General features: G+C 38.7%; 4 protein-coding genes across 4 annotated transcripts; all 4 read left to right on the forward strand.

Moving 5' to 3' along the window:
- The first annotated feature begins 6782 nt into the window (after positions 1-6782).
- Positions 6783-7721, forward strand: LOC101545114 (olfactory receptor 6C2-like). Its single transcript, XM_004601915.2, has one exon. The coding sequence runs from the start codon at positions 6783-6785 to the stop codon at positions 7719-7721; it is 939 nt and encodes a 312-aa protein (XP_004601972.2).
- Positions 7722-17387: 9666 nt separating this feature from the next.
- Positions 17388-18326, forward strand: LOC101544844 (olfactory receptor 6C2-like). The gene has a single exon (XM_004601914.2). The coding sequence runs from the start codon at positions 17388-17390 to the stop codon at positions 18324-18326; it is 939 nt and encodes a 312-aa protein (XP_004601971.2).
- A 21391-nt stretch (positions 18327-39717) lies between these two features.
- On the forward strand, positions 39718-40593 carry LOC101544575 (olfactory receptor 6C68-like). The gene has a single exon (XM_004601913.3). It carries the CDS (start codon positions 39718-39720, stop codon positions 40591-40593), a length of 876 nt encoding a protein of 291 aa, XP_004601970.2.
- Positions 40594-56597: 16004 nt separating this feature from the next.
- LOC101544314 (olfactory receptor 6C2-like) lies at positions 56598-57533 on the forward strand. Its single transcript, XM_004601912.3, has one exon. It carries the CDS (start codon positions 56598-56600, stop codon positions 57531-57533), a length of 936 nt encoding a protein of 311 aa, XP_004601969.2.
- Positions 57534-72089: the final 14556 nt, after the last annotated feature.

The following is a 72089-nucleotide window of genomic DNA, read 5'->3' on the forward strand; positions in this document are numbered from 1 at the left end:
GATGTTACAATTCTTATACATTTTTACATAACTGTCTTTATGTCTTTACATAAACTGTCTTGTACCACATTAAGTATTTATTTTACACAGTTAGATAAGGACTATCTTCTTATCCAATGCAGTACATGAGAGATGATAATTGAAAGCAGAGTTTCTTATTTGTCATTTGATTCTTATTATTCTACTTTGTTGCTAGCTTTGCCTCTTTTTCACTCTAGGGACATTGTCTCTATTGGTAATTAGTGTAGGTATTGGTTTTTACAAAGTAAATTGCAGTTTAAGTTCATTAGAGACTTGAATGGAGGTCCCCAGGGACTTTTTTATTCAGGTGCTTTCAGCATTCCTATTACAGATGGAGGGAGTAAATAGGACCATAAACGCAAAAGTGTGTTTGCCACCAGAACACTCTTTAGCAGAGGCAGAAAGCTTCTTAATTCCTTTATCCCTTGAACTTTATTATGATTTTAAGTGACTATGAATGCAGAGAAATCTCTCCTAATTTTAAATTAGGATGGCATTGTAAATTCAGAAAACATGTCTACATAGATATATGGTAAGTTTCCTAGGGAGAAATTCCTAGGATAGGAATGCAACGAGATGATCTTACACATTTTTATTATGGGAGTCAAGTGAGATTTACCTTCCAGCTGAAACACTGAAGACTATCAAGGTAAGCCCTGGGGTGTTCTCAAATCAGGCAAACTTCCAAAGGTAGTACCTGAGGAAGTGGGCTGGAGTGACAGGACAGCGGGAAAGGCACTTACTTACCTTGCACATTGCTCACCTGGGTTCTATCCCGGGCACCCCATAGGGTCTCCTGAGCCGGCCAGGAGTGATCCCTGAGCATAGATTTAAGACTATGCCCTTATGCAGGGAGTAAAAAAGATAGTATTCGTGGATTCTCTTTTCTTTCTTTCTTTCTTTCTTTCTTTCTTTCTTTCTTTCTTTCTTTCTTTCTTTCTTTCTTTCTTTCTTTCTTTCTTTCTTTCTTTCTTTCTTTCTTTCTTTCTTTCTTTCTTTCTTTCTTTCTTTCTTTCTTTCTTTCTCTCTCATTCTTTCCTTCTTTCTCTCTCACTCTCTTTCTTTATTTCCCTTCCTTCCTTCCTTCCTTCCTTCCTTCCTTCCTTCCTTCCTTCCTTCCTTCCTTCCTTCCTTCCTTCCCTCTTTCCTCCTTCCTTCCTTCCTTCCTTCCTTCCTTCCTTCCTTCCTTCCTTCCTTCCTTCCTTCCTTCCTTCCTTCCTTCCTTCCTTCCTTCCTTCCTTCCTTCCTTTCTTTCTTTCTTTCTTTCTTTCTTTCTTTCTTTCTTTCTTCCTTCCTTCCCTTCCGTTTTTTCTTTCTTCCTTCCCTTCCTTTTTTTCTTTCTTAAATTGAATCATAGTGAGATACACAGTTACAAAGTTGTCAATGATTGGATTTCAGTCATTTAATGTTCAACACCAGTCCCTTCACCTGTGTACATTTCCCACAACTAATGTCGAATATCCTATCTCCTGTGCCCTTCCAACCACTCCTTTGTGGCAGGCACTTTTCTCACTTTTCTCTCTCTCTCTTAATTAAACACATAAATAGCTAGTTTAAATATCTATTGGTTTTGTTATTTTTATAAAGTCTTTTTCCAGATTATTTAGCATATATATACCTATTTATAGATTGGAAGTGTGACCAGAACTAATTTTATGAATTATTAAATGACACACTCCCAAGTACAGTTAATTTATTGACAAGAAGGTAAAATTAAACACTTGGTATTTCCTCTTTGCCTGATTGATCAAGGATCCATTTTCTTATGTCAGTTATCTTTGGTAAGCATTCAACTTTAGAGATCCCTCTGATAGTATGATCCAAATCAAAGAGTTTAAAACTACTCATCTCAGAGTCTCAGATTATGTTCCTTTTTCTAATCATGGTGTCTATAAGCTGACAAAAAAACTACAAGAAGTGTGTGCATGGTGAAAGTTGAGGCTACTCACTTCCCAAAGACAAAATAGAACTTAGTTTTCTGATTTCTAGAGGGCATACACTTCCAAGGAATTTGTGGGGTGGATTGACAAATAGTAAAATTAGGAAACAATTGAATTTGTGTTATGAGGAGATCTTTATTTTTTTTTTCTGCAATGTGAAAGAACCTGATAATCAAGAAGTCTGGCAGAATAGAAATCGCATGACATGTTTGTAATTCAAAATTTTCTGATAGTACAATAATTAGAAACAAGAGGTGTTAATTACAACAATATGTTTCATCCAACTTCATATATATATATATATACATCTAAGCATTTGCATTTCAGCATGTATTCAGTATATAATTATCAATAGTATACTTTATACAAGTTCAAGACTTTTCTAAGACTCTAATCTGGTCTTTGCTTCAGAGATACAATACACTTCTCTGTGGGCTAGCCAGTCCTTACAAGGCCCAATACTGTATCCAGCTGATAGCACTGTAATCAACAGAGGAAACCTAGACTTTAAAGATAGAAAACAATTGAGTAGACTAATGTAGTTGAGTGTAGTAATTGGGTTGTTGCTAGAACAACTGCAGTATTCCTATTGCTCAGGCACTGAGTTACATGTACTTGGGCATCGGTCTTATTATTGTCACTGTTACCGTTATCCCCTTTGCTCATTGATTTTCTCGAGCAGGCACCACTAAGGTCTCCATTGTGAGACTTGTTACTGTTTTTGGCATATTGAATATGCCACGGGTAGCTTGCCAGGCTCTGCTGTAAAAAACCTTGTTCCTTGAAAAAAGTTCTGCCTTTCTTAGCTTGCTACATCTCTGCTTTTTTTTTTTTTAAAATTTTTTATTGTGGAAAGTTACAAAGTTACAAAGTTTTCAGGTTTAAATCTCAGTTATACAATGCTCGAATACCCATCCCTTCACCAGTGCTCATATTGTTGGTTTGTGTTCCGTCCTGCGGGACCAAGTTATTCCAGGGTCTGAAGAGGCGCTACCTGAAATAGCAAGGGCGAGAAAGAAGAGGGAGACCAAGCAAGGAACTGTTGTCAAGGTCTCGTTTATTGAAGGAAAGTATACAGAATATATAGGCTGAGGGACAAGGCTTTTGCAAGGGGGCCAGGGTGGATCACTTGGGGCATTCACGGGGCATTTGAGTAAGGAGGATCAGCAGGCTGGAACATGACATGCCTGTCATCTTTGTGGGTCTCGCCCTTGGTACGGGATGTCTGTTTCATAATACAATATCTTGGTGGGCACTCCCTGTCTGGGGAAATGGCTAAGTTCTCCTTTTCCCAGGGTCCCGGTCCCCCACAGGTTTGCTTCCTTCCTTGGGCTTCTAACCTATTTTTTACCCTCCCTTTTTTTCCCCCTCTCTGTCTCACTTTGCCTAGAGCTTGACAAACTTCAGGCTGCCTTCATTAGCATTACAATTGACCTCTAGCTGATCCTCTGATTAGATTGAGACTGGGTCGGGAAAGGATGTTCTATCTGGACATTGATCTGCCTTAGTTTCCCAGAATCTTCTCACTCGTGGGCTTTCCTCCCGTGGTGCCTCCCATAGTGAACATGATGCAAAACTGACAATGAAGGGGTGCCTCTTTGCAGAGACCACTCGGATGCTTGCCTGGCCAGTGGTGAACTTGGCCTTGGTGGTTCAGCATTGAGACTTGAGACTGGCAGCTATGCCAGTGCTGTACTCTGTGGAATCGCAGGCAGCCCACTCGAGCTCCATGACTTAGAGGGACTTTAAGAGTACCAGGTCGTGGAGCCACAAAATCATGCCTGATAGGAGGATGTATGGGGTGCTCATGCATGCACACATTCACACAGAAGTTATCACATTCCTCCCCCATCCCCCCCAGAGATTTCCAAGGGAGCATAACTCCACAGCAGATTTTCCACAGATTACCTTCTTCTTCGTGGATTTCTTCACTGCAGTCCCTTTGTGGTCACCAAATGATGTCGGTGGGCCCCATGGGTGATTTATGTGAAGTGGGGAGGAGAAAGATGGTCACTTTCTCCCCAACCGCCTCTACCACCTGAGACCCAGGGTTACTGGGTTCTTGTCTCGCTTGTGGAAAAGAATTTCAGAAGTAGACAAGCAGTGATGTAAACAGATTTTATTTGGAGGTTATTTTGGGAAGGAGGAAGGGATAAGTGGGAGAGAGGAGAGTAAGAGTAATGTGCTCAAGAGAGAACGCGGGCTTCCCCAAGGATGGGGAGAGCCCCTACACACATCTGAGCTTTAGACACAAAAGCATGAAAGTCCACATCTCAAGAGGGGAGATGTGGGCAACACATGTGCTCGGGCACCGCATGTGCTCGGCCACGTGGGCACAAGCAGCACATGGGCTCAGGCAGCATGTGGGGGCCCAAGTCCAAGTCCTTATTGTTAGTTAAAAGATAAAATGAGGGGCTGGGAGGTGGGGTGGGGGAGGTATACTGTGATTCTTGGTGGTGGAATATATGCACTGGTGAAGGGGTGGGTGTTTGAGCATTGTATAACTGAGACTTAAACCTGAAAGCTTTGTAACTTTCCACATGGTGATTCAATAAAAAAAAGAAAAAAAAGAAAAAAAAGAAAAAATAAAAGTTGTATGAAAAAAGTAAATATCAATGATGTACTTGGCAGTTATAATAATTTATTTTTGAATATATACATTAACATGTGTCCTAACATGAAACGTATTTAAAGTAAAAAGAATGGAGAATATTTTTCTAATTGTATTTGAGTTTTTTTTAGTGAGTTGATAACTGGAATTGTTTGATACTGAGAAAGTAGATCTACAAATATGGGATAAAGTGTCAAAGCAAGAATTGGAGAAAAGGAGACGGAAATGTGGATGGGGAAAGGGAGAAGTGAGAGAGAGAAAATGGGTTTTCCATATGTCTAAGTATCTTGAGATGACATCAAAGATTGCTCTCAGAAAATAAGAAAAATAACATTAAATATATGTATAATGTTTAATTATGTGATATACATTACTGTAAGCATGTAATATGGTTTATCTTACTTGACATCTCCACCCTTTTCCCTCCTCTTCCCCCTCCCCCATCAGGAACCCCCATGACTCACATTACAAATTGAAGACTGGGTACAGAACTTTTCCCAAAGTGATTCAGTTTTTTCAAATTTTATTTTATTTTTATATAGTGGTTCACAAAAATTCATTGCATTTAATATTCAAACACCAATCCCACCACCATGCACCTTTCCACCATCATAAAAGCAAAGTATATGAGATTATTGTGTTTCATCCTGGGGCCATTTAAGCCCTTGTATGAGGCTGCAAGCCTATATGTTAAATCCTAACGAATGTGTGCTATTTTTGGTACATCCATGGGCTAGAGTGTGAGAGGTCCAGGAATTCCGAAATTTAGAATATGATTATACAGGTTCATTCATGGGTAAGGCCTATGTTGCTCTCTTCTTGGCCATTCAGGGAAGGGGGAGAGTTTGTGGGTGTGACTGCCAAGCTACTGGAAAACTAGGGGCATGGGAGTGGAGGCCCAGTCCTGTTTCAAGGTAACTTGGAGATCTCAGTCACGGGTCTCGCATACCTGGGTTTTTCTGCAGGTTCCCTTCTGGGTGAGGCTCATCCAAGCCTGTGGAGAGCGGCCTTGAGCATGGATGCAGTTGAATTCTGGAGGTTTTTTGGCTCCTGGGGTTCTGCTGGGGTGCAAAGGGAAACTCAACCCGCCCCCTCTGAGTTGTCCCAGTGAGACAGCCTGGCCCTGGATTCGGGAAGTTCTGTGTCGCTGTCTTCTGGGAGCTTGATTTCAGAGTCTCTGGATCTTGGCCATTCATGAGATGCATGGTGCCAGGGGCAGTGTGTGGGTGTGACTGCCAAGCTACTGAAAAGGTAGGGACCTTGGGGGAGGAGGCCCAATTCCTCTCCGAGTGAACTTGGAGATCTCATGACTCAGTTTTTAAATGAAAGACATAATTTGATTTCATCCAGACAAACTGTTTTAAGGTCTATACTTAATCTCCAAATATTACTGAAATATGAGGTTGTACCTCTGCTGTCATGAAATAGAGAAAGCAAAGTGCTGCTATTTATACCTATGACTTTCAATTAGATCAAGAGAAAGGGCTATCTAATGATTAACTCTTTAAGAGAAATTTAACTTAACCTGTCAGTAATGCCTATTTAAGTAGAGGAGAGACCTGTAGAATCTAAAAAGGCACAAGTGTATTACCCCATAATTTTAATTTTATAAAATGTTGCATCCTGAAGAAAAGAACTTTTCACATTTGCTTTTGAATTTAAAAGTAGAATAAGACATTCTGTGACCCACCAAGCATAACTCAAAGGCAGCCTATTTCTGATGTAACAGAGAAATTTTAACTTGAATGTATATATTCAGACATGTATAATTTTTTTGACCACAACTGGCAGTGTTTGGAAGCTACTCTGGTTCAGAGCTTGGTGGTACTCAAGGGAACATGCAATGCTCGTGTTTGGACCATGATCTTCTGCAAGTAAAGCAGGTACCCAGGCTATTTTCATAGTTCTTTGACCCATAATTTTGAAGATTAGTTGAAAATAGTAGTGAGAAATAACGCTAAGAACTATTGAAAATATTTTGGAATCAGTAATAAGAAAAACTTCTCATAAGTTTAGCTTTCCTGGGGTACATTTTCAGTGGTGCTAAGGAAACGACTATGAATATCTAATTAGATAAGGAAAAGTATATGGCTGTGTTTGCTATTTATAGTTATTGTTTAATCTTATTTAAATCGTATTTTTGGAATCACTCTTCAGATGCAAGTTCTGGGACTTTTATGTGAAGATTGGACAGTACCATGATGTCAGCGATGAGAAACCATTCTTCTGTCACAACATTCATCTTACTGGGATTGACAAATGACCCACAACTAGAGATTGTGGTTTTCATCTTTCTGTTTCTCACATATTTGTTTAGTGTACTTGGGAATCTGGCCATAATGGTTCTGATCTTGGTGGATTCTCATTTAAAAACAGCCATGTATTTTTTTCTTCAAAATTTCTCTTTCTTGGAACTCTCACTCACAACTGCCTGTGTCCCTGCATACTTATACACCATTTTAAGTGGAGACAAGACCATCTCTCTCGAGGCCTGCTTCATTCAAATCGCTTTTATTGACATCGTTGGCGCTACAGATTTTTTCCTCTTGGCTGTGATGTCCTATGACCGCTATGTGGCCATCTGCAAACCCCTGCATTATGTGACCATCATGAACAGGAGAGTCTGCAGGATTCTCATCATCTGTTGTTGGGCATCTGGCTTCTTGGTTATTTCCCCACCTCTAGGACTCGGCCTTCTTCTGGAATTCTGTGGTTCTGTTATTAATCATTACTACTGTGATGCTTCTCCATTACTGAAGAATTCTTGTTCAGATACTTGGTTCATAGAGCAGATGGTTGTTGCCTGTGCTGTGCTGATTTTCATCACGACCCTTGTGGGTGTAGCTGTATCCTACATCAGCATCATCAGGATGATCCTCAGACTGCCCTCTGTCCAGCAAAGGAAGAAAGCTTTCTCCACCTGTTCCTCTCACTTGATTGTGGTTTCCCTCAGCTATGGTAGCTGCATTTTTATGTATATCAAACCTTCAGCTAAGGATGATGTGGATGTAAATAAAGTAGTTTCTCTTCTCACTATATCTATTGCTCCCTCGTTGAATCCCTTCATTTACACCCTGAGAAATAAACAAGTAAGACAATCTTTCCATGATACTCTCAAAAGATTTGCATTTCTTTCAAAAAGCCACTAGATTCTCACTCTGAGAATTCAAAGGATGTCCAAAAGTATGTATCAGTATATGGTTGGAAATTGGGTCCTGGCTTCTCAGTGTCTGTGTTGCAAGCCATAATGCCGAAAAGTAGAGTGAGAGTATGGGGAATATTATCTGCCCTGAGGCAGGGGGAGGGTGGGAAAGGGGGTGTATACCTGGGATATCGGTTGTGGGGAATGTGCACTGGCGGAGGGATGGGTGTTTGATCATTGTGAGATTTTAACCCAAACATGAAAGCTTGTAACTATCTCATGGTGATTCAATAAAATAATAATAATAAAAATAGAAATTGGGTCCTGGGAGCTGTGCAATCTCACAATGGTGAGATGTAATGGAGTTGAAAGAAGCTGAGAGAGAACTGTGGGTATGCAACATTTTCAGATGGAAAATTTCTACTCTTTGGAAATGTATGTCTTTCTAATCTTCAGACTTGTCAAGTCCTTTCAGCCTGCAAATATAGATTAAAAATAGTGTTGTGTATTGAATACATGTAAATATAAAGGAAAGCCATTTTGTGTCATTACTTTGTCTTTGTAATATAAGTGTTACCAAAACCAACATTTTTTATCCTTAAAATTTTCTCCCATCTCAATCAGATTAAGACTTAATTTTTTTTGAAAATGGAAGCTGTGTTAATACTTAACTTCATCTTGTTAATGTCTTACAATAAAACCTGAATTGGTATAAAATCATGGCAAAGTAATGTCCCTTATTCCTTCTAATCTAAATATAAAATACAAACGTCAATGGCACTATAGCACCGCAGCATTGTCATCTCCTTGCTCATCGATTCGCTCGAGTGGGCACCAGTAACGTCTTCATTGTGAGACTTGTTACTGTTTTTGGTATATTGAATATGCTATGGGTAGCTTGCCAGGCTCTGCCGTGTGGGTGGGATACTCTCGGTGTCTTGCCAGGCTCTCCGGGAGGGATGGAGGAATCGAAGCCAGGTGGCTGTGTGCAAGGCAAACACCCTACCTATTATGCTATCCCTCCAGTCCCCCCAAAAAATCAGTAGTGTACCAAAAATCACTTGTATCACTTGTCATCTCGTTGCTCATCAATTTGTTCGAGCGGGCATCTGTAAGTCTCCATTTGTCCTTGTCACATGCTAGTGTACACCAATGGCGTCTGCTTGCTCCAGAAATGCGAAGAGCCTCAAACCGTTTGTTCAGGGTCTTGACAAAGAAGTCTGACCATCTTGTAGGTGGGTGGTCACGAGTTCTTTTGACATCCCATGGAATCCAGTCAGTAACAGCTCTAGTCCAGCGGTCATCTCTAAATCTCATGTGTCTGGCCCATCTGATTTTTGATATCTAGGCAAACAAGACAGGGTCTCTGATTCCCAATCATTGATGGAGTTTGGAACGCTGGATTCCTTCTCTCACTTGAGTGAAACGTGATAATCCAAGCATAGTTCTTTCGATTCTTTTTTGGAGACCTGAATAGCATTCTTATCCTGTTTTCATAGGGTCCAGGTCTCTGAGGTGTATGTTAGTGCAGGAACAATGGTGGAGTCGAAAATATGTGTCCAGAGCTGGAGGTTCTCATCCTCTTAGCAACTTCTGTGATGCTCTTGAAGGCATCCCACACTGCTCTCTTCCTCCTGCACAGCTCAGGTGCCAGGTCATTTGTCATGTTGAGTTCTCGACCTAGGTACACATAACTGCTGCATTCAAAGATGTTTGTTTCATTGAGAGCATTGATCTTTGCTGCATTCAAAGATGTTTGTTTCATTGTTCCTCCCAACTTCCTCCTGTGGGAAGATGCATGGATCCTTCTCTCCTCTATGAAGGAGTTTGCGGGAGTCCTGGAGATGTGTGATTCGAGTCCAAACACTTTCACTGCTTGGATTGCAGTTCTGATAGCATCACATCGCAAAATTTCTTCCTTATTGCTTGGGTTTTGCTGAGGATATTATGAGAAGAACACGAGAATGGCATGCCAAGGCACAAAGTTTACAAGAGGAAACCTGGAAGAAACCAGGGAGGAAAGAAATTGCCACAGGAAGGAACTTTAGGCGAAGGAGCTTAGGTCCTAAATTCCATTAAACTAAAACCTGGTGTGCTAATATCTGCTCTTGGGCTAGCCAATACTAAGACTTTTAAGTATGATTTTGCTTTGTAATTTCACTTCTGCTCTTCAATTCTACCTTGAACTTTCTCCAGAAAGAAGGAATCAGAGGATGTATGCCTCTATGGTCAACATCTGGCCTAGATTCTAGGCTTGTTTTGAGTTGAAGGCAGCAGCTGAGGTTTAGCATTTATATTTGGGAAGAGGTTCCATCTTTCATCAATTTTTCTAAAATTGCAGAGGCTCAAAATAAAGCCACAATAAAAGAGAATCGATTTCTTTCTAATTACTGGCTACCTTTTCTACCTATTTGCTACTTAGAGTACTCTGCAAATTATTGGGTTAAATAAATTTTCCCATTCAGGCTGTCTCTGTATTTTGTTCAAATTTTTTTTGAGTTGCTGAAGCTTCTTAGTTTAATGCAATCCCATTTGTTTATGTTTGTTTTCTATAACGTAGTCAGTAGTGTTTCTTCTTTAAAGATGCCTTTAACTTCAATGTCATGGGGTGTTCTGCCTAAATTTTCCTCCATGTACCTTTATGTCAGAGTCCTTCCTGTCTTTAAAAAAAATTTTATTGAATTACCATGAGATAGTTACAAGCTTTCATGTTTGGGTTACACTCTCAAATGATCAAACACCCATCCCTCCACCAGTGCACATTCCCCAACACCAATATCCCGGGTATACCCCCCTTTCCCACCCTCCCCTGCCTCTAAGGCAGACAATATTCCCCATACTCTCTCTCTACTTTTGGGCATTTATAACTTGCAACACAGACACTGAGGGATCATCATGTTTGGTCCATTAGCTAATTTCGGCATATATCTACCATCCCAACTGGCATATATCTAGCCATCATTTTCTTAGTGATCCCTTCTCTATTCCATCTGCCTTCTCCCCTCCACTCATGAAGCAGTCTTCCAGCTATGGGGCAATCCCCCTGGCCCTTGTATCTATGGTCCTTGGGTGTCAGCCTCATGTGATGCTACCCTACACTCCACAAATGAGTGCAGTCCCTCTATGTCTGTCCCTCTCTTTCTGACTCATTTCACTTACCATGATACTCTCCATGTTTATCCATTTATAAGCAAATTTCATGACTTCATCTCTCCTAACAGCTGCATAGTATTCCATTGTGTAGATGTACCAAAGTTTCTTTAACTAGTCATCTGTTTTAAGGCACTCAGGTTGTTTCCAGATTTTGGCTATTGTGAACAGTGCTGCAATGAATATATAGGTACAGATGTCATTTCTACTGTGCTCTTTTGCATCCTCGGGATATATTCCCAGAAGTGGTATTGTGGGGTCATATGGAAGCTCAATTTCTAGTTTTTGAAGGACTGTGCAGATTGTTTTCCAGAAAGGCTGGACCAGTCTGCATTCCCACCAACAGTGAAGGAGCGTCTCTTTTCTCCCACATCCACGCCAGCACTGGTTGCTTTTGTTCTTGTGAATGTGTGCCAGTCTCTGTGGTGTGAGATGATATCTCATTGTTGTTTTGATTTGCACCTCCCTGATGACTAGTGATGTGGAGTATTTTTTCATGTGCCTTTTGGCCATTTGTATTTCTTTTTTGAGGAACCTTCTGTTCATTTCTTCTCCCCATTTTTTGATGGGGTTGGAGATTTTTTTCTTATATAATTCTACAAGTATTTTGTATATCCTGGATATTAATCCCTTATCAGATGGGTATTGGGTAAATATTCTTTCCCATTCTGTAGGCTCTTTCTGTATTTTGGTCACTGTTTCTTTTGAAGTGCAGAAGCTTCTTAGTTTGATGTAGTCCCATTTGTTTATGTTTGTTTCCACTTGCATGGTCAGTGCTGTTTCTTCCTTAAAGATGCTTTTGGCTTCAAAGTCATGGAGAGTTCTGCCTACATTTTCTTGTCTTAATTGTTAATAAACATTCACTTCTTTTCAACTATGAATTCTTCCTGGAAGCTAATTTTTGGTGAACCTGTTAGATTCTGAGAGTACTCAAAATTGAGACTACCTCCTTCAGTGCAAAAATTTACACCTGGTCCTTAAAATAACTACACCCAGTTTATTTTTGTTTTTTTTTTGGGTCATAATTGGCTTGTGTTTAGGGCTTAATTCTGACTCTTCACTCAGAGGTCTGTCCTGCAGGGGTTCTCAGGACTATATGGGATGCTGGGGATCAACCCCGTTCCTCTGCAGACAAGGGAAGTGCCCTATCTGCTCTACGGTTGCTCTGGCCCAAATACATTCAGTTGAAAGCAAACAAGTGGATCTTTCTATATTTAGAGGGAAAACTCACTGGAGTCCTGGAAAACTCAGTGACTTCCAACTTCTATTATTTGGTCTGTGAATAGAGCTGCAATATAAAGGAGTCTCCTTTCTTCACTCTCAAGAGGAAAGACGAACTCAGGACAGGAAGGGATACTGCTGATAGAAACAGGTGACACAGATTTCCCCCCTGGACATCAGAGAACAAAGGAGATTGTAGTAGAAGGAACACTGAGGAGATACAAGCATTAACATGGTGGTTAGGTGAAAGACACATGCGGAGCAACGTTAGGTGGATGTACAGGGAAAGATGAAAATTAACTATTATAAAAACTCTTGAAGAGATGGGAGGTGTGTCTTGTGGGTTGGTGATCACATAGAGGTACAGGGATGCTGAACCAGCAAGTGTGCTGGAAGGAATTTACATGCCCCTCTGTGTGGACACCTTACTCTATGAGGCTGCTTCATTTGGTTAATCCTGAGCAATGTCACCAAATAAGATTTCTGGATGTTACAATTCTTATACATTTTTACATAACTGTCTTTATGTCTTTACATAAACTGTCTTGTACCACATTAAGTATTTATTTTACACAGTTAGATAAGGACTATCTTCTTATCCAGTGCAGTACATGAGAGATGATAATTGAAAGCAGAGTTTCTTATTTGTCATTTGATTCTTATTATTCTACTTTGTTGCTAGTTTTGCCTCTTTTTCACTCTAGGGACATTGTCTCTATTGGTTCTTAGTGTAGGTATTGTTTTTTCAAAGTAAATTGCAGTTTAAGTTCATTAGAGACTTGAATGGAGGTCCCCAGGGACTTTTTTATTCAGGTGCTTTCAGCATACCTATTACAGATGGAGGGAGTAAATAGGACCATAAACTCAAAAATGTGTTTGCCACCAGAACACTCTTTAGCAGAGGCAGAAAGCTTCTTAATTCCTTTATCCCTTGAACTTTATTATGATTTTAAGTGGCTATGAATGCAGAGAAACCTCTCCTAATTTTAAATTAGGATGGTATTGTAAATTGAGAAAATATATCTACATAGATATATGGTAAGTTTCCTAGGGAGAAATTCCTAGGATAGGAATGCAACGAGATGATCTAACACATTTTTATTATGGGAGTCAGGAAGGCCATTTGAGGTTTACCTGCCAATTGAAACGCTGAAGACTGTCAAGGTAAGCCCTGGGGTGTTCTCAAATCAGGCAAACTTCCACAGATAGTACGTGAGGAAGTGGGCTGGAGTGACAGGACAGTGAGAAAGGCACTTACCTTGCACACCAACCCATTGCTCACCTGGGTTCTATCCCGGGCACCCCAAGGGACTCCTGAGCCCACCAGGAGTGATCCCTGAGCATAGAAACAAGACTGTGCCCTTATGCAGGCAGTAAAAAAACAGTATTCGTGGATTCTTTCTTTCTTTCTTTCTTTCTTTCTTTCTTTCTTTCTTTCTTTCTTTCTTTCTTTCTTTCTTTCTTTCTTTCTTTCTTTCTTTCTTTCTTTCTCTCTTTCTTTCTTTCTCTCTCTCTTTCTTTCTCTCTCTCTTTCTTTCTCTCTTTCTTTCTTTCTTTCTTTCTTTCTTTCTTTCTTTCTTTCTTTCTTTCTTTCTTTCTTTCTTTCTTTCTTTCTTTCTTTCTTTCTTTCTTTCTTTCTTTCTTTCTTTCTTTCTTTCTTTCTCTCTCTCTCTCTCTCTCTCTTTCTTTCTTTCTTTCTTTCTTTCTTTCTTTCTTTCTTTCTTTCTTTCTTTCTTTCTTTTTCTTTCTTCCTTCTTCCCTTCCTTTCTTTCTTCTTAAATTGAATTATAGTGAGATACACAGTTACAAAGTTGTCCATGATTGGATTTCAGTCATATAATATTCAATACCAGTCCCTTCACCCGTGTACATTTTCCACAACTAATGTCCAAAATCCTGTCTCCCTCCTTGTGCCCTTCCAACTCCTCCTCTGTGGCAGGCACTTTTGTCACTTCTTTCTCTCTGTCTCTGTCTCTGTCTCTCTCCTAATTAAACACAAAATATTCATTGGTTTCATTATTTTTATAAAGTTTTTTCCAGATTACTTAGCATATATACCTATTATTGAAAGTGTGATCAGAACAAATTTTATGAATTATTAAATTGACACATTCCCAATTTATTGAAATTTATTTCAATAAATAAATTTTTGAAAAGAAGACAAATTTATTGAAAAGAAGACAAAAGATAAACAGTTGGTGTTTCCTCTTTGCCTGATTGATCAAGGATCCATTTTCTCATGTCAGTTATTAGTGGTAAGCATTCAATTTAGAGATCCCTCTGACAGTATGATCCAAATCAAAGCGTTTAAAACTACTCATCTCAGAATCTCAGATTACTGTTTCTGTTTCTAATCATGGTGTCTATAAACTGACAAAAAACTACAAGAAGTGTGTGCATGGTGGAAGTTGAAGCTACTCACTTCCCAAAGACAAAATAGAACATATTTTTCTGATTTTTAGAGGGCATACATTTCCAAGGAATTTGTGGGGTGGATTGACAAAGAGTAAAATTAGGAAACAATTGAATTTGTGTTATGAGGAGATCTTTATTTTTTATTCTGCAATGTGAAAGAACCTGATAATCAAGAAGTCTGGCAGAATAGAAATCGCATGACTTATGTTTGTAATTCAAAATTTTCTGATAGTGCAATAATTAGAAACAAGTGGTATTAATTACAACAATATGTTTCATGCAACTTCATATATGTAAGCATTAGCATTTCAGCATGTGTTCAGTGTACACTTATCCATAGTATACTTTATACAAGTTCAAGACTTTTCTAAGACTCGAATCTGGTCTTTGTTACAGAGATACAATACACTTCACTGTGGGTTAGCCACTCCTCACAAGGTTCAATACTGTATCTAGCTGAAAGCACTGTAATTAACAGAGGGGCCTAGACTTTAAAGATAGAAAACAATTAGAAGATTAATATAGTTGAGTGTAGTTATTGGATTGTTTCTAGAATAACTGCAGTATTCCATTGCTCAGGCACTGAGTTACATGTACTTGGACATCTGTCTTATTATTAGTTAAAAGATAAAATGATAAAATAGAAATTGTATGAAAAAGTAAATATCAGAGATGTACTTGGCATAATGGTCTATTTTCAAATATATAGATTGACATGTGTCGTAACATCAAACATATTTAAAGGAAAAACAATGGGGAATATTTTTCTTTTTTTTGAGTTGATAACTGTAATTGTTTGATACTGAGAAAGTAGATCTAGAAATATGGAATAAAGTGTCAAAGAAAGAATTGGAGAAAAGGAGACAGAAATGTGGATGGGGAAAGGGGGAAGGGAGAGAGAGAGAAAAATGGTTTTCCCATATGTCTAAGTATCATCTTGAGATGACATCAAGGATTGCTCTTAGAAAATATGAAAAATAACATGAAATATATGTATAATGTTTAATTATGTGGTATACATTAATGTAGCATGTTATGTGGTTTATCTTACTTGACATCTCTGCCCTTCCCCCTTCTTGCCCCCCTCCCCCATCAGAAACCCCTTGACTCACATTACAAATTGAGAAACTGGGTACAGAACTTTTCCCAAAGTGATTCAGTTTTTTCAGAATTTTATTGTATTTGCATATAGTTGTTCACAAAAATTCATTGCATTTAATATTCAAATACCAATCCCACCACCATGCATGAACCTTCCCACCATCATACGAACAAAGTATATGAGATTGTTGTGTTTCATCCTGGGGCCAGTTAAGCCCTTGTATAAGAGATTACAAGCATATATGTTAAATCCCAACGAATGTGTGAAATTTTTGGTGCATCGATGGGCTAGGAATTCCTAGCCCATCGATGTACCAAAAGGTCCAGGAATTCCGAAATTTAGAATATGATTATACAGGTTCACTCACGGATAAGGCCTATGTTGCTCTCTTCTTGGTCATTCAGGGAGGGGGAACAGTTTTCAGGTGTGACTACAAAGCTACTGGAAAACTAGGGGCATGGGAGTGGATGCCCAGTCCTGTTTCAAGGTAACTTGGAGATCTCAGTCACGGGTCTCGCATACCTGGATTTTTCTGCAGGTTCCCTTCTGGGTGAGGCTCATCCAAGCCTGTGGAGAGTGGCCTTGAGCATGGATGCAGTTGAATTCTGGAGGTTTTTGGCTCCTGGGGTTCTGCTGGGGTGCAAAGGGAAACTCAACCCGCCCCCTCTGAGTTGCCCCAGTGAGACAGCCTGGCCCTGGATTCGGGAAGTTCTGTGTTGCTGTCTTCTGGGAGCTTGATTTCAGAGTCTCTGGATCTTGGCCATTCATGAGATGCATGGTGCCAGGGGCAGTGTGTGGGTGTGACTGCCAAGCTACTGAAAAGGTAGGGACCTTGGGGGAGGAGGCCCAATTCCTCTCCGAGTGAACTTGGAGATCTCGTGACTCAGTTTTTAAATGAAAGACATAATTTGATTTCATCCAGACAAACTCTTTTAGGGTCTATACTTAATCTCCAAATATTACTGAAATATGAGGTTGTACCTCTGCTGTCATGAAATAGAGAAAGAAAAGTGCTGCTATTTATACCTATGACTTTCAATTAGATCAAGAGAAAGGGCTATCTAATGATTAACTCTTTAAGAGAAATTCAACTTAACCTGTCAGTAATGCCTATTTAGTAGAGGAGAGACCTGTACAATCTAAAAAGGCACAAGTGTATTACCCCATAATTTTAATTTTATGAAATGTTGCATCCTGAAGAAAAGAACTTTTCACATTTGCTTTTGAATTTAAAAGTACAATAAGACATTCTGTGACCTACCAAGCATAACTCAAAGGCAGCCTATTTCTGATGTAACAGAGAAATTTTAACTTGAATGTATATATTCAGACATGTATAATTTTTTTGACCACAACTGGCAGTGTTTGGAAGCTACTCTGGTTTAGAGCTTGGTGGTACTCAGGGGAACATGCAATGCTCGTGTTTGGACCATGGTCTTCTGCAAGTAAAGCAGGTACCCAGACTATTTTCATAGTTCTTTGACCCATATTTTTGAAGATTCATTGGAAATAGTAGTGAGAAATAGTGCTAAGAAATATTGAAAACATTTTGGTATCAGTAATATGAAACACTTCCCATAAATTTAGCTTTCCTGGGGTACATTTTTAGTGGTGCTAAGGAAATGACCTCTTCAAAATCTGGTTATCTAGTTAGATAAGGAAAAGCATATGGCTGTGTTTGTTATTTATAGTTATTGCTTAATCTTACGGTATTTTTGGAATCATTCTTCAGATGCAAATTCTGGGACTTTTATGTGAAGATTGGACAGTACTATGATGTCAGCGATGAGAAACCATTCCTCTGTCACAACATTCATCTTACTGGGATTGACAAATGACCCACAACTAGAGATTGTGGTTTTCATCTTTCTGTTTCTCACATATTTGTTTAGTGTACTTGGGAATCTGGCCATAATGGTTCTGATCTTGGTGGATTCTCATTTAAAAACAGCCATGTATTTTTTTCTTCAAAATTTCTCTTTCTTGGAACTCTCACTCACGACTGCCTGTGTCCCTGCATACTTATACACCATTTTAAGTGGAGACAAGACCATCTCTCTCGAGGCCTGCTTCTTTCAAGTCGGTTTTATTGACATCGTTGCTGCTACAGATTTTTTCCTCTTGGCTGTGATGTCCTATGACCGCTATGTGGCCATCTGCAAACCCCTGCATTATGTGACCATCATGAACAGGAGAGTCTGCAGGATTCTCATCCTCTGTTGTTGGGCATCTGGCTTCTTGGTTATTTCCCCACCTCTAGGACTCGGCCTTCTTCTGGAATTCTGTGGTTCTGTTATTAATCATTATTACTGTGATCCTTCTCCATTACTGAAGAATTCTTGTTCAGATACTTTCCTCATAGAGCAGATGGTTGTTGCCAGTTCTGTGCTGATTTTCATCACGACCCTTGTGGGTGTAGCTGTATCCTACATCAGCATCATTAGGATGATCCTCAGACTGCCCTCTGCTCAGCAAAGGAAGAAAGCTTTCTCCACCTGTTCCTCTCACTTGATTGTGGTTTCCCTCAGCTATGGTAGCTGCATTTTTATGTATATCAAACCTTCAGCTAAGGATGATGTGGATATAAATAAAGTAGTTTCTCTTCTCACTATATCTATTGCTCCCTCGTTGAATCCCTTCATTTACACCCTGAGAAATAAGCAAGTAAGACAATCTTTCCATGATACTCTCAAAAGATTTGCATTTCTTTCAAAAAGCCACTAGATTCTCACTCTGAGGATTCAAAGGATGTCCAAAAGTATCAGTATATGGTTGGGATCAGTATATGGTTGGAAATTGAGTCCTGGCCTCTCAGTGTCTGTGTTGCAAGCCATAATGCCGAAAAGTAGAGAGAGAGTATGGGGAATATCGTCTGCCATGGAGGCAGGGGGAGGGTGGGAAAGGGGGTATACCTGGGATATCAGTGGTGGGAAATGTGCACTGGTGGAGTGATGGGTGTTTGATCATTGTGAGATTTTAACCCAAACATGAAAGCTTGTAACCATCTCATGGTGATTCAACAAAATAATAATAATAATAATAATAATAATAATAATAATAATAATAATAATAAAAGAAATCGGGTCCTGGGAGCTGTGCAATCTCACAGTGGTGAGACGTAATAGAGTTGAAAGAAGCTGTCAGAGAACTGTGGGTATGCCACATTTTCAGATGGAAAATTGTTACTTTTTGGAAATGTATGTCTTTCTAATCTTCAGACTTGTTGAGTCCTTTTAGTCTTTGCAAATATAGATTAAAAATAGTCTTGTGTATTGAATACATGTACATATTAAGGAAAGCTATTATGTGTCATTACTTTGTCTTTGTAATATAAGTGTTACCAAACACAACATTTTTTGTATTTAATATTTTCTCCCATCTCAATCAGATTAAGACTTAATTTTTTTTGAAAATGGAAGCTGTGTTAGTACTTAACTTCATCTTGTTAATGTCTTACAATAAAACCTGAATTGGTATAAAGTTATGGCAAAGCAATGTCCCTTATTCCTTCTAATCTAAATAAAAAATACAAACCTCAATGGCACTGTAGTACTGCAGCACTGTCATGTCCTTGCTCATTCATTTGCTCAAGTGGGCACCAGTAACGTCTTCATTGTGAGACTTGTTGTTACTGTTTTTGGCATATTGAATATGCCATGGGTATCTTGCCAGGCTCTCTGGGACGGATGGAGGAATTAAAGCCAGGTGACTGTGTGCAAGGCAAACGCCCTAACCATTATGTTATCCCTCCAGTCACCCCCCAAAAACCAGTAGTGTACCAAAAATCACTTGTATCACTTGTCATCTCGTTGCTCATCAATTTGTTCGAGCAGGCATCTGTAAGTCTCCATTTGTCCTTGTCACATGCTAGTGTACACCAATGGCGTCTGCTTGCTCCAGAAATGCGAAGAGCCTCAAACCGTTTGTTCAGGGTCTTGACAAAGAAGTCTGACCATCTTGTAGGCGGGTGGCCACGAGTTCTTTTGACATCCCATGGAATCCAGTCAGTAACAGCTCTAGTCCAGCGGTCATCTCTAAATCTCATGTGTCTGGCCCATCTGATTTTTGATATCTAGGCAAACAAGACAGTGTCTCTGATTCCCAATCATTGATGGAGTTTGGAACTCTGGATTCCTTCTCTCACTTGAGTGAAACGTCATAATCCAAGCATAGGTCTTTCGATTCCTTTTTGGGAGACCTGAATAGCATTCTTATCCTGTTTTCATAGGGCCCAGGTCTTTGAGGTGTACGTTAGTGCAGGAAGAATGGTGGAGTCGAAAATATGTGTCCAGAGCTGGAGGTTCTCATCCTCTTAACAACTTCTGTGATGCTCTTGAAGGCATCCCACACTGCTCTCTTCCTCCTGCACAGCTCAGGTGCCAGGTCATTTGTCATGTTGCGTTCTCGACCTAGGTACACATAACTGCTGCATTCGAAGATGTTTGTTTCATTGAGAGCAAATGGAACATCAGGAACTAGTCCGTTTCTCATGAACTCTGTCTTTATGAGATTCAAGTGTAGTCCGATCTTTCCACATTCATGGTCGAAGTTGGCCAGCGTTCATACCACTTGGCTAATGTTTGGCGTTATGAGAACGATGTCATCAGCGAAGCGGAGGTGGTGTAGTTGCCGACTGTCTATCTTCACTCCCATTTCTTCCCATTCCAGTTGTTGCTTGACGTTCTCAAGGGTGGCAATGAAGAGTTTCGGTGAAATGGTTGTTTCCCTGCCGAACCCCTCTCTTTATGTCGATGATCACTTCCTTGTAGAATGGTGAGATCCTGGTGGTGAATTCATAATACAGCTCACAAAGGATCCTGATGTACTGAGTTTGAACGCCCTGCTTGGCTAGGGCTTAGATGACTACTTCAGTCTCAACAGAATCAAAGGCCTTCTTTAAATCAATGAGCGTTAGAAAGAGCGACATCTTAAAATGTTGTGAAACCTCAATGAGCTTGGTCACCATGTGCGTATGGTGGATCATGCTGAATCCTTTTTGGAACCTGGCTTGCTCACATGGTTTCCTTCATCTAGTGTTCTGCCAATCCTATTCAGGAGGACTCAAGTGAACAACTTGTAGGTGATAGACAACAGGCAGATCGGGTGGTAGTTGCCAATATCATGGATATCTCCCTTCTTGTACAACAGAACGATCCTGCTGGTTTTCTATTGGGATGGAACCTTGCATTCAGACAGGTTGTGTGTGGAGTGCTGAGCCAGTGAAAATAGAATGCAAAATAGAGGCATGAAAGTAGAATGCAAAAATGGATACGTAAGGGTTACATCATGGTTGTCCTTCGTTTAGTGTTCTGCCAATCCTATTCAGGATGACTCGAGTGAACAACTTGTAGACGACAGACAACAGGCAGATCAGGCAATAGTTGCTGATGTTGTGGATGTCTCCCTTCTTGTACAACAAAATGATCCTGCTGGTTTTCCACTGGGACGGAAGCTTACATTCAGACAAGTAGCGTGTGAAGCTGTGAAAAGCCGAGCCAGTGTATTGACGAGTACTAGTGGCAGATTCTTCAAGTGTTCAGGTCTGACCTTGTCTGAACTGGGTGTTGTATGCTTCTTTACTGATGAAATGGCATGTCAGATTTTGAAGGGAAATTTTGGATTTTGGAGAATGCTGGGAACAATATATCCATCCTGTGGAATTTGGTATGTGGGCTGGTGGATACGACTATCGAAGAGATCTGAGTAGAAGTCTTGGAGAATCTTTTTCATTGCCCTTCTGGAAGAAGTGATAGATCCATCAGGATGTCGGAGGGCAGTCATCTTGGTCTTATAGTTGGTAAAGGACAGGTGGACTTGTGGATACTTTTCTCAGCTTCTGCTGCATCGGCCAACACTGCTGCTCTTCTCTTTTTGAGGTCTTCCTTTATCGCTTCTCTGCACAGCTTTGCGAGCTTGGACGTTAACTTGTGATTGCCCGAGTCTTGTGCCAAACCACGTTGGTGAATGAGCCTGAGAGTTTCCGAAGACAGAAGTCTTTTATGTGGCTTTCTTTCTCTTGGCATTCCTTGCACAATCATGGAGGTGTTGAACCGGTCGATTGTATTCCTCATCGATGTTGTCAACAACAGCATCTTCCCATATTGCTGCAATAGTGCCAAAGTTGTTCTGGGAGTTCTCTTCTTAAACTTTGCAGCGCTTTCTCCCCACTCCATGAAGTAGAATTTCACACGAAGGAGATGGTGGTCTGATACTGCCTGGAATTTTGGGACAACAGCGACATCGTTGAGGCAAAACCATGGATTGAATATGATGTGGTCAATTTCATTGTGGAACTGTTCACCAAGAGACTCCCATGTCCAACCTTTAGATTCGACCTTCTGGAACTGTGAGTTACCATAGATGGTCTTGGTCAACATGATGAACTCAGACAGTTTCTCACCCTGTTTATTCCATTCTAGGCCATGGGTCTCGATGTGGAGTTCTTCTGGCGACCTTCTTGCTCCTATCTTGATGTTAAACTCACCGACAATGACCTTGTAGAAGGTGTGCTCTTCTTTTTAGAACTTCTCCAGCTCTACGTAGAAATTCTCAATTTCTTCTTAATCATAGATGGATGTTGGTGCTTAGATGACGAAGATAGGAACTGCCGGCGGTGAGCCACATCTATTCAAATGTAAGTGTCCAATTCGGGTTGTTAGGCATTTGAACAAATCAATGCTCATGGTCAAGTTTGTGTTGATGAGGACACTGACACCACCGATGCCTCTACTATCACATGTTCCAAGGAACACTTCTTCTCCAGTGTTGAAAATGGCATGATGTGATCAATGCCTTCTCATCTTGGTCAATCCAATGATGTTGTACTTTATCATCTGCGCTTGCACCGTCAGGTCCTGCATGAATGCTTCCGATGCCAGTGCACATATGTTAAAATTGCAGTCATTTTAGTTCTTCTTCGTTTTGGCAGCCTAGTTTGGCCCTTGGATTTTAGCAGTTTCTCCTTGCTTGTCCTTCTCAACACTGCCTTATTGGGGGCTCTTCCAGGGTCAGGGGAATGAGGCCCACTTTTATTATTGTTTTTGGCATATTGAATATGCCATAGGTAGCTTGCCAAGTTCTGCCATGTAGAAGGTGGTCCCCTTTCCTACTCCTCACTTATCTACAATAGCTGGCCCCCTCCCTACTCTTACCCATCCCCTGCAGATGGCCCCTCCCTGCTCCTCACTTATCTATTATCGTACCAAAAACATAACGACATAATCCTTAATGATACTGTACAGTCTCCTGAGTATTATTTTTAAATTTTATGATTTTTTAATTGAATTATTATGAGATAGTCACAAAGTTGTTTATGATTATCAGTCATATAATGTTCCAACAGCAATCCCTTCACAAGTACTCATTTCCTGTTACAAATATCCCCATTTTTCTTTCTGCCTACCATTCTACTCTGTCTCCACATCCTGTCATTACGGCAGACACATATTTCTTACTCTCTCTCTTTCTCTCTCTCTTTCTCTCTCTCTTTCTTTCTTTCTTTCTTTCTTTCTTTCTTTCTTTCTTTCTTTCTTTCTTTCTTTCTTTCTTTCTTTCTTTCTTTCTTTCTTTCTTTCTTTCTTTCTTTCTTTCTTTCTTTCTTTCTTTCTTTCTTTCTTTCTTATCTTCCTCCCTTCCTCCCTCTCTCCCTCCCTCCCTCCCTCCCTCCCTCTCTCCCTCCCTCCCTCCCTCTCTCCCTTCCTTCCTTCCTTCCTTCCTTCCTTCCTTCCTTCCTTCCTTCCTTCCTTCCTTCCTTCCTTCCTTCCTTCCTTCCTTCCTTCCTTCCTTCCTTCCTTCCTTCCTTCCTTCCTTCTCATTTTTCCTTTTAGGCACTGTGGTGTGCAATACTGTTATTAAAAGTGTATACATCATGCATATCACTTTACCACCTTTGGGTACTCAGTTTTTGTCCAGATTGATTATTTCCAACTATCATTGTCAGAATGATCCCTCTCTGTCCTAACTGTACTCCCCCTCTTTTTTTGTGGCAAGCTTCTTTCCTTGGACCAGTCCACCTGAACCTTGTTTCTACTGTCTTTGGATAGTACCCGCATACTATGTCTAAAATTTACACACACACACACACACACACACACACACACACACACACACACACACACACACACCCCTATCCTGCAAATGAGTGCAATCACTCTGTGTTTTCTCCCTCTCCCTCTGACTCATTTCACTCAGCATAATATTCTCCATTTAGTTTCATTTGGAGAATGAATTTTCATTATAAGAAAAAATAATTTGTATAGTGAAAAAAATTTCATTATAAGAAAATTTCATGAATTCATTTTTTCACAATTTCATTTTTCCTAACAGCAGGGTTGTTATTCCATTGTTTACTGTTTCATAGCTTCCTAATCCACTTGTCTGTTCTTGAGCATTTGGGTTTCCAGATTCTGGCTACTGTGAAGAGTGCTGTAGTGAACAGAGAAGTGCAGATGGTTTTTCTGCATTGTGCTTTTGGGTCATTAGAGCATATTCCCAGGAGCTGGGTTGGATGAAAGCTCAATTTCAAAAATTTTGAGGAGGGGCTGGAGCGATAGCATAGTGGGTAGGGACTTTGTCTTGCACTTGGCCAACCCGGGTTCGAATCCCAGCATCCCATATGGTCCCCTGAGCACCGCCAGGAGTAATTCCTGAGTGCAAAGCCAGGAGTAACCCCTGTGCATCGCACGGTGTGACCCCCCAAAAAAAAACAAAAACCAAAACAAAACCCCCAAATTTTGAGGAATGTCTGTATTATTTCCCAGAAACAATTGATTTTCCCCATGAGCAGTGAATGAGAGTCCCTTTCTCTCTGCATTCACACCAGCATTGGTTATTCTTTTTGACATTGCCAGTCTCTGTGCTGTGAGATGATATCTTATTGTTTTGATTTGCATCCCCCTGATAATAAGTGATGTAGAACACTTTTTGTATTTCTTTTAGCTATTTGCATTTCTTCTGAGGTTTCTGTTTATTTCCTCTTCACACTTTTTGATAGGATTATATGTTTTTCCTTGTAATGTTCTACCAGGGCCTTATATAGCTGAATATTTACCTCTTATCAAATAAATGCTGTATAAATAATTTTCTCAATTCCACGAACTGTCTTTGTATTCTGGTCATCATTTTTTTTCAAGGGCAGAAGCTTCTTAGTTTAATGTTGTCCCATTTACTTATTTTTGTTTCCACTTGCTTGCTCATCTTTGAAGTGTTTCATCTTTGATGATGCTTTTTGCTTCAATGTCATGGAGAGTTCTGTCTATGTTTTTCCCTATATCTTATTACTCCAGGTCTGATATTAAAGTCTTTAATCCATTTTGTGATTATTATTTTTTTTGGCTTGATTTTTTTTTAATTGAATCACCATGTGGAAAGTTACAAAGCTTTCAGGCTTAAGTCTCAGTTATACAATGATTGAACACCCATCCCTTCACCAGTGCACATGTTCCACCACCAGAACCCCAGTATACCTCCCATCTCACCCCACCCCCCGCCTTGTAGCTGATAATTTTCACTTTGCTTTCTCTTTACTTTGATTACATTCAATATTACAACAAAAAACTCTCTATTATTGTTTGGAGGTTCCCCCCCAAAATCAGACCTGCTGAAAAGGAAGCATTTGATAATTTGTTTTCCATTGCTGAGAATGAAGAGATATGAGGACATGACTGTTGCAGCTGCGTGGTTTTGGATTTCTGTATTTTAGTATTTTAGTAACTAAGTCCAGGGAAATTTCTGCCAGAAATTGCATCATTGCAAGCGCGTACCTCTCTTTAGTGATCCTTATAAGATGGTGGTCTCCATGGTACGCCTTCCCCCCAGCCACCCCCCTCAAATGAAAAGCCGAGAGAGAAAAACCTTTCCCCTCCTGGGGTGGCATGAGGCCGTGGCTTAGTTCATAGTCTAGAGACATTTCTGCAAGAAGCTGCTGGTGCCAAAAGTAGATAGGTGGTCTCCGTGGTCATTCAGCAACGGAGAGGCCGCACATGTGCAGCCGCTTGGGTCACATCTTGGCGGCATATTATTTTAAAAGAACTAGAGTTGAGGTAAAATAGTGAAATACTTGATTAAAGATATTATATTGTGGCTGAAGCCATAAAAACTAGAGTTTCTGGATTCTGAAAAGGATAAAACTGTGTAAAGATGAACTGATTGTAATGAACTGATTTTGCTCTTGAGGGCATTATCATAAGCATAACAGTGATGGATTAATATATGAACACTGTTTATTACTATGCAACAAAACTTTTACTTTCTTTTGTATTTTTATTTAAGTTTAATTTTTAATTTAAGCTTTAATGTTTGGGCCACATTTAACGGTACTTTTGGTTTGTTTAGAGATGTGTTGGGACCATGCAGGGTGGTTTTGAAATTGGGGGTTTCACAAAGAGAGTTTACAGTCCAGACGTTGAGTCCTGTCACCAAACCTTCTCCTATTCCTCTTGATCTTGACGGGAGACTTTTCCCTGTGGAGAAGTCAGTGTACTCTATTGAACATCAATCACTCTTTCCCCTCACATTTCTCGAAATAAGTTTCTCTAAATAACACAATTTTACTCCACTAAAAATCTTAATTAGGGCTGAAGCAATAGTACAGTGGGTAGTGCATTTGCCTTGTACAAGACCGACCGGGGTTTAATTCCCGGCATCCCACATGGTCCCCCAAGGACCACCAGGAGCAATTTCTGAGTGCAGAGCCAGGAGTAACCTCTGAGCACCGCTGGGTGTGACCCAAGAGGCAAAAAAAATCTTAGGTTAGCTGTATGACTTCGTATGATCATAAGAATGTGATAGAAATGAAGTGTCTTGACTTTAGACATTAGGTCATTGTAATTGGGTAGCTTCCATCTCTTTGTTTGGGACATTTACTCTGGATGACTTTAGGTGTCATATAAGTAGCCTGATTACCCTATAGTTGCCGTGCAATGAGGAAACTTAAGGTAGAGGCTTTGCATAGAAGCTGTGTAGAAAGATATCCATGTCAAACTCCCAAATAGTGTAACTCTCTCAGCTGTGATCACATGTGTCTGAAGAAAAACCATCCTTGATATTATCTATGTCTATTGTATACTTAACTCTGAATCCTCACAGAAATGATAATAAGGAAAAGGAAATACCATGTGAAGAAAAGGAAATACCATATTTCTAGGTGTGAAAATCCGTTTTCACACCTAGAACTATGAGTAAAATTTTATCTATTAAAAATGGCATTGTCCGTTTATTAAATGATAGTAAAAGTTATAAATATAAAAAATGGCATTGTCAATTAGCAATACATATTCAAAAGTAGAGTTTAGGAAAATTGCTTTGCCTAGCTCGTGGAGGACTTCATGGGAACCAGAAAAAATGGGTTAAATGCATGGGTTAAATGCAATTTTAGAAGTGCACAGGAAGTTGAACTCTAATCCAGGACGGGCACCGTTGTGGCCCCTCCCCTCCAGGTACAATGGTGGGGGGGGTGTGGCATTTGGGGTGGTGTCCCCTCGTGAGGCTGCCATTATTTTCCACTTTCATAGAGCTGTGGACTCATATTTTCGTTACCTAATTCTGACGAGGACAACCTGGCTATCTCAAACACATTAGACCAGTAGTCTACTAGCCTATTCCAAAATACTCCCCAAACTCACCAAACTAATGGTGAATGCAAGAATCTGGACAAGCCTCATGTCAAAGAACACATCCCCTGAAACTGCACTAGAGGCCCCACATAAGTCACACAGGAGCACCAAAGCGGAAATTAGTATTCTAGAAGGGAAAAAAGGAGACCACCATTGACCAAGCTCATCCAGAATCCTCCTTCGAAGAGAGAGGGGGACACTGGTAGTGAACTGGAGGAATCCACCTCTATAGCAACGTGAAGAAACAGTCAGATCCCCAGCATGAGGAGTGGATGAAGAAAAGAGCCCAGAAGCCTCAACAGGGCATACTTCTCAGAGGAAACCTAAAACTTTAGGAAAACTAAAGACAGTGGTGGGATTTCGTAAAAAAACTCAATGAAATGAACGCCTCAGCAAGAATACATTATCCAACTAAGCTCTAACTGAAACTCCAAGGAACAATACACTCTTTCAGGGATAAACAACCTCAGGAACTTCACAGACTCAAAACAAAGCTTAAAGGAAGGACTGAAGGGGCAACTGTAAGACCAGACAAACTCCTCAAGCACCACAAACCTCTACAGAAAGATGGCACAAAACGCCATGACAATCTCTCTTCAGTGTCAATGGTTTATGAGCACCATAATGGGACACAGAGTGGCAAAACGGATTAAAAAAACTGTATGTAACATTCTGCTGACTGCAAGAAACACGTCTAAACAGAGCAAACACAGACTCAAAGTCAAATGATGGAAAACAATCCTTCAAGCAAAAAACTCCCTCAAAAAATCCGGGGTGGTCATACTAGTTTTCTCCAATGTATATTTCAGGCTGAAGAAGATGAGAAGGAACAGCAAAGGCCATTTTTAAAAAATAATCAAGAAATATGTACATCAGAAAGAAATCACATTCCTTAAACATATACACACCCAATATGGAGCCAGCAAAATACTTAAAACAACTGCTAATAGACTTCATGGAGGACATTGGTAGCAACACAATAATAGTCGGAGACTTCAACACTGCCTTATCACCTCTTGACAGATCAGTAAGTCTGAAACTCAGGAAGGAAGTACTGACTCTGAAGGAAAAAAATGGAAGAGAGAGGGCTAATAGATGTATACAAGGCTTTTCACCCCCATACAACTGAATATACATTCTTTTCCAGTGTACCATGGAACATTTTCCAAGATAGAACATATGCTGGGCCACAAAACATTCCTCAATAGAATCAGGAAAGATAGAAATTATATCAACTATCTTTTCAGACCATGATGCACTGAAGAGAGAAGCTAATCACACACAGAAATGGAGAATCAAATTAAACACCTGGAAATTTAGCAGCAAAATGTTGAACAACCAGTGGGTCAGAGAGGAAATCAAGGAAGAAATAAAATGATTCCTGGAAATAAATGTGAATGAAGACATGAGCTATCAGAACTTGTGGGACATAGCTAAAATAGTATTAAGGGGAAAAGTTATAGCTCTGCAAGCATTTCTCAGGAAGGAAGAAAGGGCCCACATAAATAATTTGATGTCATGGCTTAATATTTTAGAAATTGATCAGTAAAAGAAGCCAAACCAGGCAGGAGGTAAGATAATAATAAAAGTTAGAGTGGAAATCAACTTTTGATTTGATTTGATGAGCTGGATTCCCCCAAAACAACCCAAAAGATCAAAGAAACCAAGAGCTGGTTCTTTGAAAAAATAAACAAGATTGGTAAACCACTATCAAGACTCACAAAGAAAGAGAAAACCCTAATAAACTAAATCAGCAATGAAAAGGAGGATACCACAACAGAAACCAAAGAAATTCAAAAGATCATCAAAGATTGCTTTGAAATTCTGCATGCCACAGAACAAGATAACCTAGACAATTGAATAAATTTCTGTATTCCTATAACCTCATAAGGCTGAACCAAGAAGATTTGAAATACCTGAATAGACCTATACCTATCAAGGAAATTGAAACAGTAATAAAAGTCTTCCCCAAAAGGAAGCCCAGGTCCAGGTGGATTCATTAGTGAATTCTTTCAAACATTTAAAAAGGACCTATTGCTAGTTCTTTTCAAGCTCTTCCAGGAAATCGAGGCAACAGAAACATTCCCAAACAGTTCCTATGAGGCACATATCACTCTAATACCAAAAGCAGATAGAGACACCACACAAAAAAGAAAATTAGAGGCTCATATCATTAATCAACATGCATATGAAGATACTCAACAAAATATTAGCAACTAGAATCCAACAACTAGTCAATAGACTCAGAGAAAGCACTTGAAAAGGTCCAGCACCCATTTATAATGAAAATTCTCAGCATAATGGGAATTGTAGGTTCTTTTCTCAATATAGTCAAAGCCATCAACCACAAGCCTGCAGCAAGCAGCTTTTTCAATGGGGAAAAAATAAAGCCTTCCCTCTAAGATCAGGGAAAAGACAACGATGCCCATTCTAGCCAGATCCATTGAATAAAGTACTAGAAGTACTTGTTATAGCAAGTAGGGAAGAAAATGATATTAAGGGCATCCAGGTAGGAAAGGTAGAAATCAAGCTCTCACTATTTGCAGATGACATAATACTATACTTAGAGAACCCCAAGGCCTCTACCATGAAGCTCCTAGAAACAATAGACTTGTACAGTAAAGTGGCAGACTACAAAATCAACACCCAAGAGTTCATGGCTTTCATATATGCAAATAATGAGAGAGAAGAAAGTGATATAAAAAGATACCGTTCACAATCATGCCTCAGAAAATAAAGTACCTTGGAATCTGCTTAAATAAAGAGTTTTCTTCTGTACAAAGAAAAGTACAAAATTCTACTTCAAGCATTCATACAGATTCAATGAGATCCCTATAAGGATACTCATGACAATTTTCAAAGAAATTGATCATACACTCCTGAAATTCATATGGAAGAATAAGCGCCCACTAATAACTAAAGCAATTCTGGGGGAAATAGTTTGCATCACCTCTTCAAACCTCAAACTGTACAACAAAGCTGTAATAATTAAAACACCATAGCAGTGGAATAAAGACAGATTCACAGACCAAAGAAATGGGGTTGAATATCCTTACAAACACCCTCAAATATATGAGCATCTAATCTTTGTTAAGGGAGCAAGAAATATAAAAAGGAGCAAGAAAGCCTCTTTAACATAGAGAGAGATGTAAGTTTTTGCCATAGAGTTAGGCAGTAGGCTAGGAGGGCAGGAGGGGAAACTGGGGTCATGGGTGGTGGGAAACCAGTCCCTACAGTGGTGAAGGGACAGGTGATGAAACATTGTAACACTGAAACCCAGTCATGAACAACTTTGCTACTCTTATATCTCATGGAAATTTAATTACAAAATTCTAAAAGCTGGACTGGAGCAATAGCACAGCAATCTATTATAACAGACTGCTAATAATCTAATAACACAGCAAAAATCGGCATTTGCTTTGCACTTGGTTGACCCGAGTTCGATTCCTCCGTCCCTCTTGGAGAGCCTGGCAAGCTACTGAGGCTATCCTGCCCATATGGCAGAGCCTGGCAAGCTACCCGTGGCGTATTCAATATGCCAAAAACAGTCTCACATGGTGACGTTACTGGTGCCCGCTCAAGAAAATTGATGAACAAAGGGACGACAGTGCAACAGTAGATTTCTTTCTTACCATGCTCTCCTCTGCTTCATCTTCGAATGGAGTAAAATATCTCAAAGTGTTTATTTTTTTCTAAATATTATTTCTTTACCATTTGAATTTTCACCAGATCGTTCCTTTTTAATATTGCTTTTCTCTGCAATACTGAGCATTTGTTTTGCTTTACATGGGTGTTTTTTCTAATTATCTGTGTTTTCATTTGTAGAATTTTTGACTGAAATTTTTAAAATAGATTCAATCTCTTTGGTGAATAATTCTCTCTGCTCCTTTATTCCCGCTCCTATTTTAATTTTTTTCATTTTCTAATGTAGTTCACAATATTTGATCACATTAAATATTCAAACACCAATCCCTCCACCATTACACCTTCCCACTACCATATTTCAGTTGTTCCAATCCCGAATCCCAATCCTGCCCCAGAATAGAACAAAAATAATATAGTATTTCCCTCTAAGGTTGATTGCGTCATACTTTGAATCCCGTCAAATGTGGTGTGGTACTCTTGGAGTATGGGTAGGTTGTGTTCTATGAAGTGTCCCACGGCCTCATTCAGGGCCACTTGGTCCAGAAAAAGGTCCACTTGAGGGTGAGGCTTGACCCACGCATCTGGAGAGCAGCCGTGAGCATGGTGGCGATTGAGTTCTGGAGGTTTTTGGCTTCCTCTCTTATTTTCTCCCTGACTTACTCTGTGTTAGTATGCATATGATGTATATCATTAGTTTTTTTTTTTATTTGCTTTTTGGGTCACACCCAGCGATGCACAGGGGTTACTCCTGGCTCTGCACTCAGGAATTACCCCCAGGGGTGCTCAGGGGACCATATGGGATGCTGGGAATTGAACCTGGGTCAGCTGCATACAAAGCAAGCGCCCTACCCACTGTGCTGTTGCTCCAGCCCCTCTCATTAGTTTTCTTAACTATAATTTTTTTTGCCCTTTTATTGATTTATTGTTTACAATATTAGAGAATTTCAAGACGTAGCCTAGTACTTCTCTATGTGCATAGGGCTCAATGTACCACCAGAAAATATGGTAGTTTTTAAAAATTCATTGTTAGACTTATCATTTATCTTTCTTAAAAATAAAATTATTTTTATTATGAAGCACGAGAGTTTTTCTTGAACAATGCATAGAAATATGTAAGGGGGGAGAAGGGGAGATATATGTGTTCAGAGGGAACATGAGCTTGAAAGGGCAAGCAAAGAAATGCAGAGACAAGGAAGCAAGACACTTGTTGGAAGGAGAACACGGGCTTGAAGGAACAAACCCTGAAAATTAATTTTTGAGGAACCTTCATCCTGACTTATTCTGTCGCCATATTGAACCTTTAATGTTTCTTATTTCTTTTTATAATAGAGGATTGTTTTGAAGATCTGTTATTTTTAAAGATCTTGGTGTAAAGGAAGGAGAAGGTTGATTTGCTGGAACTTTCCTTCTAGAATGCCCTGAGTGGGAGAACAGCCTGAGTTTGAATTCCCTCATTGTTCCCTTTCCTCTTCTGACTAGACCTAAGGTCTTTTTTTGGAATCATGAAAGTAGTTCCATATTAATTTTCTAGGTCAGAGGTTACCAAACTTACTTGGCATACCACCCCCTTTTCTTGGAAAAAAATTCCTCAATGACCCATGAAAATCTTTTCTAAAATGAGCAAACAGAAATCACCCCTCTTTCCCTTGCTCCTGGGACTCCTCCTCCTCCCTAGATTGTTCCAGTGCCTGACGGGGTTATTGTTCATGTTGAGAAAGATGCCCTAGGTCTGATTATGGGCATCTGATGCTTTGATAATTCACGGTGGAAACTATCTTGCCTGTGTTCCCGAGGATGGAGGCAGGGCTCTCAGCCTTCCACATTATGCCAATCCTCTCTCTGCTGGAGCAGGTTACAAGACAGGTTTTATAGCTTGAGGCACAGGCAGTTATGGAAGTAGGTGGCTAAAGGATTCTTACTGCTTTGCTATGTCCATTAAACTCTTTTGTTCCTCCCAACTTCCTCCTGTGGGAAGATGCATGGATCCTTCTCTCCTCTATGAAGGAGTTTGCTGGTGTCCTGAAGACTGGAGGGATTTCAAAATCCAAACACTTTCACTGCTTGCTTTGCTGATAGCATCACTTTGCAAAATTTCTTCATTACCTCTTGGGTTTTGTTCAGGAAATTATAAAAAGAACATGAGAGTGGCACACCAAGGCACAGAGTTTATAAGAGGAATTTTGGAAGAAACTAGTTAGGAAAGAACTTGCCACAAGGAAGGAACCTGAGGAGAAGGGTCTTAGGTCCTAAATTCTATTAAACAAAATCCCAGTGTCTGCTATCTACTCTTTGGCCCATCCAATACTAAGACTTGGAAGTATGCTTTTGCTTTGTAATTTCACTCCTGCTCTTTAAATCTACCTTGAACTTTCTCCTGGAAAGGAATCAGAGGATGCATGCTTCCATGGTTGACATCTGGCTTAGCTCTTAGGCTTGTTTTGAGTTGAAGGTAGCAGCTGAGGCTTAACACTTACGATTTGGGAAGAGAGGCCACCACCTGTCACCAATTTTTCTCAAACCGTAGAGGCTCAACATATAGAAGAATAAAAGAGAATTTTTCTTTCTATGTATTTGCTACCTTTTCTACCTATATGCTACCCAGAGTACTGAAAATTCCTGGGTAAATAATTTTCCTATTCCGTGGGATGTCTCTGTATTTTGGTCACCATTTCTTTTGAGGTGCAGAAGCTTCTTAGTTTAATGCAGTCCAATTTGTTTATGTTTGTTTCCAATAACTTAGGCAGTGGTGTTTCATCCTTAAGATGACTTTAGCATCAATGTGATTGAGGATTCTGCTGCATTTTTCTCCATGTATCTTATGTCAGAGTCCTTTGTGTCTGAACTCTTAAATGCTCACTTCTTTGCAACTATGAATTCTTCCTGAAAGCCAATATTTGGTGAACCCAATAGAATTCGAAAGTACTCTAAACTGAGACCGCCTCCTTCAGTGCAAAGATTTATACCTGGTCCTTTCAATATGATACCCAATTTATTTTTGGTTTTGGGTCATATCCTGTTGTGTTCAGGGCTTACTCCTGACTCTTCACTAAGGGGTCTCTCCTGGAGGGGTTCTGTGGACTCTATGGGATACTGGGGATCAATCTGGGTGCATTGCATGCAAGGGAAGTGCCCTATCTGCTGTACTATTGCTCTGGCCCAAATACACCCAGTTAAAAGCAAGCAAGTGGATCGTTCTATCTTTAGTGGGAAAAATCATTGGAGTCCTGGAAAACTCTGTGTCCTCCAACTTCTATTATTTGGTCTGTGAATTGAGCTGCAATATAAAGGGGTTTCCTTTCTTCACTCTGAAGAGGAACAACGGACTCAGGACAGGAAGGGACAATACTGAGAGAAACCTAAAGCACAGGGTGAAACAGAAACACCTCCTGTATCTCAGGAAACAGAAGAGATTGTAGTGGTAGGACACTGGAGAGATACAAACATTATATGGTGGTTAGGTGAAGACAGACGAGGAGCAACATTAGGGGAAATACAAGGAAAGATGGATAGAGGTACAAAGATGATGTACCAGAAATGTGCTGAAAGGAATTTACATGGGCCTTTGTGTTTGAGACCTTGCTCTATGAAGACTCTTTCATTCGGCTACCTGAGCAATATCACCAAGTTAAATTTCTGAATGTTACAGTTCTTGCATAATCTGTCTTGTATTTTACCATGTTAAATATTTTACATAATTAGACAAGGACTATCTTTTTATCCATTGCAGTACATGAATGTTGATAATTAAAAGCAGGTTTCTTATTTGTCATATGCTTTGTTGCTAGCTTTGCCTCTTTCTCTCTCTCTCTCTAGGGACATTGTCTCTATTGGTACTTAGTGTAGGTATTGTTTTTCAAGGTAAATTGCAGTTTAAGTACATTAGAGACTTGAATGGAGGTCCCCAGGACGTTTTTATTCAGGTGCTTTCAGCATACCTATTACAGATGGAGGGAGTACACAGGACCATAAACGCAAAAATGTGTTTGCCACCAGAACACTCTTTAGCAGAGGCAGGAAGCTTCTTAATTCCTTTGTCCTTTGAACTTTATTATGACTTCCAGTGACTATGAATGAAGAGAAAACTTCTCTAATTTTAAATTAAGATGGTATTGTAAATTCAGAAAGCATGTCTACATAGATATATGGTAAGTTTCCTAGGGAGAAATTCCTAGGACAGGAATGCAATAAGATGATCTTACACATTTTTATTATGGGAGTCAGGAAGGGCATTTGAGGTTTACCTTCCAACCGAAACACTGAAGACTATCAAAGGTAAGCCCTGGGGTATTTTCAAGTCAGGCAAGCTACCATAGGTAGTACCTGAGGAAGTGGGCTGGAGAGATACGACAGCAGGGAAGGCACTTACCTTGCACGTTGCGCACCTGAGTTCTTTTTAAATTAAAATTATTTTTAATTTTTAATTTTTTTTTACAGATTTATCACCTGAGTTCTATCTCTTGCACCCCATAAGGTTTTCTGAGCTCACCAGGAGTGATTCCTGAGCAGAGAATCAGGACTAAGCCTTGATCACTGCAGGGAGTAAAAAGAGAAAGTATTAGTGGATTATCTCTTTCTCTCTCTCTCTCTGTCCTTCTTTCTCTCTCTCTCTGTCCTTCTTTCTCTCTCTCTCTCTTTCCTTCTTTCTCTCTCTCTCTTTCCTTCTTTCTCTCTCTTTCTCTCTTTCTCTCTCTTTCTCTCTTTCTTTCTTTCTTTCTTTCTTTCTTTCTTTCTTTCTTTCTTTCTTTCTTTCTTTCTTTCTTTCTTTCTTTCTTTCTTTCTTTCTTTCTTTCTTTCTTTCTTTCTTTCTTTCTTTCTTTCTTTCTTCTTTCTTTCTTTCTTTCTTTCTTTCTTTCTTTCTTTCTTTCTTTCTTTCTTTCTTTCTTTCTTTCTTTCTTTCTTTCTTTCTTTCTTTCTTTCCTCCCTTCCTCCCTCCCTTCCTTCCTTCCTTCCTTCCTTCCTTCCTTCCTTCCTTCCTTCCTTCCTTCCTTCCTTCCTTCCTTCCTTCCTTCCTTCCTTCCTTCCTTCCTTCCTTCCTTCCTAAAATTGAATTACAGTGAGATATACAGTTACAAAGTTATTCAAGATTGGATTTCCGTCATATAATTGTTCCAAGACCAGTTCCTTCACCAGTGTACAATTCTCACCACCAATGTCCAAAGTCCCCTCTCCCTTCTGTGCCCTCCCAACCCCACCTCTATGGCAGGCAATTTTCTCTTTCTTGTCCTTTCCCACTCTGGTTTGTGTTTCATTCTAATTAAGCACATAAATAGCTAGTTTAAATTTTTATTGGTTTTGTCATTATTTTATTATAGAATACTTTATTATAAAATATTTTATAAAATTTATTGTTTTGTTATTTTTATAAACTTTTTTAGATTACTTAGCTTATAAACCTATTAATTCATTAGCAGTGTGGCCAGAACTAATTTTATAAATTATTAAATTGATACATTTCCCAAATACAGTTATTTTATTGACAGGAAGATAAAACATAAACACTTGGTATTTCCTCTTTGACTGATTAATGAAGTATTCATTTTCTTATGTCAATTATATTGCTAAGCATTCAATTTTAGTGATCCCTCTGTCAGTATGATACAAATAAAGTATTTGAAAACTATCTCAGAATTCTGGATTAATGTTACCTTTTCTAACCATGATGTCTATAAGATGACAAAGAACTGCAAGAAGTCTGTACTTGGTGGAAGTTGAAGCTACTCACTTCCCAAAGACAAAAATGAACTTATTTTTTTGATTTCTAGAGTGTATGTGCTTCCAATGTATTTGTGGGGTGGATTGACAAAGAGTAAAATTAGGAAGCAATTGAACTTATTTTATGAGGAGATACTTATTTTTATTCTTCAATGTGAAAGAAACTGATAACCAAGAAGCCTGGCACAATAGAAATAGTGTGACTTGTGTTCATAATTTAAAATTTTCTGTACCATAAAAAGTACCATTAAAAAGTACCATAATTAGAAACAAATGGTATTAATTGCAGCAATATGTTTCATCTAACTCCATATCTTAAGTGATAGCATTTCAATATGTATTCAGTATAGAATTATAAATGGTATGCTTTATACAAGCTCAAGACTTTTCTAAGTCTCGAATCTGGTCTTTATTTCAGAGATACAATACACCTCACTTTGGGCTAGCCGGTCCTCAGAAGGTCCATAACTGCATCTAGCAGATAGCACTGTAATCAACAGAGGAGACCTAGACTTTAAAGATGGGAAACAGTTGAGTAGATTAATGTAGTTGAATGTAGTAACTGGGTTTTTACCAGAACAAATACAGTGTTCCTATTGTTCAGGCCCTGAATTACATGTACTTGGGCATCAATCTTACTATTAGTTGAAAGATATGATAATAAAATAGAAATTGTATGGAAAAGTAAATATTAACAATATACTTAGCAGTTATAATGCTTTATTTTTGAATATATAGATTAACATATGTCTTAACATCAAAAGTGTTTAAAGTAAAAAGAATGGAGAATATTTATTTATTTATTTAGTTATTTTTTTTTTTTGCTTTTTGGGTCACACCCGGCGATGCACAAGGGTTACTCCTGGATTTGCACTCAGGAAGTACTCCTGGCAGTGCTCAGGGGACCATATGGGATGCTGGGATTTGAACCCGGGTCGGCCGCTTGCAAGGCAAACGTCCTACCTGCTGTGCTATCGCTCCAGCCCCCAAGAATGGAGAATATTTTCCTAATAGTATTTGAGTTTTTCTTTTTTTGAGGTGCTAACTGGATAGGTTTGATACTGACAAAGTAGATCTAGAAATATGGAATAAACTGACAAAGCAAATTGGAGAGAAAATGAGGGAAAGGTGGGTGGGGAGAGGGAGAAAGGAGAGAGAGAGAGAGAGAGAGAGAGAGAGAGAGAGAGAGAGAGAGAGAGAGAGAGAGAGAGAGAAGTGCTTTTCCCAGATGGCTAAGTATCTTCTTGAGATGACAACAGAGGTGTGTTATATATTAATGTAAGTATGTTATATGGTTTATCTTATTTAACACCCCTCCCTTAAGGAACTCTTATGACTCAGAATTTCCTTTAACCCCACATTACATATTGAGATACTGGGAACAGAAATTTCCCAAAGTGACTCATTTTTAAAAAAAAAAATTTTATTTTTATAAGGTTGTTCACAGTATTTCACTGCATGTAATATTCAAACACCAATCCCCCCACCATGCACATTCCCACCATCATAAGAGCAAAATGTGTGAAGATTGTTGTGTTTCATTCTGGTGCCATTTAAGCCCTTATATTAGAGATTACAAGAATGTTTATTAAACCCAAATAAATGTGTGCTACCTTTGTTACAGCAATGGGCTAGAGTATGAGAGGTTCAGGGATTCTAAAATTTATAATATGATTATACTGCAGATTCACTCATGGGTAAGGCCTATGTTGCTCTCTTCTTAGCAATTGATGAGATTATATGATGCCAGAGGCAGTTTTTGATGTGACTGACAAGCTACTGGAAAACTGGGGATCTGGGGGGAGGAGGCACAGTCCTGCTCCCAGTGAGCTTGGAGATCTCAGTCATGGTCCTGCATACCTGGGTTTTTCTGCAGGTTCCCTCATCGTTGAGTCTTATCTGAGCCTGCAGAAAGCGCCCTTGAGCATGGCTGCAGTTGAGTTCCGGAGGTTTTTGGTTCCTAGGATTCTGCTGGGGTGGGGAGGGAACAACCCACCCTCTCTGAATTGCCCCCGGTGAGACAGACTTGTGCAAGGATTCGGGAAGTTCTGTGTCACTCTCTTCTGGGAGCTTTATTTCAGAGTCTCTGGATCTTGGCCATTCATGAGATTTACATGGTGCCAGGCACAGTTTGTGGGTGTGACTGCAAAGCTACTGAAAATCTAGGGAGCTGGGGGAAAGAGGCCCAGTCCCTCTCTGAGTGAGTTTGGAAATCTTTTGACTCAGTTTTTCAATGAAAGACATAATTTGATTTCATCCAAGCAAATTGTTTCAAGGTCTATACTTAATTTCCAAATATTACTGAAATACGTGGTTGCCCCTCTGCTGTCATGTAATAGAGAAAGCGAAGCCTGCTGTTTATACATGTGACTTTCACTTAGATGAAGAGAACGGACTAATGATTAACTCTTTATGAGTAACTTAACTTAACCTGTAAGTAATGCCTAGTTAAATAGAGGAGAGACTAACAGAATCTAGAAGGGCACAATTATAATCCCCCATATTTTTAATTTTATGAGATATTGCAACCTAAAGAAAAGAAATTTTTGGATTTTCTTTGAGTTGAAAAGCAGAATAAGACATACTGTGACCCACCAAGCAAAACTCAAAGGCAGCTTATTTCTGATTTAATAGTGAAATTTTAACTTAATAAATATATTCATACATGTATTATTTTTCTGACCACACTTGGCAGTGTTTGGAAGCTACTCCTGGCTCAGTGCTTAGTGGTATTCAGGGGAACATGCCATGCTGGGGTTTGGAGCTAGGTCTTCTGCAAGACTATACAAATAGTCTGAGCACAAGTAAGGCAGGCACTCAGACTATTTGTATAGCTCTTTGGCCTATAATTTTGAAAATATTAGTTGAAAATAGTATTGAGAAACAATGCTAAGAACTATTGAAAACCATTTTGGTATGAGTAATAAGAAAAACTTCCCATAAGTTTAGCTTTCCTGAGGTGCATTTCAGTGGTGCTAAGGAAATGATCTTTTCCAAGCCTGATTATCTAGTTAGATAAGGAAAAGCATGTGACTGGGTTTGTTATTTATAGTTATTGTTTAATCCTATGATATTTTTGGAATCACTCCTCAGATTCAAGTTCTGGGACTTTTATGTGAAGATTGGACAGTAACATGAAGTCAGAGATGAGAAACCATTCCTCTGTCACAACATTCATCTTACTGGGATTGACAAATGACCCACAACTAGAGATTGTGGTTTTCATCTTTCTGTTTCTCGCATATTTGTTTAGTGTAGTTGGGAATCTGGCCATAATGGTTCTGATCTTGGTGGATCCTCATTTAAAAACAGCCATGTATTTTTTTCTTCAAAATTTTTCTTTCTTAGAACTCTCATTCACTACTTCCTGTGTCCCTGCATACTTACATACCATTTTAAGTGGTGACAAGACCATCTCTCTCGAGGCCTGCTTCATTCAAATCTTTTTTATTGACGTCATTGGGTCTACAGATTTTTTCCTCTTGGCTGTGATGTCCTATGATCGCTATGTGGCCATCTGCAAACCCCTGCATTATGTGACCATCATGAACAGGAGAGTCTGCAGGAATCTCATCCTCTGTTGTTGGGCATCTGGCTTATTGGTTGTTTCCCCACCTTTAGGACACGGCCTCCTTCTGGAATTCTGTGGTTCTGTTATTAATCATTATTACTGTGATGCTTCTCCATTACTGAAGAATTCTTGTTCAGATACTTCGCTCATAGAGCAGATGGTTGTTGCCAGTGCTGTGCTGATTTTCATCACGACTCTTGTGGGTATGGCTGTCTCCTACACCTGCATCATCAGGACGATTCTCAAACTCCCCTCTGTTCAGCAAAGGAAGAAAGCTTTCTCCACCTGTTCCTCTCACTTGATTGTGGTTTCCCTCAGCTATGGTAGCTGCATTTTTATGTATATCAAACCTTCAGCTAAGGATGATGTGGATATAAATAAAGTAGTTTCTCTTCTTTTCTATATCTATTGCCCCCTCGTTGAATCCCTTAATTTACACCCTGAGAAATAAACAAGTAAAACAATCTTTCCATGATGCTCTCAAAAGATTTGCATTTCTTTCAAAAAACCACTAGATTATCACTCTGAGAATTTAAAGGATGTCTAAAAGTATCAATATATGGTTGGAAGTCGGGTCCTGGAAGCTGTACAATCTCACAATGGTGAGATGTAAAAGAGTTGAAAGGAGCTGAGAGAGAGAGAGAGAGAGAGAGAGAGAGAGAGAGAGAGAGAGAGAGAGCTGTGGGTATGCAACATTTTCAGATGGAAAATTCCTACTTTTTGGAACTGTGTATCTCCTAATCTTCAGACTTGTCAAGCCCTTTTAGTCTTTGCAAATATAGATTAATAATAGTCTAGTGTATTGAATCTTTCCTTTATGTGTCATTACTTTGCCATTACTTTATGTGTCATTACTTTGTAACTTTCATTACTTTATGTCACATTAAAAATGTACTTTTCATTACTTTATGTCACATTACTTTATGTGTCATTACTTTGTAACATAAGTGGGACAAAACACATTTTTCTCTTTAAAATTCTTGCCCATCTCAATGAAAGGAAGACTAAATATTTTGAAAATAGCTATGTTAATATTCAACTTCCTCTTGTTAATGTCTTTCAACAAAACCTGTGTTGATCCAAAATTATAATACAGTGATGTCCCTCAATCCTTCTAATCTGAACAAAACATTGAAAAATCATTAGTATACCAAAAATATAACCACATAATCTTTAATGATACTGTATAGTCTTCTGAGTATTATTTTTAATTTTATTAGTTTTTATTGAATCACCATGAGATACAGTTACAAAGTTGTTCATTATTTTTCAGTCATACAATGTTCCAACAACTATCCCTTCTCCAGTGCTCATTTTCTGCTACCAATGTCCCCATTTTTCCTCCTGCCCACCCTTCTGCTCTGTCCCTAAAGCCTGTGCAGCCCGTCTCTATGGCAGACACATCTTTCTTTCTTTCTTTCTCTCTTTCTTTCTTTCTTTCTTTCTTTCTTTCTTTCTTTCTTTCTTTCTTTCTTTCTTTCTTTCTTTCTTTCTTTCTTTCTTTCTTTCTTTCTTTCTTTCTTTCTTTCTTTCTTTCTCTCTTTCTTTCTCTCTCTCTATCTCTCTTTTTCTTTCTTTCTTTCTTTCTTTCTTTCTTTCTTTTCTTTCTTTCTTTCTTTCTTTCTCTTTCTTTCTTTCTTTCTTTCTTTCTTTCTTTCTTTCTTTCTTTCTTTCTTTCTTTTCTCTTTCTTTCTCTCTCTTTCTCTTTCATTCTCTCTTTTTCTTTCTTTCTTTCTTTCTTTCTTTCTTTCTTTCTTTCTTTCTTTCTTTCTTTCTTTCTTTCTTTCTTTCTTTCTTTCTTTCTTTCTTTCTTTCTTTCTCTCTCTCTCTTTCTCTTTCATTCTCTCTTTTTCTTTCTTTCTTTCTTTCTTTCTTTCTTCTTTCTTTCTTTCTTTCTTTCTTTCTTTCTTTTTCTCTTTCTTTCTCTCTCTTTCTCTTTCATTCTCTCTTTTCTTTCTTTCTTTCTTTCTTTCTTTCTTTCTTTCTTTCTTTCTTTCTTTCTTTCTTTCTTTCTTTCTTTCTTTCTCTCTCTTTCTCTTTCATTCTCTCTCTTTCTTTCTTTCTTTCTTTCTTTCTTTCTTTCTTTCTTTCTTTCTTTCTTTCTTTCTTTCTTTCTTTCTTTCTTTCTTTCTTTCTTTCTCTCTCTCTCTCTCTCTCTCTCTCTTTCTTTCTTTCTTTCTTTCTTTCTTTCTTTCTTTCTTTCTTTCTTTCTTTCTTTCTTTCTTTCTCTCTCTCTCTCTCTTTCTTTCTTTCTTTCTTTCTTTCTTTCTTTCTTTCTTTCTTTCTTTCTTTCTTTCTTTCTTTCTTTCTTTCTTTCTTTCTTTCTTTCTTTCTTCCTTCCTTCCTTCCCCATTACCAGCTAATTAAAGAATATGATACAAATGAAGATGTTTTTGCTGAGATACACAAGCAATGTCTAGAAGGGTTGTGAGCTTTGTTCCTGTGGAATTGAAGTGTGTCATTTTCTCTGTACATGGGTAATGTGTTCACCCATCTGATTTTATAGTTTGCACACTTAACTACGATGGGCTGATCTTCTATCCTTATCCAGTCAACATTCCCACCAACAGTGAAAGAGCATCCCTTTCCCCCACATCCATGCCAGCACTGATTGCTTCTACTGGCTGATATTTCAATGGGAGTGTCACATCTAGTGGAATTTCGAGGCCTCCAGAGAGACACCAGGTGAGGTTTGGGGGACTTTGTAGCTGGAGATGAACCAGTTTAAGGCTTGAACCTTAAACCATGTGTTATCTGGACCACTTTGCCATTTTACCCCCTGTTTTCGCTAAGATGTTCATTTCAAGAAAGAAACTTCTAATGTCAAGAATTCTCCAGGATCCTCATCTTGTTCTGAGCATCTTGGCATTTGTCTTGGGGATAAAGAAATTTTTCTCACATGAAGAAATGTCAGGCCATGAGCTGGTCTGGAAAATCAGTGTCAATTTTTGTGGTTGCCTTCTAGAATGCCTTAGTTATGAGGATGTATAGACAGACATTCATGTCATACAGTGACCTGAGTGTCGAGGCTCTTAGACTTCTTGTTCACTAATTTTTGCTCTGTGGTGGACACCTCTGTATTATCAACTAAGCTTTCACATTCTGCTTCACATAATCTTCAATATTTTTACTTCAAAATTCATACAATTCTATCCCTTGAAGTATTGCTAGTAAATGTAAAGAGTCGAAAACATTTGAGCTTTTATCAACAGGAAAACAATTAAACATTCATGGTACATTCAAAGTACAAAATATAATACAAATAAAATTTATGCAAAATTTTTTAAAAACTTATGTGCAAACATGATCTAAAAGATAAAATAACTAAATTTATATCTTTAATAAATATATCTCATGTGTGATAAATGAAAATAAAAATGTATTTTTATGTTAATGATAACATGAGTCTGGAAGTTTAAATTAACAGTAATACTTTTGTGTAGTTTGATGGATAAGCAAAGACTGTTAGGGAAGCTCTGCCAATTTTTTGTCATGTATTTCTTCATTTATTTATTTTGATTTTTGAGCCACACCTGTCAATGTTCAGGGGTGACTCTCAACTCTTTGCCAGGAATAATTCCTGGGTGCACTCAGAGGACCATATGGGATGCCGGGGATGAACCCAGATCAGCTGTGGCAAGGCAAGTGCTCTACCTGCTGTATTACTCCTCCAGTTTCATTTCTTGATTGTTTAAATCCTGTAAGACAAGTAACTTTTATAAGTTTGTTTTTGGGCCACATCTGGCTGTGCTCCAGCATTACAAGTTTGGCTTTACACTCAGGGATCACTCCTGGCTAGCCGGGGGACCACATGAAAAGGGATTAAACACAGGTTGACTCTGTGCAAGGCACGTGTCTTGCCTACTGTACTATCTCTCTGGCCCATCAAAGTTTTTTAAATTAAAAAATAAAAATGTATTTTATAATATTTCTGTAGCACTGTAGCACTGTAATCTCATTTTTCATCAATTTGCTCGAGCAGTCACCAGTAACGTCTCCATTGTGAGACTTGTTGTTACTGTTTTTGGCATATCTAATATACCATGGGGAGCTTGCTAGGCTCTGCCATGCGGGCAAGATACTCTTTGGTAGCTTGCTGGGCTCTCCGAGAGGGGCGGATGAATCGAACCTGGGTTTGCTGTGTGCAAGGTGAATGCATTACCCGCTGTGCTATCTCTTCTCTCATATGGCTCCAGCCCATATTATTTCATATTTCAAAATTATAAATAGGTAATGCTGATGTTATAGAAGTAGAGATATACTTACACTCCACTTTCAGAATAATGCTGTGAGATTTTTCTCACACAAGGGGTGAATAACAATTTATAATTCAGATGTAAAGGTAAGATGGTATACAATTTTTAAATTTTTAGTGATATATATGATTATAGGGCTGGAGTGATAGCACAGCGGTTGGGCTTTTGCCTTCCACGTGGCCAACCCGTGTTCAATTCCTCCGCCCCTTTCAGAGAGCCCGGCAAGCTACTGAGAGTATGGAGCCCTCGCGGCAGAGCCTGTCAAGCTACCCGAGCGTATTGGATATGCCAAAAACAGTAATAATAAGTCTCTCAATGAGAGACGTTACTGGTGCTCGCTCGAACAAATTGATGAGCAATGGGATGACAGTGATATATGATTATATATATACACACATATATAAAATCACTGTGAGATAGAGCATTAGAAAACTGTTCATGATTCAGTTATACAATGTTCCAACACCCATCCCTCCAACAGTGTAATTTTCCAGCACCAGTGTCCCCAGTTTCCCTCCCACCTCTCCAAACCACTCCCCACCCGCCTGACTCTATGGCAGGTATCTCTTCTCTCTCTCTCTCTCTCTTTCTCTCTCTCTCATTTTAGACATCAAGGTTTGCAATACAGATACTGGAAGGTTATCATGCATATCCCTTTACCTACTACTTACAGCACTCAGTTCTTTTCCAGAATGATCATTTCCAACTAATGTTGTCATAATGGACAATCCTCTATCTTAACTACCCTCCATCCCCCACACCCCTGTGGTAATTTGATGGCATATGATTTAACATTCTTACTCTCCCATCATTTTTTGTTGGTAGATTATTCAAAAAGTTTACAAACTTATGCAAATTCAGCAGGAAGAATACTACTTATCCTATTACACATCAGCTTAGTTGTCTCTTGGCACTTATTTTCACATTAGTTTAAATATACTCTGAGAAGCAAATAATTTTAAAATGTGATTCATTTAAGTTACATTTATTTATAATAGTGACAATAGGGAGTGCACCCACCACCTCTTCCCAAATTTTATTTCCATTGTTCTAACCTGTCAGGAACTGGATATATCTTTCTTTGATCTTTATAACAGACTGAAGCATATTTTAAACATCCTATTCAGAGGAGACCTTAGCATATTCATTTGAGAAAAAAGAAAAGCTCCCTGGAGGTTCACATTCAGATAGTGTTAATGAGCCCTATTTGCTGAGGACTGGTCCTGACTTTTAATAGGGGATTTGGGAGATTTCAAGGAATCACTGAGGAAATGAACAGAACAAATATGGTACAAATGTGTTACAAAATGTAGAAAAACAACTCTTATGTTTTGTATTTTAGATGCTGGATATGATGTCTAGTCTACCTGAAATGTCATTTAAGTACAATGGTAGAAAGTATACATTGTTGACATAGCATTCATAACATCGTAAACCCATTATAGAACATCTAATTAACATTACTCAGTATACTCTCCAGATCCATCCACATAGTAACTAATTATATGATTTCATCTTTTCTTTGGTTACATAATATTCCATTGTGTATATTTATTCAGTTATCTGTTCTTGGGCACTTGAGTTATTTCCAGATTTTGGCCATTGTGAACAGTGCTGCAATGAACATAGGAGTACAGATGTCTTTTTTTTTGCATTGTTTTTTTTGGGATCCTTGGTGTATATTGCATGAAATGCAATATCTGGGTCATACGGAACCTCAATTTCTAGTGTTTTTTTTTTAACAGTGTCTATATTGTTTTCCCAAAAGCTTTACCAGTCAACATTCCCACAAACAGTGAAAGAAGTTCTCTTTCCACCCTACCTCCTGATCAGTACTAGTTGTTTGGTTTTAGTTGAAGCATGCCAGTCTCTCTGGTGTAAGGTGGTATCTCATGGTTTGCAATTACCTGATAATTAGTGATGTGAGCATTTTTTCATATGCCTTTTGACCATTGTATGTCTTCTTTGAGGAAACTTCTGTTCATCTCTTCTTCACATTTTTTAAAATGAGGTTTGATTTTTTTCTTGGGTATTTAGTACACCACTCCTTTATATCACTGATGTACTATGTATATTACTGATGTAGTCAGATCCCTTTGACCCCTGCTCCCCATTGCTTTCCATCTATCTCTTCTTCCCTTTTTGGTTTCCTTCCTTTGTCCTTTTCCTCCCTACATTTCAGGGCCAAGGGTGATTTAGGCATTTAAAAAATCAATTAATCAATTAACTAATTACTTAAAATTAATGTTTATAAAGTTGTTAATATAATTTATTACATTCAATATTCCAGCACCAAATTCCACCATCATTAAACCTTCCCACCACCATTATTTTAGATTTTTCCACCACCACACAAGCCTGCCTCAAAGGCAGATACTAAATAATTTATTTTATATTGCTTGTTATGAAAAATCCACTAACAATGATCCAAAAAGTTTTCTTAGAGGTAAGTGTGTGAAAATTGTTGTATCTCACCTTGGAGCCACTAAGCCCTTGCATAAGAGATTACTGACATGTTATTACAGGTTGAGCCTTGTGTGCTAATATATATATATATATATATATATGTGATTGAGACCAGTTTTATTCTACTTTACACCACATCAAATGTAGTGTGCTACTCTTGGTACATCAGTGGCATAGAGTATGAGATGTTGCTCCAAGAATTCTAAAATTCAATAGGGTGACAGAGTTGGAGTTAAATTTTTAACTGGATGGTGACCTTGGGGTCTGGAGGCATCTCTGCAGCTTGTGGCTCTCTTCCAAGATTTATTTGAGTCTGTGGATCATGGCCACTAATAAGCTTAAATGGCACCAGAGGAAGTTTGTGAGTATGACTGCCAGGCTGGCAGAAGAACAGGAAGATAGGGGGAGATCACCCATTCCCGACTCTGTGAAAACCTAGAGATTTCTTCACAAAACCCATATACCAGAGCTTTTCAGCAGATTCATCCTCATGTGTGAGGGGCTCCTCCTGAGCCTGTGGAGATTGGCTGTGATTATGGCAATGATTGGGTTCTGGAGGTTTTTCAGCTGCTGGGGCTCTGTTGAGGTGGGTTCTGGGTTCACCTGCTTACCCGCCCAGGTGCCCCAGGTGAATTCAGCCTGTTCACATCTGTTCTTTTGAACATTGCATTCCCTCATCCAGTTAGTCTAATACCACACATAAGTGAGATTATCCTGTATTTGTTCTTCTTTTATCTTACTTTATTTAACATATCTTCCGGTTCCATCAATGCTGCAGAAAATTGCATGATTTCATTGTTCTTTATAGCTGTGTAGTATTTCATGTAATAATTAGCATGCAAATTAGCATGTAAATAAAAATTTGTCATCAGTGTGTAATTTGTGGGAAAACCTGATTATATTTATGGTTCATTTCTACTCTCAGTTTCAGGCACTGTAGAGGCTTTGGAAATATGCCCTCAGATTAAGGAGAGCTAGCATACTCCAACAGAGTTGAAAAGAATGATTAAAATTGCTGAAGAAACAATCCTTCAGATTGGAGTTTCTGTGCTCCCTTGAAACTTTTACCATCTCTGAATCTTTAATCCAATCAATTTTCAGTATTCACTAGAGATTAGATTTTCATATGGGTACAAAATTAGAATGCAGTGATATTTTCTTGTCCCTTTTTATCTTGATGCATTAGAAATGAAGATAAAACAAAGTGGTGGGGCTGGAGCAATAGCACAGTGGGTAGGGCGCTTGCCTTGCACCGGGCTGACCCAGGCTGACCCAGGTTTGATTCCCAGCATCCCATATGGTCCCTTGAGCACCACTAGGGGTAGTTCCTGAGTGCAGAGCCAGGAGTAACCCTTGTGCATTGCCGGGTGTGACCCCCCCAAAAAAGCAAAAAACAAAAAAAAAAAACAAAAACAAAGTGGTAAAAGTGCCATCAATGCAAGAAGTGTAACTTCATAGCCTTTAGAGTTACAGATTTACCCTTCCTCTAGCGATTGTTTTAAGACTATCTAGAAAATTATGTTTGAGAAGCACAAAATTCATTGGGTTAAATGTCAATTCATTGTAAAAATAAGGGCCAGTGAATCTTATAGCTGGTAAAATGATTTGTGGTAATTGGATGTTTTATTTGTCCTTTTAGATTTTATGGGTGATGGATTAAAGACCAGTTACTGTCTGATTACAACTAAGCAATAAACTCAAGTGGGAATAGCCACCTGATCTATCCAAACTTTCAAAACATAGCTGCATTAAAATATTTTAAGAATGTAGATTTAGTTGATTTATATATAGCAGTTAGTAACAGAAATATGGGTTAAGGAAAAAATAGTATCTAGGGATAGAAGGAATAGCAGAATTTTTGGTGCTTGATGGTTTAACATAACTTTATTGGGTACTTTATGTGAGTTCAAAGTGTGGGAGTGAGACACTTACGTTTAGTGACTGAGAACTGCCTCCTTGGACCACAGTCAAAGTGGCTCATTTAATGCAGAGCTGTTAACATACTTAAAGAACATCTGAGGGGGTTAGATGTATAGAACTGCACATAGGTCTGATTGATCATTTACAGAGGTAAAACGTATTGATGGAGGCAATTCTCTTGGGGGAATTAACTGAAGGAGACACTCTGTTGTAAATTACAGTTTTCTTCTTTCTCATATTCCATAAATATATATATACACATATATACATGTATATATAATATCACTTTAAAAATCCACCCACTAATCATTAATGGACACTTTTTATCTTACCACATCTTGGTTTTTGTAAAAATCTTATGAACATAGGTTATCAATATATTTTTCTGAATATTTATCTTTTCTTTGAAAGTATACTCAGAAATAAACTTGTTGAGTCATATGCAACTTGATTTCAATTTTCAGGACCCTCCCAAGCAGTTCTTAGGGGACTCAGGCCCCACTCCTGGCAGTACTCAGCCAACTGGGACGAGTGGCCTGAGGATGCAGAACTGTTCAGGCCCTACAGTGCTAGGTCCACCAGAACTGCCGTGTGTGTGCTGGGGGGATCTCCAGGGTCACACCCAGCGGCCCAATAGTGCCACGGATCAAATTTGGGTCCTGCATATTTTGCATGTATCCCAGATTATTGAACTCTCTCTTCCCCACTCTTGGAACATTTTGAGGAACCGTGATACTGTTTTTCCTGGAAATTGCACCAATTTACATTCTCCTCAGCAGTGTAGAAGTATTCCCCTTCGTTTATATCCGGCCAACACTTGTAATCTTGTCTTTTTGTTAATAGTCATTCTAACAGATGTTCGAGATAACTCACTGATTTTCACTGATTTTTATTTTATTTTATTTCATTTTTCTTTTAAAAAAATTTAATTGAATCACCGTAAGATAGTTACAAGTTTTCATGTTTGGGTTATAATTACACAATGATCAAACACCCATCCCTCCACCAAGGTGGTGCACATTCCCCACTACCAATATCCCAGGTATACCCTTCCTTTCCCACCCTCCCCCTGCCTCCATGGCAGACAATATTCCCCATAATCTCTCTCTCGACTGATTCCTCCAGCCATCATTTTCTTAATGATTCCTTCTCTATTCCTCCTCTGTAGATAATTTAAAGAGTTTCTTATAACAATATAGTTTGATTGTTATATTGTTTCTTTTTTAAAACTCTTTATTAAGAAAGAGTTTCTTTCTTAAAACACAACCTCATGCCTACATGTTTGATTTTCTTTTTAAAAAAAATTTACTTATTTTTTAATTAGTGAGTCACAGTGAGGGTACAGTTACAGATTCACACATTTTCGTGCTTGTTTTTCCCTCATGCAATGTTTGAGAGCCCATCCCTCCACCAGTGTCCATTCTCCACCACCAATGAATCCAGTATCACTCCCACCCCCCCAATTCCATCTCCCACCCCACCCCTACTCTGTGGCGGGGCATTCCAATTTGATATCTCTCTTTTCTTATGGGTGTTGTGGTTTGCAATAGGGGTATTGAGTGGTCATCCTGTTCAGTCTACTTCAGCACGCATCTCCCTTCCCGCGTGGGATCTTCAATTATATTTTGCTTGGTGTTCCCTTATCTATCTGGGATGACATTCCCCCAGTGAACTCACTGATTTTTATTTGCATTTAAAATGGACTCTGAGTACATTTTAAGTGTTTTAGTATGTATACATCTTTGGAAAGGATGTCCTTTCTCAGGTTATGCACAATTTTTCATCTGTTGATTATATTTTGCTATTGAGATGTATGAATTCTTTATGTATTTTAGGTGTTAATTCTTTATCATATATTTTACCTATTCTGTAGGATTCTTTTTATATTGGGAATGGTTCTCTTAGCTGTGTAGAAGGATTTTTTGGAAGAGGGGCATGCCTGCAGGTGCTCAAGGTTTGCTTCTGGCTCTGTGCTCAGGGTCGGACTGGGGGACCAGATAGGTTGGAAATCCAACCTGGATTGTCTGTAAGCAAGGAAAGACCTGTACTATTTTTACACATCCACTATGTAGAAGATTTTCAGTTAGATGTAGTCCCACTTTCTGCTTTTCCTCTCTTTGCTTTCTATAAAATTAAAATAGAATTGTGAAAACTGTGCCAAGGAACTTTTTGCATATTTTTCTTCTTGGAACTATATGGTTTTATGTCTAAAATTCCAGTCTTTTAGAAATTTTAAGTTAATTTTTTGAATGTTGTAAGATAAGGGTTTAGTTTATTTCTTTTTCCAAGTGTCCTTCCAGTTTGGCCTACACCACTATTGACGAGACTATCCCTGTCCCATTGTATATTCTTGACTATGTTTCTGGCAAGCTACCGAGAATTTCCTGCCCACGTGGGAGAGCTTGGCAAGCTCCCTGTGGCATATTCATATGTCAAAACTAGTAACAATGATGGGTCTCATTTCCCTGACCCTGAAAGAGCCTCCAATGCGACACCATTGGGAAAGACGAGTAAAGAGAGGCTTCTAAAATCTCAGGGCTAGGACAAATGGAGACGTTACTGAGACTGCTCGAGAAAATCGATGATCAATGGGATGATGATGTTAATGATGATGATGATGATGATGTTTCTGTAAATTTATCACATTTCTTGTCTCTGTTAGATGATACATGTCTCATTTTATTTACATGATACATTTTTTTGATTATTACTACTCTGTATATGGCTGCCATATTTTTAACACTAAAATGATTTTAAAATAGAAAAAAATATGTTATAATCATTAAGGGAAAGGATAGTTGGTAAAAAAAAAAAAACAACCCTACAATACCCTTCCTCAGACACCAGAATTGTAATAACAAGATCTGCCTATTATCTGGAAAGAAATTGACAAGCTCTTCTAGAGAATAGATGATGCATGCTCAACTCATGCGGTATTAATGCGAACAAGACAAGTACTGTTAAGAGGTGACAATTAGGGTGGTAGAGATGGTACAAGGGTTGAGATACTTGTCTTGAATGCATCAAGTGCTGTTCAATCACTGGTCTTGAGCAACATGAAAGGTAATGTTTAAGCACAGGACTCAGAATAGCCCTGAGTAATGTCAGGTATGCCCTCTAAAATCCAAGACCCCCAAACAAAGAAAAAGAAATGTAGAATTAAGGCTACAAAGACACACAAGGTTGGAGCTCATGCTTAGAAAAGTCATTGTCAAAAATAATATCAATTTACTAATGATCAAAAAGTATTAGCAAACTGGATAGAGAAATCCTTTGCATGATTAAAGAAAACCTACAGTTAACATGATAGTGGAGTATCCAATATAGGCTTATATATTTTATTGCTATGTTAATAAAGAAGATTAGTATATAATTTTATGCAAAATGTAAGTAAACACATGCAATATTTTTCACTTATATGTGTGTGCTTATAAACATAGCCAACATTTCCATTTTTCCTTTTAAAAAATTTATTAACATAGTCATATTAACTTTCAATGAAAGGTACAAAAATAGTGATGATTATTTTCTGTTGGAGTTTCTTAAGTTTTCCAGCTATCCTTACTTACTTTTGAATTTTTCTATTAAATATGCACTGCACATATAATTTTAAGTAAGAGTGCCGTCTTCTTACATTACTTATTGCTTAAACTATGTGTGAATAATAAGAAATATTTCTGATTTGTAATTAGAATCATAATTTTCTATGCCTCAATTGGGCTTGTTGGTATTATTGCTTCTTTTACTCTCTAAGGACTTTAGCCTCTAGTGCATGGGCTGGGATTTCATTTGTTTAATAAATTACATTTAAAATTCACCAGAGATTTTTGATTCAGAACCCCTATTCACCTTTTTATTCAGTTTTTCTTGTTTATGTACTAAAGACTTTGAAGAAAAAAAAATCGAGTCTTTAGTGTAAAATCTATTTGTCCACAGAAAAACAGGGTACCCAGTTGTACAAAGCTAGAAAGGCTTCTGAACTATTTCCTGTGTTTGAACTTCAATATCTTTAATTATAGAGAAATATTTCTTTTTTAAAACTATTTTTATTTTAATGAATTATCGTAAGATACAGTTATAGACACAATTTTTTGTGATTATGTTTCAATCAAACAATGGAGAAATATTTCTTAATTTTAAAATATGATAGATTGTGTACCTTAAGGTTCAGAAAACATGCACAATTTCTAGCACATATAGATTTTAAGGACAGGATGTAAGAATATGATAAGTTGCTTTTACTGTGATTTTTTTCAACTGGAGATTCTGTGAATTCATTTGAGATATATCTTCCAAGTGAAACACTAAAGAATGTCAATTGTAAGTACTGGGTGTTTTGTTAGAAAGATAGCTCTTTATTGATACTGATTGAGAAGATATTTGTATTTTTTGTGTATAGTACTTTTTATAGAGTATGCAATTTTTAACTCTAAGAATGGCAATTTGAATTACTAGTTCAAAATTTATTTTTTGTACTTAAAGAGGATAGTAATTTCTGGAGCAATAGCACAGCATGTAGGGCATTTGCTTTGCATGCAGCTGACCCGGGTTCTATTCCTCCATCCCTCTCCGAGAGCCCGGCAAGCTACCCATGTGTATTGGATATGTCCAAAACAGTAACAATAAGTCTCTCAATGAGAGATGTTACTGGTGCCTGCTAGAACAAATCGATGAGCAACAGGATGACAGTAATATCCTGGTCTGGGCTGCAGACATAGTACAGAGGGTCGGGTGCTTACCTTGCATGTGGATGATCTGGGTTCAATCCCTGGCATCAAATAGAGTCTCTAGAATCTCACCAGAAGTGATTCCTAAGATCAGAGTCAAGAGTAAGGGCTTGACCACTGTCAGGTGTGGTCCCAAAACAAAGAATAAAAAAGGGAAAAAACTTTGGTGATATAGTAGTGTGGAGACAAGGTTAAAGTAGGGAAAAGGTCAAATGGGGAGTCTATTAGTTCAGAGTTCGGTAATGAGTTTTAGATGTCTGCGTTTAAATAAAATGTCTGTATTTTTAATGTAGACAAAAATAGTGCTTTATAAAGTAAAAATTTTAGAGTAGGTCCTCACGCTAAAAGTTTTAACACAACAAAAAACTAACTTAAAAAGAAATGGAAAACAATGCTTAAGAAGAAAATTTTCCTGGGGAGTAATATACAGTGGGTAGGGTGCCTTGCACAGCTGACCTAAGTTCTGTTCCTCGTATTCTGTCCCTCGTACCCCATATCAACCTTGGAACCCTGTCAGAAGTGATCTGTAAGCACAGACGAGGAGTAAGCCCTGAGTATTATTGAGTGTGGCCCCAAATCTACCCCTCCCCAAATTTTTTTTCTATTTGAAAAGATGTTGATGGAAAACTGGAAATTAAAATGGGTGGAAAATAATTCTTGGAAGGAAATTGGTGCCAAGGATCAAAGGGAGAAGGAAGATCTAACAGTGGAAAAGAGAGGTGGCTCTTTAGTAAAGAAATTATTCTGTAAGGATTGGGCTTGAATTGGAAATTGTAGATTTAAGATGTTTGTGGTTGATTCAATCTTCTTTAAATCCATCTTATATGTAAAAAATATAACAATCTGCAATCACACTCAATACAGTGTACTGGGAAAGAGCTTATTATACAAGGAGTGGGGATTGGGGCAAGGGAAGTAGGAGGAGAGATTCTATAAAGGATATGATAAAGTCAATGACAAACTGAGATATGGGTGGTATATTAGGTAAAATTATCTTTTAGTGTTACATTTTAAACTGGTCCATTTACTACTTATAATAAACTCATATATTTAGTTTTCAATGGCTTATTTGATTGTTTTTATATGACTTATAATTGTTACTTGATAATCATTGTGCTAGGAATTTCAGGCCTTTCTTCAAGCTAGTTTCTGTGGACTTTGTGACAAACCCCATTGTTTATCTTAAGATTTCCTAACTTTCTGAAAGAATAGGATTTTACAGTTCATCTTATTCCTACTCTGATTTAGTTCTAGATCAGGCAGTTTTTGAGGGTTTTCTGGCTTATTTTAGTGGGAAATAAGTCAAAGTCCAGGCTGTCAGTGAGCTAATAGCTGTAGGATGCCTTTTAGTAATTTCAATAGTCTTAGGAAATGTAACCATATATATTGTAATACATGTAATAAATTGTAATATGTATTATAATAAATATATAATCATATATTAAGACTACTGACACACACATATATACACATATATAGAAACACACATCTTTATACAAAGAATACAAAATGTAAAAATATGTGCATACATTCACACAGGTATACATGTACATCTGTATACATAGATGTGTATTTACTTTCATCTAAAAACTTTAAAAATGATAAATTCACACTGATTTCTTGAATTCTTATCCAGACACTCAGTTTTTTTTCTTGTTTTCCAGTCTATGTTTGTTTTCCTTAATTCTTATTTTTCTTAGTTCTTGCTTTCCCAGTGCCTCCTTTTATCTGATTTTCCTATTTTTCCTAGTTCTTTCCTCTTTCCGCATGGCAGAGCCTGGCAAGCTCCCCGTGGCATATTCGATATGTCAAAAACAGTAACAACAAGTCTCACAATGGAGACGTTACTGGTGCCAGCTCGAGCAAATTGATGAACAACGGGACGACAGTGCTACAGTGCTTTCCTCTTTATTTTACTTATATTTATTTTCCCTTATTTTCCTATTTTTCCCTAGTTCCTGTTTTTTCTTGTTTCCTCTAGTTCTTGTTTTCCCTAGTTCCCTAATTGCCCCAGTTTCCTAGTAAAAACTCTGTCAATTAACATCTATTAATTTCCTCAGTTTTGTAGTAGGTTCAAAATATTTTAGGGTAGCTTTATCTGTGGCAATATGAAATAATAAACCCTCTTTAAAAACCCAGGATTTAATTTTAATTCATCCTACGTTTCCTAGATTAAGATCGAGGGGACTATATTTAGACAATAAGGTGCATGAACTTGGATTAATAATTTCTTTTTAATAATTTAGTAAAGTTAGTAATTAGCAATTTCACTATAAGGGAGGGTGTAAAATTCACTTGAAATTTAAATGTGTTGATTTATCTTTTAATTTTTTTTTCTGTTTCAGTTCCTCTTTTATTTTAAAAGTTTAAATTGATTTTGTTTTTGAATATTCATAATAAGTTTAGAAAGGCCAAAAACTATAGGACAGCTCTGTGAACCTATAGAAAGGCACATGAAGGAGTGTGAATCCCTAATGGAAAGGTTTAGTTAATTTCTATAATTAATACTGGAATGAAGCATAAATGCATGCTGAGGATATTATTATGGAATAGAAGAAGAAATCAATGATGTAAAATTAGAGACGGAACCATGTTATGTGATAAGTTTCTTCTTGAAATGATTAAAAATTGACTTAGAAAATAGGTAAAATCTTGAAGTCATTACTTCCTGAGATGTATGATTAGCATTTTACATGATTTATTTTAAGACTTGCAATTACAGTAGCAACAAGTCTCACAATGGAGATGAGCAACGGCAGGACAGTGCTACAGTGCTACATAACCTAATCTTCAGATTCGGAAATTGGTGGCTTCGGTAGGTTAAATGCTTTCCAAGATTACTTATGTAGCAAGTAACAGATACATGAGCTGAAACTGGCTTCTATTTCCCTATGATACAATAGAGTTTCTGAGGTAAATTCAGAGAAGTTGATGGCACCATTTTATTTAAATTTATAGAAAGAAGAGCATGCAAACAGGTTTGTTATCTATAGTTAGTATTTGATCATGTCATATTTTCACATAATTCCCCAGATCCAAGTTTTGTGACTTTTATGTGAAGATTGGTCAGTACCATGAAGTCAGTGATGAGAAACTATTCCTCTGTCACAACATTCATCATTCTGGGACTGACAAATGACTCGCAACTAGAGATTTTGATTTTTATCTATCTGTTTATCTCATATTTGTTAAGTGTAACTGGGAATCTGACCATAATAGTTCTCATCTTGGTGGATCCTCATTTAAAAACAGCCATGTATTTTTTTCTTCAAAATTTCTCTTTCTTAGAAATCTCATTCACTACTGCCTGTGTTCCAAAATACCTGCATATCATATTAAGTGGGGACAAGACCATCTCTGTCAAAGCTTGTTTCAGTCAAATCTTTTTTATTATCCTCTTTGGAGCTACAGACTTTTTCCTCTTAGCCGTGATGTCCTATGACCGCTATGTGGCCATCTGCAAACCCCTGCATTATGTGACCATCATGAACAGCAGAGTCTGCAGGATTCTCATTATCCTTTGCTGGGTATCTGGTTTATTAATTATACTCCCACCCCTTCTCCTGAGCCTTCGTCTGGAATTCTGTGGTTCTGTTATTGACCATTTTTTATGTGACGCTTCTCCACTACTGAAGAATTCATGTTCAAATACTTGGTTCATAGAGCAGCTGGTTGTTGCCTGTGCTGTGCTGACTTTCATCACAACCCTTGTGGGTGTAATTATATCCTACATCTGCATCCTCAGGATGATCCTCAGACTGCCCTCTGTCCAGCAAAGGAAGAAAGCTTTCTCCACCTGTTCCTCTCACTTGATTGTGGTTTCCCTCAGCTATGGCAGTGCCATTTTTATCTATGTCAAACCTTCAGCTAAGGATGAAGTGGCTATGAATAAGGCAGTTTCTCTGCTTGCTACATCTATTGCCCCTCTGTTGAACCCCTTCATTTATACCTTGAGAAATAAACAAGTCAAAGAATCTTTTCATAACACTATGAAAAGATTTGTATTTAATTCAAATCAATAGTAATGTAAAATATTGTGAACTTGGTAAAATAAGTGTTTTCACTGGAATATGACTCAGAATTGAAGTTATAAGATTGACATAGAATAGTTTCTCATTTACATTTCACCCCTTTTTTCATTTTGGTACTGTATATACTATACTGTTAATGAGGCTTTGTGCATAAACTGTTCTAACATTCATCACCAAAGTGCACAGTTCTTTCCCTGGCTTCATACTGGTTAACTCTTGTCTAAAAATATTGTGTACATAAAGAATTTTATGAGACTAAGTGGGTGAGAGGGCACATTTACATAGTTTACTATTGTGTATTTTCTAATTGCATTTTATTATTATTGTTGTTAGACTCTTTCTGTTAACATATAAATCAAATTTTATCCAGAATACGAATTTATAGGCAGAAACATAGTATCTCTAGGGTTTGATTCTAGCCTATGTATCAGGCATCCTAAGGGTTCTTGGTGTTATGGGGACTATTCTGTTTTGACAAGCTTTTAAAGTTGAGACTGTCAAAGATTGCTGAAGGAACCATTATTATGTAGCTTGACATTTTTCTACTCCCTTGAAACTATTATCCTTTTATGTATTCAATTTGCAATGCAATCAACTGTGTAAAGTCTTTTCCACTGTTCATCAACCATTAGACATACGTAGAAAGGTTTCTCCCCCTTCTTCCTTCCTTCCTTCCTTCCTTCCTTCCTTCCTTCCTTCCTTCCTTCCTTCCTTCCTTCCTTCCTTCCTTCCTTCCTTCCTTCCTTCCTTCTTTCCTCCCTTCCTATGACAACTGGGGCTTATTCCTGGCACTGTGCTTGGGGATCACTCTTGGCAATGCTGTGTGGACCATGTGCGGTGCTGAAGACCAGAACCACTATTTGAACCCTGTTCTATTTCTCTCTGGCCCTCTTTTTCTTGCAAGGCCTCTTGAGTCAAAGTGTCTTCTCTTTTCATGAGGATACGTACAGATTTTCAGGTAATGAAAACCTGTCAGTTCAACCACACACTCAAAAAAATATGTACCTGTACTATATTAGATTATAATATTAAGTGTCCTTTCCTATCGATGTATTAAAATTAAGAAAAAACAGTAAAGGAAGTGTAGATCATAGCCTTTATAGTTATTTATAGATTTCATTTTTTGAGGTGTGGGGAGGAACATACTCAGTGGTGCTCAGGGCTTAACTCTTGCCTCTGTGCTCAGGGATCATTCCTGGCAAGCCTTGAGTGAGAATATAAGGTAATGGGGATCAAACCTGGGTTGTTTTATGAATTAATTATAATAAATTAATTATATAATGATATATAAACATAAAATTATAATCACAATAAAATTATAATATACATTATATTATAATGAGAATATAATTATAATAAAATGAATAATATATTAATTATAACATAATATATAATTATATTATACAATCATAATATAATTATATTAATTATAATTAATAAAAATTAATTACAATAATTGCACAATGCCCTTGTGCAAGGGCGTTGACCTGCCTGTTTACTGTGTCTCTGGCTTCTACAGTTACAGATTTACTTTTTCCCTATTGGTCATTTTAAGAACATCTAGAAATCTGCATACAACATAAAAATTATGGCTTTAAAGCATCAATTTTGGGGGTTGGAGCCACGGTACAGTGGGGGAGTCTGTTTGCCTTGCACATGGCTGGCATGGATTCAATCTCCAGCATTCCATATGGTCCATGAGCACTGCCAGGAGTAATTCCTGAGTGCAGAACCAGAGGTAACTCCTGACATTGCCAGGTGTGACCCAAAAAAGCCAAAAAACTAAACAAAAAAGCCCAAACAATCCTGCTTCACACACACACACACACACACACACACACACACACAGTTTTTAGTTACCACTCTTAGGCTAAATATATTATGCATACAGAAAAAGCTCAAATTCTAGATTTAAATGTAGCACTGTCCTCCTGTTGTTCATCGCATTGCTCGAGCGGGCACCAGTGACATCTCCATTGTGAGACTTGTTACTGTTTTTGGAACCTGGGTCTGCCACGTGCAAGGCAAACGCCCTACCTGCTGTGCTGTAGGGCAAGTCCAGGCAATGCCTGGGTCCCACAGGGACCACTTTCAGCAGGGCTATAAAGAAGAGGCTTCAGAGTCCTGGGGCTAGAGCCCAGGGCATAGAGTCACAGCCCCAGCTCAAGAATTTTCTATTTAAGTTTTTCAAGCATCCACTATGGTTCCTCTAACCTCAGAAGCGAGTGAAGATTTCTAATGGATCTCCATTGCCTAAGTACTTTCCCAGTATCATGTTTTAATACTGTTAAAACAAACGCTGTATGACAACTAACACCAGTTTCAGTGGGGGAATCATTTTCTTAGTTTTAGATATGACCAGGGGTCAGCTGGTTGTTTCTCATGTGGATTTTCCATTTCCATTCCTTTATTTATCGTGTGTGTGTGTGTGTGAGATAGGTTTTTTTTTTTTTTTTTTTTTTTTGCATTTTGGGTCACACCCGGCAATGCACAGGGGTCACTCCTGGCTCTGCACTTAGGAATTACCCCTGGCGGTGCTCAGGAGACCATATGAGATGCTGGGAATCAAACCCGGGTTGGCCGTGTGTAAGGCAAACGCCCTACCTGCTGTGTTATCACTCCAGCCCCATGTGTGTAATAGTTTTTGTTAAAGAATTTCACCTAAAAGAAATGTGAGAGGAGAGAAAGGAAGAGAGATACATTTTCAAGAGAGCAAGTGCTTCTCCAGAGCAGAAAATAAAATTCCCTTTAATGAATAGTGACAGGTCGTAGAATCATATGAACGCTCAGAGCAGGGCGCAGCGCACCGTGCCCCACATCAGAAGGTGCCAGCTGGGAGCGTTCTGTGGGCTCCGCAGTGCGCAGGGCAGGGGCTCCGAGCACCCAGAGGTTCCCTCTTCAGGCTCCGCCCCTCAGTTGGTCCAGAGGGTGCAGCGGGGTGGGCGAGAATGCTGGGCGCCAGGCTCACTCAGGCGGGGTCGCGGGGTGAGGGGGCTCCTTGGCCAGGCCCCTGCCCCTCCACCCCCTGGAACCTGGGTTCACCTTCCAGCGTCCGCGCAGCTGCTTCCCGGAAGGTGATGCTCCCCAGAAGCTACACTGGAGACCAAGCCCAGTGGGCTGAAGCTGCGCCTCTGAACAGAGGCCGCACCCCTGCGCTGCCTCCCTCCCAGGACACCAGCCCCTCACCAGCCTCCGACCCCGAGATTCAGGGTGGGATATGTCTCGGGCGCCCTCCGTGGTTGATGGAGTCTTCTCAGCTCTGCCCTCCTGGCGGGCTCCCTCACACCCCAGGTTGGCCGGCTGCTGGCACACTGACTCAAGCTATCTTGCAAGAAAAAGAAGGCCAAAAAGAAACAGGACAGGGTTCAAATAGTGGCTCGGGTCTTCAGCACTGCATATGGTCCCCTCAGCATTGCCAAGAGTGATCCCCAAGCACATTGCTAGGAATAAACCCCAGTAGAGGAAGGAGGGAAGGAAGGAAGGAAGGAAGGAAAGAAGGAAGGAAGGAAGGAAGGAAGGAAGGAAGGAAGGAAGGAAGGAAGGAAGGAAGGAAGGAAGGAAGGGAGAGAGAGAGAGAGAGGGAGGGAGGAAGGAAGGAAGGGAGGAAGGAAAGAAGAGAGGGAGGAAGGAAGGAAGGAAGGAAGGAAGGAAGGAAGGGAGGGAGAGAGAGAGGGAGGGAGGGAGGGAGGAAGGAAGGGAGGAAGGAAAGAAGAGAGGGAGGAAGGAAGGAAGGAAGGAAGGAGAGAAGGAGGGAGGGAGGGAGGGAGAGAGTTTGTCATTGTTTTATACTGTCTATTCTTTTGTTTGGCCTCTGTGTGCCATAAATACTAACAGGTAGGAGTACACCAGATGGGTTGAGAATGTGATGTAGAAGACAACTAAGCTCAACTAACACAAAACATTAACCCAGAAGGCTTAAGTAGCAGCAACTGCTAAGTCCTTCTCAGACAAGGACTTAACATCTCCATGGTGAAATAGTGAAATAGTGAAATGTCTCCGTGGTGAAATGGTGAAATAGGGCTGGAGCAATAGCATAGTGGTGGGGCATTTGCCTTGCACGTGGTGGACCCGGGTTCGATTCCTTCGCCCCTCTTGGAGAGCCTGGCAAGCTACTGAGAGTATCTCGCCTGCACAGCATACCCTGGCAAGCTCCCCGTGGCATATTAGATGTGCCAAAAACAGTAACAACAAATCTCACAATGGAGATGTTACTGGTGCCTGCTTGAGCAAATCGATGAGCAACAGGATGACAGTGACAGTGATGGTGAAATAGAACAATTTTCACAAAGATTCTTTTACTGGAGTATTTTTTTTAGCATTCCATTAGCCATTTAGTGGTAACAAGCGACACGAAATAAATTGTTGTGGCTTCCCATAGTGGGTAGCTTGAGGGGTGGTTGGAAAAATGAAGAAAATGGTGCAGGGACAGTAATCCTGCTGGTGGGTTAGGTGTTCGAATATTGAGTACAGATTATCATGAACAACCTTGTAAGATTATCATGAACAGACTATCATGAACAACTTCGTAAGTCACAGTGTTTGAATAAAGTAAGAAAATTTTAAAAAAATTAATTATCTAATTAAAAAACCTAAATTTTTTTTAATTGAACAAATAAATATATGGGTGTGGTTATTCAGTATTTGTCATTATCATTCTGACTTATTTCACTTAATATGATACTCTGTAGTTCCATCTATGTTCCAGTAAACTGCATGATTTCAGTTTTTCTTAAATTTGCATAGTGCTCCAATGTATATACCACAACTTCTTTATTCATTTATCATTAGATATAGAGTTGTTTCCATAGTCTAGCTATTGTAAAACTAAAGAGAGATAAACAGACGCTTCCCCAAAGAAGCTATATGATTGTCCGTAGGCATATGAAAAAGTCTTCTTCTTCACTAATTATCAGGGAAATGCGAGTCGAAAGCAGAAGTGAGTACTCTTACAACAGTGGGAATGGCAGAAGCCAAAGACTGGAAGCAACCAGTGATGGTGGGGATGCAGTGAAAGAGGAACCCTCATTTACTACTGATGTGAGTGCTTTCCTGTTCAGTCTCTGTGTAAGATGTGAAATTTGAGAAAAGAATGGAATGCTCACATGAGTCAGCAATTCTATTTCTTGACATCTATTCATTTGAAGAGATACATGTTCACCTATGTTCATCCCGGAATTTTGGCTCTAATCCTGACTTCCCTTCATAACAACTTTTTTTTTTCTTCTGACTTTCCTTCATCTTCAGGCTCTACTTCATCTCCAAGCTTTCCTGGTTTCTTTTCTTTCTATTGTAGACTTTCTCCAGTGTGACACTATCCTCATATCCCTGTCTTGTGAGTATCCTCACAGATTTCTCCTCCTTTTCTAGCACTCACAGAGTACAAGGAACAGACACAACAGACCACAGAGCCTGGGCATCCTGTGCCTCATTGGATTGGCTGGTACCTTCAAGTCGGGAGCTCAGTTAGCTAATAATCCCAGGACTAGCATATTGGAACACTTATCTATGTTTAAACATACGTTTTAAATACAGGGCAAAAATTCTGTGGCATTATCTTGATCTAAACTATATTTACTTTTTTTAAATAATTTTTTTAATTGAATCACCATGTATAAAGTTACAAAGCTTTCAGGCTTAAGTCTCAGTCATACAATGATCAAACACCCATCCCTTCACTAGTGCACATGTTCCACCACCAAGAATCCCATTCCACCCCACCCCCACCCCATGCCTGTGTGGCTGATGATTTTCACTTTACTTTCTCTTTACTTTGATTACATTCAATATTTCAACAGAAAACTCACTGTTATTATTTGGAATTTCCCCTCAACAATCAGATGCTGAAAAGGCATCGTTTGATAATTTGTTTCCATTGCTGAGAATGAAGAGCATATGAGGCTTCTGTTGCAGCCATGTGGTTTTGGATTTCTGGTATTTTAGTAATTGAGTCCAGAGAAATTTCTGCCAGAAATAGCATCATTGCAAGCTCGTACCTCTGTTTAGTGGGCCTTAGAAGATGATGGTCACCACGCCACTGCTGGGGAAAGGAAAGGCCGAGAGAGAAAAACCTTTCCCCTCCCGGGGCAGCATGGAGCCGTAGCTCAGTTCACAGTCTAGAGGCATTTCTGCAAGAAGCTGCTGGGTGCCGAAAGTAGTTAGTGGGCCTTTGGGATCATGGGCGTTCAGCAATGGAGGGGCCACTTGTGTGCATGTGGCCACTCGGGATCACATCTGGGGGGTCTCTTTACTTTTATACATGTAATATTTTTTGGCGACTCATTCAATTACCTTATGAAGGAAATTTAGTTTTTTGGATTCCTGTTAGGTGTAATGAACCCTGATTTGGAGTTATAAAAAAAGTGGAAAGTAAAGGGTGCTAGGAGGGCCCACTCGGGATGGGAGATGTGGGCTGAAAGTAAACTATAGACCGAATGTGATGGCCACTTAATACCTCTATTGCAAACCACAACACCCCAAAAGAGAGAGAGAGCAAAAGGGAATGTCCTGCCACAGAGGTGGGGTGGGGTGGAGGGGATGGGGTGGGGGTGGTGGTGGGGGATACTGGGACCATTGGTGGTGGAAAATGGGCACAGGTGCAGGGATGGGTACTCGACCATTTTATGACTGAAACACAAGCACAATAGTTTGTAAGTCTGTAACTGTACTTCACGGTGATTCACTGATAAAAAATTAATTAAAAAAAGAAAGAGAAAGTGGATATTTAAAGGCCCAGGATGTGTTGGACTTACTAAAATACAGAAATCCAATATCTCATATTGAAGAGATAGACCTCATATCTCTTCATTCTCAGCAATGGAAAACAAATGATCAAATGCTTTCTTTTTAGCAGGTCTGATTTTGGGCAGGGGGGGAACTCCAAACAATAATAGTGAGATTTTTGTGGAAATATTGAATGTAATCAAAGTAAAGAGAAAGTAAAGTGAAAATTATCAGCTACACAGGCAGGAGTGGGGTGGGAGGGAAGGTATACTGGGGTTCTTTGTGTTGGAATATGTGCACTGGTGAAGGGATGGGTGTTCGACCATTGTATAACTCAGACTTAAGCCTGAATGCTTTGTAACTTTCCACATGGTGATTCAATTAAAAAATAAATAAATAAAGGCCCAGGATGTGGATCAAGTAGTAAATCACTGTGGGCAAATGCCCCTCCATACCAAAATTAAAAAAAAATTATTATATAAAATGCTTAGAGGATTAATAACTATGTTAAATATCATATACCTGCAACTTCTTACCTTACCTTACGTTCTGTACTATGTATCTGTACTATGTATCTGGCTCCAAGACCGATTTTTATGTATGGGCTTTGAAGCCTGCCACTTTGCTACATTGGTTTAAAGTAGTGAGAAAAGAGGGAGAGAGAAGAAAAATGCCTGCAATAGAGACAGATGAGGATGAGGATGGGAGGAAAGGAGGGAAATTGAGGACATTGGTGGTGAGAAATGTACACTGGCGAAGAGATGGGTATTGGTACACATATATGAATGAAACCTAGTCATGAACAACTTTGTAACTCTGTATCTCACTATAATTCAATTTAAAATATTGGGTCGACGTGATACTCTAGTGGGTAGGGCGCTTGCCTTGCACGAGGCCTATGTGATTTGGGCCCTGCCACCTCTTGTTTCCCCAGGTACCAGGAGGAGTGATCCCTGAGTGCAGCGCCGCAGCCAAACAAGGAAACAACATAAAATTCATCTAACATCTAAGAAATGAAATATAGGAGGGTGCAAGAAGGCAAGCCGGGAGTTTGTTGGTACTTGCCAGTGGTTATTGGATTAGAAATGCTTTTTCATATAAAAAAGATAGTATTTGTTGATATAGTGTTTGGGAATGAGGGAAGGTGAATCGCCAAGTGTGTTGCTTAAGTTTTTTATTTGGATACCTGGTTCATAATATTGCTATTTGCTGAGGTCAAGAGGAAAATATGGGTGGTGAAATGAAAATTTCTTTTTGTGTGTATTAAATAAACATCTAACGTACAAACACATATTATGAGTTATATAAACCTGACATAGTTATCAGTTCTTTTGTAACTTTCATCTATCACCTATCCATGTATGAAAATATCTCCAATCTATTATTTTTTCTTTGTTGGTTTTTTTTTGCTTTTTGGGTCACACTCTGAGATGCATAGGGGTTACTCCTGGCTCTGCACTCAGGAATTACTACTGGTGGTGCTCGGGGAACCGTATGGGATGCTGGGGATCGAACCTGGGTCGGCCATGTGCAAGGCAAACACCCTACCCGCTGTGCTATTGCTCCAGCCCCATTCAATCTATTCTTTTTTTTTTACTTTTTTTTGGGGGGGTCACACTCTGCAATGCTCAGGGGTTACTCCTGGCTCTACACTCAGGAATCACTCCTGGCTATCGCGGCTGCGCGGACTCAGAGAGTCTTCACTCTCAGCAATGAAGAGAAATTATTAGATGATGCCTATTCAGCAGGCCTGATTGTTGGGGAAAATTTTCAAACAATAATAATAGTGAGTTCTGTATGGAAATATGGAATGTACTCAAAGTATAGAGAGAATAAAGGGAATATCATTAGCTACTTAGGTGGGAGGTGGGGCGGGAGGGGGGTGTACTGGGGTTCTTGGTGGTGGAACATGTGCACTGGTGAAGGGATGGGGGTTTAATCAGTATTTGACTGTGACTTAAACCTGAAAGCTTAGTAATTTTTTTTTCACGGTGATTCAATAAAATATTTCTTATTAAAAAAATAACTGTTTTCTGAGCAATGTGGATCAGAAATGAAGCAACACAATTGACATAGAATAGTTTCCATTTATCACTGCATCATTGTATCACTGTCATCCTGTTGTTAGTCGATTTACTTAAGCGGGCACCAGTAACATCTCTATTACACTCAGCCCTGAGATTTTAGTAGCCTCTCCTTACTCGTCTTTCCCAATGATTGGAGGCTCTTTCAGGGTCAGGGAAATGAGACCTATTATTACCGGTTTTGGCATATCAAATATGCCATGGGTAGCTTGCCAGGCTCTGCTGTTCCTGCGGGATACTCTCCGTAGCTTGCTGGGCTCTCTGAGAGGTATGTATATATCTTTTACTGTATTTGGGATATGAATGCGCCATGGGGAGCTTGCAAGGTTCTCCTGTGTGAGCAATAGATTCTTGGTAGCTTGTCAGGTTCTATAAGAGGGAGAACAAGGCTATTACATGTCGCTCGGACGCAAAGCCAGGAGCTTGGTCTTACAGTCTCTGAATGTTGGCTGTTGGTGGGATTACATGGCACCGGGGCCAGTTTGTGGGTGTGGCTGCCAAGCTACTGGAAAATGGGGGGTCTGGGTGGAGAAGGTGCAGTCCTAATCCGAGCAGGCTTGGAGATCTCAGATCCGGGTCCTGCACACCTTGGTTCCTCTGCCAGTCCCTTCAGGCATGAGGCTCGTCTGAATGTGTGGAGAGTGGCCTTGAGCATGGCTGTGACTGGGTTCCCGAGGTCTTCAATTCTTCAAGTTTCCATATATACAGTTAAAAAATATTGGATCATCATGAGAAACACAGCTACAAAACTTTGGTTGGGTTTCAGCCATACAGTGTTTCAACACCCATCCATCCACCAGGGTACATTTCCCACTAGTATTCCCAGTTTCCCTCCTGCCACCTTTCACCAGCCTGTCTGTATGGTAGGCACTTTCCTTCTCTCTCTTCTCTCTCTCTCTCTCTCCCTCTCCTTTTGGGAATTATTGTGTGAACTACAGGAATTGAAAAGTTACCATGTTTGTTCCTTCACTGTCAGCTCACAGTTTTTATCCAGAGTGATCATTTCCAATTACCATTGTATAATGGTCCCTATTCTCTATGCACCCTCACCCCACCACTTTGAGGCAAGCTTCCAAGTGTGAACCAATCCTCCTGGCCCTTGTTTCTACTGTCCTTGGGGATTGGTTTCATATCAAGTATTATTTTTATATACAACAAAAGAGTCCAATCATTCTATGTTTATCCCTCTCCTTCTGACTAGTTTCATTCATCATGATATTTTTCCATATCCCTCCATTTATAAGTGAATTTCATAACTTCATTTTTCCGAATAGCTGCATAATATTCCATTGTATAGATGTACCATAGTTTCGTTAATGAGTCATCTGTTCCTGAGCACAGATTCTGGCTATTGTGATTAGTCACAGTGCTTCAATGAACATATATTCTGAGAATATACCCAAGGAGCTCAAAAACACAGAGTAAAAATGCTATTTGCACTTCTATGTTCATTTCCTATTTACATTTTTACCCCTTTGTACTGTTGATTTGCTATACTGTTGAAGTATTTGCTATACAGTTGAAAACCATTTTGTGCATACTTCATATATCAAACACACTACTAGAGTATACACTTCTTTTTAAAAAATTTTTTGTGTATATAAATATTTATTGTAATTTTCACATCATAGTGGCAAACATCAAAGAATGTAAAAGAACCCAAATAATCATCAAAATTTAATGGGTAGATTAAGGTGTAATCAACAAATATTTTAAAAACACTTTGGACATACTGATTTCAGTAAGCTGCAAACAAAAATATGAATCTATTTATATGAAATTAAAAAATTTTATTAGAGAATCACTGTGATGTACAGTTACACACTTATGAACTTTTGTGTTTGCATTTCACTCATACAGTGATCGTTTACCCATCCCTCCATCAGTGCCCATTCACCTCCACCAATGATCCCAGTATCCCTCTCACCACCCCCACCCCATCCCCCACCACCCCACCCTGCCTCTGCAGCAGGGCATCATTTCCTTTTGTTCTCTCTCTCCTTTTGGGTGTTGTAGTTTGCAATAGAGGTATTGAATGGCCTTCATGTTTGGTCTATAGTCTACTTTTAGTTTGCATCTTCCAACCTGAATGGGTCCTCCCAACATCCTCTACTTGATGTTCCCTTCTCTATCTGAGCTGCCTTTTTCCCCAGCAGTTTCCAAGATGTGGGGCAGACCTCCTGATCCTTATTTCTACAACACTTGGGTGTTAGTCTCCCACTCTGTTATTTTATATTCCACAAATGAGTGCAGTCTTTCTATGTCTCTCTCTCTCTTTCTGACTCATTTCACTTAAGATGATACTTTCCATGTTGATCCACTTATATGCAAATTTCATGACTTCATCTTTTCTAACAGCAGCATAGTATTCCAATTGTGTAGATGTACCAAAGTTTCTTTAAGCAGTCCTCTGTTTTTGGGCACTGCTTTTTTCCAGATTTTGGTTATTGTAAACAGTGCTGTGATGAACATACAAAGGCAGATGTCATTTCTACTATGCCTTTTTGCCTCTCCAGGATATATTCACAGAAGTGGTATTGCTGGGTCAAAGGGGAGCTTGTTAATTTTATTAACATTAATTTTTAAATTGTTTTATTTTTACTAGTTATTACTGCTAGTCACTCTTTTTCTTTGTTCCTTTCTTTTCTTCTTTTTTCCCCTTCTTTTCTTAGTTTGGCTCACACTTAGCCGTACTCAGGGTCTGTGCTAAGGGATCACTCTTGGTGATGATCAGGGACCATATTCAGTACCAGGTATTAGAACCAGTGTTGGCCAAATGTAAATAAGTGCCTTAACCCTCTTGATCTCTTTCTTGACAAGACACCTTGTGTCAAAGTCTCTTTTCATGAGGATAAGTATATTGAATTTTTTAAAGGTAAGCGTATCTTTAACTTTGTACATCAGGCTTGTGATCTACCTCTTAGCAAAAATTATTTGGACCTGTACAGAGTATAGTAATATTCTTTGTCCCTTCCTGTCTTGATGACTTAAAAACAAGTATAAAGCAATTGGCAAAAGATGTGTAACTCCATAGTGATGCCAACCTGGTGACCGAGGGTCTCTGGGTTAGCCACATTCTTAGATTCTTGAACATTTTCAAGAGCGAGATGCTCAGAATAAGAGTTAGAGAGATTCCTTTTCCCCCCTCACTTTATTTAAATACCATGGTTTACAAAATTTTTCATAATACAGTGGTTTCAAGCATTCAATGTTTCAACACCAATCCCACCAGCATTGTGCCACTCATATACCACTGTCCCCAGTTTCCCCTCCACTCCCCAAACCTGCCTCCTTAGTAGGCACAAAGTTGCTTTATATTTCTTGTGACAAGAAAATGGTAAGTGAAATTCTCAAAAAGCTTTTTGGTAAAAACGATTTGTGAAAATTGTTCTATCACACATTGTTGCTCTTCAAACCATGGTTTGAGGACTTACTGAGCTGTTTGTTGCTAGTTGAATCTTCTGTGTTATTATTTTATTGATCTCATTTATTTCACTGTTTATACTACGTGTGAATAAATCTTTAGAATATTTCTGATTTGCAATTGCAGTCCTAATTTTCTACATCTCATTTGAGCTTGCTGTTATTATTGTTTTTCTCTCTGAGGACATTAAGCTATGCTGCAAGGGCCAAGGGTTCATTTATTTAATAAGTGACATTTTAAATTCACTAGAGATTTTTGATTCTAAACCTCCTTTCACTTCCGTATTACGTTTTTCTTTTCTATAATTAATGTGACTGAAGAAAGCTGAGTGTCCTCATGTACAATCCATTTGCTCCAGAAAATTAGGACACCCACTTGTACAAAGCCAGAGAGGTTTCTGAACTTTCCTTGTGTTTTATTGTTATCATTTTTTTGACTACCAAGAAATATTTCTTAGTTTTAAAGTAGGATGGTGTACCTTAAAATTCAGAAATCAGGTCTACATTCACAGTCAATGTAGCTGCTGAGGGCAGAGCCTAGAAATATGATCAAATGATTGTATTGGTATGTTTATATATTTTGTTCATCTAGAGGTAATCTGGATTTGTTTGAGACAAGTCTTCCAGGTGAAACATTAAAGAATGTCAAATGTAAGTACTGGAACATTTTGATAGAAAAATAATTTTCTATTTATACTGATGGAGAAGCTGTTTATATTTTACTCTATAAAGTACTTTCATACTGAGTATGATCATTCACTTTATATTTTCATTCTTGAATGGTCATTTCAATTGCTAGCTTAAACTATGTTTAATAACTTACCAAGAGGATATGAATTTCTGATGCTATTTGATAATAACAAAATTTTATCAGAGAGAAAATGTAGGGAAGCCCATTTTCCATTTTATGCATTGTTGTATTGGTAGAATACAGGCATAGTGGTTAGATTGAAATACTGAGATATATCCCAAGGCTTGATAAAAATTCTCACTTTTCCTATCTATTTATGTCTCTATTTTGTTTATCCATGATTCAATGTTTTTGAGAATAGTGCCTTTGAGCAAAAAACAAATTACACAGAAATCAGGTCCTCCTATCATATCCCTTACTTTTGTATCATCCAGGATTACTTTTTACTCATTAACACGAGTAAAACGATTGAAAAAAAAATAATGTGAGGAATTTGTTGCATACCTCTCCACTTAAGTCTATTAAATTCAAATTAAAAAAATCCCCATTTCACTACAAGTACCCTTTATATATGCTATTTTCCCTCTGAGAAATAGTTGTTTTATAAACAGGAAAATGCAATGCATCTCTTGAATTCTCCCTCTCCCTCTACTATGAAATCTGCAAGGTGGGCACTTTAGAGTGGGACTTTACTTAGTGGAAGTTGATGCTACTCAACCCACTTGATGCACACATAAAAACGTAAAAACGAGCCCTATTTTATTTTTCTTTCATTTTATTTTATTTTATTTGGTTTTTAGGTCACAGTGATGACCAGCGATGCACAGGTGTTACTCCTGGCTCTGCACTCAGAAATTTCTCCTGGGGGTTCTCAGGCGACCATATAGGATGCTGGGGATTGAACCTCGGTTTTCCGTGTGCAAGGCAAACGCTGTACCCACTTGCTATTGCTCCAGCCCCGAGCCTTATTTTCTTGATGCAGCAATCACACACAAAATTTAGTGAATGATTATAAGACAGTGAAAATTATTTGGACAACAAATTGGTTTATTAAGACTCTCTTCTTGTTCCCTAATGGGAAATGATATTAAACGTTATAACAACCCTCCCCAATAAAAATATAATGAAAGTTACATTTGCAGAAAAAATTTTCTAGCAGTGCCATTCATAAAAGCTTAGACAAAGATTTCTTTTGATTATATACTTTAATATATTTAAATATTAAAACTTTAGTATATAGTCATTGTAAAATGATTCACAAGCTATATCTTTTCATACTGTTTTCCAAATACTGTGTATACTACACAAATGCTTCACATTGAAATTAGGTCAGATATATTTAAGTGCTTAAAATGCTAGTGATTGCTGTACTGAATAGCAGCGACATGAGAAAAGTGATTGAAGAGACAAAATAGAGCAATAAAACAAAGTCATAACTTAGGTATTTGAGAACAGTTATCATGCTTCATTTGCTCTGACCTTGAGAAATTGTGGTTGATCATCATTCTTATTGCCACATTGATAAATAATCCGAATGAAGAGGAATTGTTTCAAAAAATAGAGCATTAATTATTTGCTTGAAAATCTGGCTAGAAGAAAAATATAGGATACCTAGCGTTTTACCTCTGT

The sequence above is a fragment of the Sorex araneus genome, chromosome 2 (assembly GCF_027595985.1).
Source record: "Sorex araneus isolate mSorAra2 chromosome 2, mSorAra2.pri, whole genome shotgun sequence".
Classification (NCBI taxonomy): domain Eukaryota; kingdom Metazoa; phylum Chordata; class Mammalia; order Eulipotyphla; family Soricidae; genus Sorex; species Sorex araneus.

Coding starts and splice junctions, on each gene's coding strand:
- LOC101545114 (XM_004601915.2), top strand. CDS start 6,783: ATGAGAAACCATTCTTCTGTCACAACATTCATCTTACTGGGATTGACA.
- LOC101544844 (XM_004601914.2), top strand. CDS start 17,388: ATGAGAAACCATTCCTCTGTCACAACATTCATCTTACTGGGATTGACA.
- LOC101544575 (XM_004601913.3), top strand. CDS start 39,718: ATGAGAAACCATTCCTCTGTCACAACATTCATCTTACTGGGATTGACA.
- LOC101544314 (XM_004601912.3), top strand. CDS start 56,598: ATGAGAAACTATTCCTCTGTCACAACATTCATCATTCTGGGACTGACA.